Genomic DNA, 72,089 nt, shown 5'->3' on the forward strand with positions numbered 1-72,089 from the left:
GGCTCTCAGCGAAAACCGGTGCCGACTAATACTTTCCTGGACGTCTTGCATAACCCTTCTGTGAAGTTGCCTACAGAGGAAGACTTGGCTGTCCCTGACCCGGAGGCACAATTGGTGGCGGCTCTCCACATCATCCCGGACTGGACAGTGCCCTATCTGGCTTACATGACCCGGGGAGATTTGCCTGAGGATGAAACTTTGGCCAGACAAATAACCCGGCGGTCTAAGTCAATGGTTGTTATCAATGGTGAGCTGCATCGCCGCAGTGTTACGGGAGCGTTCCAGCGCTGTGTCTCCCCTGAGAAAGGTCAAGAAATCTTGCGTGAGATTCACGAAGGGGATTGTGGCCATCATGCCGGCTCAAAATCCCTTGTGGCCAAGGCTTTTCGTCATGGTTTTTATTGGCTGACGGCTCATGCTGATGCAGAGGACTTGGTCAGTAAATGTGATGGTTGCCAGAGGTTCTCGCGACGGGCTCATGTGCCGGCTCAGGAGCTGAGAATGATACCAATCACTTGGCCATTTGCGATCTGGGGGCTTGATATGGTTGGGCCTTTTAAAAGGTCCAAGGACAAGAAGACCCACCTCTTGGTGGCAGTTGACAAGTTCACAAAGTGGGTTGAGGCAGAGCCCGTTAGCAAGTGTGACGCAGCCACGGCGGTTCAGTTCATGAAAAAGGTGATATTTCGCTTTGGCTTTCCACACAGCATTATAACTGACAACGGCACCAATCTATCTAAGGGTGCTATGGAGGAGTTTTGTCAACGAGAGCATATTCGACTTGATGTTTCATCAGTGGCTCATCCTCAATCCAATGGTCAAGCTGAGAGAGCTAATCAGGAGATTCTGAAAGGCATCAAGCCCCGGCTTTTGGTCCCTTTGCAACGGACGCCGGGTTGTTGGGTGGAGGAGTTACCCTCCGTGTTATGGAGCATCAATACTACTCCTAACAGGTCTACGGGTTACACGCCTTTCTTCATGGTTTATGGAGCGGAAGCAGTCCTCCCCAGTGACATCCGTCATGACTCGCCTCGAGTGGCGGCTTATGTTGAGGCGGATAATGAACAGGCGCGCCAAGATGCTCTTGACTTGTTGGACGAACAGCGTGATGTGGCAGCAGCTCGCTCAGCGATTTACCAACAAGACCTGCGCCGTTATCACAGTCGCCGGGTTAAGTCCCGGGTCTTCCAGGAAGGTGATCTGGTGCTCCGGCTCATCCAAGATCAAACAGATGCGCACAAGTTATCCCCGCCTTGGGAAGGGCCCTTTGTGGTCAGCAAGAACTTGCACAACGGGTCATACTACCTTATTGACGTTCGAGAGCATAAAGATTCACGTAAGTCAGAGGAAGAGACCCGTCGGCCGTGGAACATAGCTCAGCTTCGGCCTTATTACACTTGAGCCACCGGCTCTCATAATGTACATATTTCTATAAGCCATGTATATATTATGATAAGCAATAAAGCAGGACCTCTGTCCTTTTTCTCCTCCAAAGGTAAATGTGTTGTTTCCATTACAAGATCACATGGTAACTTAGGAGTGGATCCGGCTTATGATCGTATTCGAATCTAGCCGTACGCAATATAATCACTTGGGGGCTTCCTGTTCAAACATAGGTCGTATTCGAACCAAAGAGAACATAGCTGTCGATACCCATTTGATTGGCAAAGTGCCAAGCTCATTGGGGAGTTTTCTTTGATCATATTTGAATCATAGCTCAACCCCCTTTGGGAACCAACGTGGATCGTATTCGAATCAGCGTCGTTAAACAACTCTTAAGGTCATTTGGGGGCTTCCTATTCAAACATGGGTCGTATTCGAACCAAAGAAAACATAGCTGTCGGTACCCTCTTGATCGGCATCGCCAAACCCACTGGGGGCTATATGATCGCGCTCGAATCTTAGCTTAACCCCTTTGGGACGGGTCTCTGGTCGTATTCGAACCGGAAGCCCCTAAGTTTTGATTTTCTGATTTACAACAAGTTCTTCTGGTTGTATCAACAGTGTACACGGCGGTTCTTATTCTGCCGGCTTAATTTTGATTCACAGTGCTAGTCGCGCACAATCAGCATTGTCAAGACTGGTAAGCCGGAGTTGAGGTACCAACCTTATTATCCGGGTTATATAAACCGGAAGTGTACTTGAAGGCCTGTCAGTGTGTTATTACGGTTATATCAAGGACATAATTGTGGACCAATCTTTCGTGACTTAGATTCATATTCCGGGTTATATATATGAGACTATGATTCTCAGTGCGGTAAGCCGCCTAGAGACTTGTGATTTGTTTTCTATGCAGGATAGTTAAAGACAGCTATTTGAGCTTAAGGAAAATGAATGATCAATTATGACCCGGAAGAATATAAGGATGCAACTTCAATGGACTTAAGCATTCAACATGTGCACGATGGCACGACAAAGTTAAAATGTTGGTCCTATTCTATTACAAGACTCCCCGAGCCCAAAAGGGCGAAGCATTGGTTAACAAGCCGCCTAAAGAGTCAAGATGCTTGCCGGGTCGAAGCTTCCGGCTCATCCCTCTCCGCTCCTCCGGCTGTTCCCAAGACCTGGAAGGTTGACGATTTCCAGTCAATGCCGCTCAAAGCTTCAAATTGAGCTTCCTCGTCAATTAACCCGGCCGGGTCAATTTCCGGGGCAAAGGTGTGCTTACGAGTCGGCGGGACTAAGCTGATGGCTTCATAACGCGGAGTGGGGATCCTCTGATTCTCTGCATCGTAGCCCGGCTGATACTTGGTCAGATCGGTGTCATTCCCAATCAGGGTGGCCACCGGGCGCACGATCTTCACGCAGGCAGCAAAGTCCTTTTGGTCGAAGGGGGTGCCGTCTTCCTTCAAGCTGGGGTAACCAAGTGCAATGTCAGCCGGGTCTAGCTCTGGAAGGAAAGCCTTGGCCCGGCTCAGAGCAGCTATGGCTCCGGCTCTTGCAGAGGCCCGTCGCAGCTCTTGGACACGCTGAGGAAGAACGGCAAGCCGGCGAAGTACTTCCGCCAGGTGAGTCGGAACCTCATTGGATAGGGCCACCTCGGCCAAAGCGCGTTGTGACCCGGTGTAGAGTTGCTCCACCAGGGTGTACACGGCCTTCAGCTTGGTCAGCACGTTCTGATTGAGGTTGGCGCTTCTGGGACCTGTTTAACAAAGTAAGATAAGCCGTTCTCAATGATGGGAGTTATGAGACATAAAGACTGTAAACTTGTTCAAAGCCTGCAGAAGGACTTACCGAAGATTGCGGCGACCATTTGTGACACATGGCGTTTTAAGCCGGAGAGTTCGGCGGTTCTCTCCGTCAGAGCCTTCTCCGCCTGTTCGGCCCGACTTACCAGAGCAGCCTTCTCTTCGGCCCAAGTCTTCCTCTCAGCTTCAAACTTCTTCTTCAGCTTCTCTTGAGCAGCAATGCTGGATTCAAATTTGGCGTTGGGCTTCCGGGTCTCAGTTTCCTGAGTCTTCAGGCGGTTCTTAAGCTCCGAGATGTCAGCCTCGAATTTCTTGCAAGCAGCCTGCACAATTTCCGGGTTATAGTATGAACAATTATTATGCAACTTTAAAGTCCCAAGCACTTTCCAAGCAAAGACACTTGGCACTTGGGGGCTAATGCATGTCGAAAGTTTCTATCTACAAATTACCGGTTCATGGAAGTAAGCCGGAAATTAAGTCTACAACATATTCTATCATAAGTCGTAGACTTGGGGGCTAGTATGGTAAAGATGATTATGCAGTAAGCAATAGAGTGGTACCTCAGACTTCTGCTGTATCTGCTTCACCATGTCAATCTCCAAGTCCCGGCTGCTGTGCACTTGATTGACATAGCCGGAGATGATCTCTCCAATGCTCAGGTTGGCGTAGTTGGTGATGTCCAGCTTGGCCCGGTGGCGCTCTAGCAATTCTTCCTTCGCAGAGCACTTAGCCACCGCGGTGGGTCTCCCCGGCTCGACAAACTCCGTCCGGGTGATTACCACGTCCGGGTCATCGGCCGGCTGAGCCGGGCTGGAGATATCCGGGTTGGTGGAAGTCTCCATGGCTGGCTCATCAGTTGGAGTGGTGGCTTCAGGAGCAGAGGCAGCTGGCGGCTCTTGAGCTGAAACCTCCGGATCAGGCAAGACCGGCTCTTCGACCGGCTTATTCTTCTTTGCTCTTTTACTGAGCTTTGCTTGAGCACTGAAAGGACACAAGGTTAGTACAAAAGTATGAGTAAAGATAAGCACGACAAGAGATGATCATCATTACCCGCGTACGGTCTTGAAAGCCGGCAGGTTCGATTGCATAGAGTCGCCAGAGGAGGGTGAAGTTTCCTGATAATTCGAATCAGAAGAATTGAGCGGTTGACGTATAACACCCGCCAAAGGATGAAAAGGATATAAGTTGGAGATAACCTCGGTCCGGCGCTTCCTTGACGCCTCAGGTAAACCGGAGGAGAGGTCAGCATCCTTGTTGGTCCGGGTGTGCCGCCGGCTCTCATGAATCTGTTGCTTCAAAAGAAATTGAGGATCTTGATAAGGTAAAGGATGTGAAATTCTTACTTTCCGGGTTACTCTTCGGACTTTCAGCCTTGGCAAGGGCTCCGAGTCGGAGGAAAGTGTCATTACCTCTTCAGTCACCGGGTTACTTGCTCCGGTGTCATCCTGCTGATGATCAGTATCAATAAGGTGGACAGGAATAAACAAGAAATACAACAAGAGCGTACAGGTTCAGGGGTTACCTCTGACTCGGAGCTGTCACTTAGTTGAAGCAGCTCTGAAGCAGTAGGCCTGCTTCCCTTCTTGCGAGGAGCGGTTCTCCTGGCGGCTTTCTTAGCCTTCCTGGCCTTCTTGGCCGCCTCATGGTCATACTTGACCTTCCAGAATTTATCATCAGCCTGAAAAATACAATGAAGATTTCTTAAGGTTCAGACGAAAACTATTTAAAGGAGAAAATAAGATGTTCAGATCAGCGGCTTACCACTGGGCCGGGTTGGTCTTGCAGAAGGGGCTTAAGCCGGTCCTCCCGCAGTCTGCCAAGCTCTCATTCAAGAGGGCCTTGGTCATATCTTCAACAACGTCTTCAGGAAGATCGTTGCGGCTATGTCGCAGGGGGTCATCTTTCCGGCCCGTGTAATCACACATTAAGCCGGGGCGGCGGCTCAAGGGGATCACCCGCCAGGAGATCCAAACCCGGACCAGATCAATGCCGTTGAGGCCGTTGCCCAGGAGAGCCTTGATCTTGTTGATGGTGGGGATCAGAGGTTGACGCTCCGCCTGAGATAGTTTGTCGGGCAGAGGGTGGTTTGGTTCCAGACGCACGGCACGAAAGCCGGGCAGAGGGCTCTCGTCAGCCGGAGACGTGTCCTGGCAGTAAAACCACGTCTGGTTCCAGTCCTTTGGATGGCTGGGCGGCTCAGCGTAAGGAAAGAGGCAGTCTCTCCGGCGTTGAATGGAGATTCCACCAAGTTCCAGGCTCGGTTCGTTGGCGCACTCATTCTGGCGGTTCAAATAGAATAGCTCTCTAAAGAGCAGAAGGCTGGGCTCTTCTCCAAGGTAGACTTCGCAGAACACTTGGAAGTTGCATATATTTGACACAGAGTTGGGTCCTATGTCTTGTGGCCGCAGATCAAAGAAACTCAGCACGTCTCTAAAGAATTTTGAGCCGGGCGGTGCGAAGCCCCGGCTCATGTGATCAGCAAAAATCACTACCTCACCCTCCTTTGGTTGCGGTCTCTCCTCTGACGGGTCAGGGGCATGGTAAGACATGACATCCTTTTTGGGCAGGTAGCCCGTCTTCACAAAGTCCGCTAAGGTTTCATCAGTGATGTTGGACCTCAGCCAGTTGCACGTGATGGGTGCTTTGGGAGCTTTGGGAGGCATGGTGAAAGTCGGAAGCCTATGATAAAAGGAAATGTCCGGTTCAATTATAAGCCGGAGGAAGTTTACAGTTCAATGTTTCAAATGGCGGCTTATGAAGGGGCCTAATGACATATGGCTAAGTGCATCGGGTTATCTAAGCCGCTGAAGGTAGCGAGAGTAATTCAAATTGTCTACAGCTTTATCATAAATGAGCCGGAAAGTTTTACGGCGCGTGGCTTCTTTGAGCCGGAAATGTAAGCCGCCATAGCTCAGCAGATGCAGTTTTTTTACTAAGTGTGGTGAAACAAGTTTCACAGATCGCAGTGAATATTTTGGATCAAAATGGTTGACTAAAAGGAAAAGTTTCTAGACCTAAAACAGACGCAGAAGAAGTTCATAAGTTCGAACGGAGCCTTTATACAATGAGAAGGGATCTATGTACATTGGAAACGGGCGTGAAACAACTACTGCAACAGTTCTATACAGTCCAAAGATCAAGAAAGGTGGTAAAAATGAAATCTACCGAGAACTCGCGAGGAACGGCGAAGAACACGGGAAGAACAGCAAAGAACCTAATGTGGATCTACTCTATGGAGTGGCGAGGGCTTACGGGTGCTGGTGAGTCGCGGAGGTCGCCGCCGTTTTCTCTGGACACGACAGGTTGATGCAGCGGCCGGAGTTGGTGAGGACGAGGAGATCCGCGGCGGCGGCGGCGGAGCTCGGGCGACAGCACAGTAGGCGAGAGGAGGAAGAAGATAGAGGCGACAAGTGACCAGAGGCTCATGGGCCGGGCTATTTATAAGGTGAGGCTCATAAGTGGGCGCGAGAAACGAGGAGGCCACGGCGTGGTTATCTCGCCATATAAACGCCTCGATTTTCGGGGCGGCAGTTAAAGATAAGATCCATTGCGGATATGGTGGAGTAAAAAATGGACTTAATGGAAGATGAATTCACGGCGGGTTACCCGGAATCCAGAAGATGACGTCACGACGGGTTATAGCCTTCACACAATTATAAGCCGGAGATTTTCTGTCGAAAGGATTGAAGATTGACATGAGCCGGCTCAAATCAATTTGGGGCCTAATGTTGAGGATATAACCGTTGGAGTCACCCGCCCAGGAGGGGCCGGGTTACCCATGATAGTTACTACGCGAAGCCCGGTACCAAAGATGAAGACGGCGTGTCAGTAACGGGCCCAAGACCCAGCGATGGCTTAAGGCCCGTAGCATTAGCCGCCGTTAGGATTAAACTTGTAGTGTAAGGCAAGAATAGATAAGAGTCCGAGCCGGACACTGTTATGAGCCGGCCGGGACTCTGAGAGCCGCTGGGCGTCAACCTCTCTATATAAAGGGACGACCCGGCGGCGGTTCAGGACAAGAAAGATCTCATCAAGAGCCAGGCATAGCAATCAAGCTCCCTGCTCATCGAAACCCTAATCAATACCACCTCAACTGGACGTAGGCTTTTACCTTCACCGTAAGGGGCCGAACCAGTATAACCCTCGTGTTCCTTGTCCCGCTTAACCCCTTTAAGCTTCCTAGTTGCGATGGCTCCACGACTAAGTCCTAGCTCAAAGACATCTACCGTGACAATTCCACGACACAGGGGGAAACACACACCCCTGTTTGTGTACCCCGACACTTGGATTTCCTGGAAAGAGCATTTAACGACATTTTGGTTTGACTTCAAGTCTATCGGGGCTCCTTGGATGATTGTCAAAAAAACAGTGAGGGAGAGTGTCCACCATATATGACAGAAGAATAATGCCGACTATTGTCGTGGGGGTCGCTCTTCCTCTGCCGGGTGGCCTCAACACGCTACTACTATGTAGGCTTTTTCATAGTAGTGGGATCTCAACTATGCTATTCTAGTGGATGTGTGATTGGTTTTGTTTGAGTGAATTTCCTTTCGATGTTATTGTGTTCATCCTTTTCTCCCTCCAAGTGTGAAAAGAACTCCACTCAGGGTTCCACCCTACAACAGGTTATTTCCTCCAGTTCGCAGAAGCCCCTGAGCCCAAAGCTAGTATTAAGAAACTGGCTTTGGGGTCGAAGTGGAGCCACATGATTTGTTTAGTAAGTAGCCCCGAAGACTCTAGCTGACCTTCAAAAGGGTTTTACCAGAGGATTGACATCCCAAACGGGAACTAAGGAAGGTGTTTGTAGGTATTGACCTCGGCTCCAGACTCCGCCTCCGTGGAGATTACGGAGATGAACCGGAAGCTCAAGAGGTCCGAGGAGGACCACGATCTGATGTAGAAGTAAATCGAGCTGTCTCAAGGTGAGACCAAGCGGTTTCCATGTTTGTCAGATTTACTCTGGAAATGCGAATAAATTTGTAATATTGACGCCGAGTTGTTTCTCTTAACAGTTGTACAGCTGTTATCACAGAGCTGGAGGCGCTCAAAAGGCTGAGCTAGCGAAAGGTCAGTAGGAGGCCAAGCAGCAGAAAGGTACGGCCGCTAAGGCTGAGAAGGACCTAGCTGCCGAAAAGGTGGCTAGGGGTAAGGACCAGGCGTGGGTCCTGGAGGTAGAGGAGGCGCTGAAGGGCGTGTACTAGGAACGCGACGCCTTTCAAAACAAGGAGAAAGGGGCGAGTGTAGAACTCGAGAAGCTACACCCGGTGCATGCCAAGGTCCAGACATAGGCCCAGGCCGAACGCGAAGTGCTCCAGCAAGTGGGACAGATCACTATGGGTAAGCCATTTTTACTTCAGTGTGTTTTTGGCAGCAACGGGTTCATCGAGCTCACCCAAATCTGGCGTTCCACAGAGGCCTTCGTGGATCTCCCGAAGAGCGTGTTGGACGTCGGCCGCCAATTCGTCGACCTGGAGGGCCACAATGAAAAGAAGGCATTCTGGTAGCAATTCCAGGCGCCATCGTGTCTGGAGCTGTTGAATCATGAGATGAAGCAGCCGATGGAGGTCCTCCGCATGGCAAAGCCAGCGCTTCAGGACCACTGTGTCAAGCTATGGCCCACGGAGGAGATACCGACCAGCTTCTTCGGGCTCCTGGCTCGGCTACAATAGGTCATCCCCCAAGTGGCTCATTGGAAGCGTTCCACGTGATTGGAGGGTGCGTAGCGGGCGTATGCCTGCATGAAGATGAACTATCGGCGCGTCGAAGCACCGGTCGTAGCCCCCCCCCCAAGGGAAAGACCATACCGCAGAGCAGTTCCTTGCTGAGGTGGTATAAGGGGCCCGGATGACCATGGCCAAGTGTCCCAAGGACACTTTGTATTTTTAAGTAGTACTTCGGAATGCCGAAGTGTAGTTGGATGTAAAAAACTTCCTTTGTTTTAAATGAATGCGGCTTTATATTCCATCATATGATTGTGTTGTTTTCTTAATTCCTGTGTTGCCGTGTTAAACTGAAAGTGGCCAGTCATCGGTTCCGACCCCTTTGTACACTATATAGAGGATGTTCCTTAGGCAATCATTACGTTTAGCCAACGTCTCGGTTCCCAAAGGCGGTCCATGCACATAGAAATGAGGCAATCAGGCTATAATGGCTTTATAACTTACACTTAGTTGTAGGATTGACTTGAGGGATGATGACGAGCCCCCAGTGTTCGAACTGGTCGGCTGCATCCGGGGTTTAGGCTACTAACCACTTCGGCTGATGTGATAAAGAGCCCGGACAAAAAATAAATAAACAAGAGGCCAAAAAATGAGAGAAGGCCCAAATAAAAAAAAATGAGAGAAAAGAAAGAAGGGACAATGTTACTATCCTTTTTTGCCACACTTTTGCTTCAAAGTAGCACCATGATCTTCATGATAGAGAGTCTCCTATGATATCACTTTCATATACTAGTCGGAATTTTTCATTATAGAACTTGGCTTGTATATTCCAATGATGGGCTTCCTCAAATTGCCCTAGGTCTTCGTGAGCAAGCGAGTTGGATGCACACCCACTTAGTTTCTTTTTGAGCTTTCATAAACTTATAGCTCTAGTGCATCCGTTGCATGGAAATGCCTACTCACTCACATTGATATCTATTAATGGGCATATCCATAGCCCGTTGATACGCCTAGTTGATGTGAGACTGTATCCTTCTTTTTGTCTTCTCCACAACCACCGTCTATTCCACCTATAGTGCTATGTCCATGGCTCACGCTCATGTATTGCGTGAAAGTTGAAAAAGTTTGAGAACATCAAAAGTATGAAACAATTGCTTAGCTTGTCATCGAGGTTGTGCATGATTTAAATATTTTGTGTGATGAAGATGGAGCATAGCCAGACTATACGATTTTGTAGGGATAAGCTTTCTTTGGCCATGTTATTTTGAGAAGACATAATTATTTTGTTAGTATGCTTGAAGTATTATTGTTTTTATGTCAATATAAACTTTTGTTTTGAATCTTACGGATCTGAACATCCATGCCACAATAAAGAGAATTACATGGATAAATATGTTGGGTAGCATTCCACATCAAAAATTCCGTTTTTATCATTTACCTACTCGAGGACGAGCAGGAATTAAGCTTGGGGATGCTTGATACGTCTCCAACGTATCTATAATTTTTGATTGTTCCATGCACTGGTACGTGTGAGTGCTATACAAACGGTTTTTAACCCCTTTCCGTGACGACATTTGGAACCATCGCCAAGTGAGTGTGGGAGATAGGGGGGTCCTTCCCGCATGATCCAGAAACCGTCGGGGATATGCCCTCTTGGCACACACGCTCGGCAAAATGAGGTCGTGTGCGACCGGCGAGCGTTCAAATACGGTAATACGTACAATAGAGCTAAAAAATACAACTATACAGGCAAAATTGTTTCCGGTCGCAAGTACATCCCACACAGTCAGTCCCCGCTAAACGTTTCCATTCGTATGTACATCCCACACAGTCGCTCCAAGGAAAACGTTTCCGTTCAGAGGTACATCACACACAATTTACCCTGTTAAATCGTTTGTGATAGCGTTGCCATTGCACACGATATTAACAATTTTATAGTTTGCGTTATTGAATGCATCACACACGGTGCGTAGAAGAAACTGTGTGGCAAAGGCTGTCCATCACACACAGTTTTTATGTGGTAAACGTTTGCGCAAGGTGGCCTAATGCAAACAGTTTTCAAGAGAAGGTCGTGTGTGCAGTGGAGATTGATGGCACACGTAGTGGAACCTACAAATATAGGTTCAACCACAAATGCATAATTCGATGCACAGGTACATATACTGAAGAACTACAGAAGCACCAAGTAAAGAATGATGAACCACAGTTGTACTAAAGACTATAAATAGAGAGGCGAAAGACATTCTGGTTGCTGGAGAAGGTGAAGCGGAATGCCCATATTGTGCCCTCCTCCATACGTAATGCGTGCAGGACTCTAGGCCAACCCCTTGTGATGGCTGCCCGTCCATCCTTCAATGTCTTCATTACAACTTCTCGATGCTCGTTGTAGTCTAGATGAAATACTTTAACCTTCATTGCATGTCCACTAATCATGAACTTTGCGAGGTAATCCTGACTGAACTGCTTCGGGAACCACTGCGAAGGAAAAAGATTCAGACATTGTTGTCTAACTACTCATTATGGGCAGTAAAAAGAGAAGGCTGCAGAGTTTGTAGTTACCATCCTACAGCTCACTGTTGTGTTGGATAGAGAATAAACAAATAATTTGCTTGCCACCATTCGTATATTTTGGCTAATAATCCTTATCAGTTTCCTCACTTGATGCTTGTTCATGAATATCTCATTGCCCCATACGCAAAAAGGGTCGATGCGTGGATCCTTGCCAAGGGCATATGTACCTAGAAGCAACAAGTCAATATTAGAAGCTAACAAGTGTCCAGGCCTGGATCTATATTGATAGAGGCAAAGGTGTCCCGTCTTTCGATGAGATGATGGATATCGCTTTGGTGGAAGTCGACTTTGACGATCCGACTATGAACGTGCGATGACGTCGCGCCTTAGCAATCGCTAAACCAACTCCGAGAGGTTATTGACCATGCCGGAGCACGATCAACCTGACCACGAGGGTCTGTTTCCTGCGAGCAAACGAAGAACAAGCGAGAAACTGAAATTGCAATCTGGATATTGCGAATATAAGATGAAAGCTTTATTGATCAAGGTGGGGTTCTGTGACGCCTTTGTCTGGTCGTTGAACACAAACGAAGTACGCGAAGTTGCAGCTATGGCGAACTTTTAATCTAAACAAAACTCAAAGTCTAAACGACGCCCTAAGGGCTGTATATATGGAGGAAGAGGGGGGGATTTCGTGGCCCTTGGGGAAGGGGTCCGAAACCAACCCTATCTCTTGTTTCCCCACACATACGTACTCTAAAAACAGCCTATACTCAAGTATTTCGAAATTACATGGGCCTAGCCCAATAATAAGGTGACGCAGCACCTAGAATAGCCTCTGGACGAAAGTTATGAAGTAGCATCTTGTATATTTCGTCCAAGGCTTCATGCACGCATTATGGTGGCTTCAACGTCCTGAAATCATCACTTGTAACTCCGTTCTTGTTCCCCATGCGCATGCCATCATCTCCATGCTTGTTCTTGCTCCAATGTTCATCCTTCTCAAAGCTAGGCCCTTCATTTGTAAGCAAAACAAATGTATCCAATTTAGGCAGCATCATATTCTCATGAACATTAGAATCATTACCAAGAAACGAAAGTACCTGGTAATTTAATTGGCGTGCGCGAGCTCTAGTAATTGGTCCAGTATGTATAGCAGCAGGGGCTGTGGGTGTAACAATGGTATTGATGACCTCATCATATATGCACTACATTATGGAACGACGGGGGGAGTACAAGCTGAGGGATGAAGCTAACCTCGGCGGAAAATGGTGGCCACTCCCGTTGTTGTCCTGCATAAGTAGTGGAAAGGCATGATAAGTACAACAACCTTAACATCAGACAAATATAGCAAAGGTTAACAACATCATCTCCAAATGATCGCTTGAATGTGTTGGTTTCAGCATACTGTTAAAGCAGATATAAAATGGAAGGCAATGTTACCGACAGCACATCAAATATTGCAATTCAAACTAGTATTGTTGAAAATGAATAGAACATAGGTAATGCTTAAACATCACACTGAATAAATGTGTAAAACTGAAATAAAGGGCATGTGTTAACTACACCAGGAATAACTAGAACCAAATATAGCCGTTCAAACTGGTATTGATGTAGTTGAGCGGCACAGTTTCGACTTGCACATAATGAAGAACACATTTTGAATGACTGAAATAAACAAGACATAAATGACCAATATAACAACCAAATATAGCCATTGAAAACTGGACAGAGTCTCACTGCAACCAACCTAACAAGCAAATATAGATAAATAGGGCATATGCTTGAAAGCTGGACAAATGCTCACAGCAACCAACCTAACAAGCAGATATAAATAAACAAGGCATCTGCTTGATAACTGGACAAATGCTAAAAAAAGCAACCTAACGACCAAATACAGATAAACAAGGCATCTGCTTGATAACTGGACAAATGCTCACTGTAAGCAAACTAAGAACCAAATACATATAAACAAGGCATCTGCTCGATAACTGAAAAAATGCTCACTCCAACCAACCTAACAACCAAATACAGATAAACAAGGCATCTACTGACTATAAACAACCAAATATAGCCATTCGTGAAACTGAAGTGGAAAATTCATACTTAAACATCACATAGCCCTATTGAATAATTCATTTTTGCATAACTAAAATAATTAAACACGGCATAGTTAAAGCACCGCATGACAAATGCTAGTACAACAAAGGGTACGGGTTGGCAAGCTAGAAAAGGTAAGATTTGCTGATAGAATGTTGCCTCGTATTTCATGGACGGGATCCTTCCAGTTGGAAGAGCACAGACCCATGGTGCGCTCTCTGATGTCACAGATGGGTTGTTTCACCTTGGAAGAACCTTTGTGGGTGCCCTCCTCATGCTCGTGGTCATGGTCGATGAGATCTGACTTGGCAATTGAAGATCCCAAGCCGCCGCCGTAGAACGTGTCCTTCAGAAATGACAAAATGGGCTCGATGGCGTATAAATATAGCAAATCCTTGACCGCTTGGCGGAGGAGATCAGCGGCAGGGCCGTCGAAGAGATCGATGGTGGTTGAACCAGAGGGGTTGGCGATCGACCACTTAACCTGTGACATGGCCCGCGTGAAGCCGTCGCTGTGGTCGAGCTTGATGTCGTAGTCAGCTTTCCCGAGATACAGTAATACGCTAGCCTGCTGACATGAAGCCTTCGGCATGGCAACGTAGTCAACGTCTTCAGCGGCTTCCTCGGCGACGTGTTGCTCCGGGATCGACAGGTCGGGGTGAACGGCGGCCACCTCGCCAACATCCGCCGGAGAGGCCACGATAAACCTCTTCTTGGCCGAACGCTCGTCGGGCTCCCCGGGATACGTGATCAAGCTTAGGATGCGACATTCTAGAGCAGGGGATATGGATCTGGCGGGGAGGGACACCGCAGGCCTCATCTAAGAACTCAGGGGAGTGGGGCGACAGTATGGGAATCGCTGGGTAACCTGAACTTTATTATCTAAGCTAGGAGGAATGGGCAGACCGGCAGGGGTTGCCGGCGGCGGCCGCGATCTAGGGTTCGAGGGGCGAAGGGGGCGGGTGGGGGACTGTGGAGGGGGGTGTTTGAGGATAAGCCGCGGCTACCGAAATTTTTAGTAATGGTGGGAGGAGATGGTGGTGGACGAGGGAGGGCGACGGTTCAAATGCCTCGGCTACTACAATTTTACTATAAGGTCGATGCTGGAGGAGTGTGGGCGACTGTTGAAGTACGAGGCTACTAAAATTTGGGTAAAGGAATTGATGCGGGGCGGGAGTGCCCAAGATCGCGCACGGTCCAATAACAATATGCGTGTATGATAATAAGGAAAAGTGGCGGAACCGCCGATTTTTGCAACGCTCAAGGTGGGTAGTTTGTTTTGATATTTCTAGCTAGTTGGTCTATCGCACACGGTTCGTCCTAATTTCCAAACAAACTTACCCGCCTTTATCTTGCACAGGTGGTGATTTTACAGCGCACTTGCATCGTACACAGTTAAGCCAGTACCTCCACCAACTTTGCTCGCGCTTGCGCGGTCGTGGTGATTTTACTGCGCAGTTGCATCGCACAAGGTTGAGCCAGTACCTCCACCTTTGCTCGCGCTTGCGCAGGCATGGTGATTCACAACGCACTTGTATTGCACATGGTGAAGATATTATACCCGTGTCCGTTGAGCGTCATCAGAGTCTTTGCAGCAAAAAAAGTTAGAGAGGGTCACAAGACAGCCACACCAACATGTGGCCCAAATATATATGAGTGAAAAGGGTGGTCTGTGATGTTCAAAATTCCAATGCACAACTTTGACCACACGGGCCCATGGTTGGGCGCGTCGTCGAAGATCGATGAGAGGGGCCGGAAGTCAAGAACCACCTAGAAGTGGCCAAATATAAGTAGGAATATTGAGGATGTTTAAAACTTTAAATACACAATGCATATGTTTGGTGGCACCTGCCTCGCAAACCCGAAATCACCCTTGGATATATATCTATAATGACATAATGTCGTACCTAGCTAGGATGCTTGGCCCACCACCTCCCACTTCGTGTTAGCAGGGCGGATGCACGTAATGATCGATACTTTGGTCATACATGCATGTGGCCATGACCTACCATAAGACGAACCAATGAATCTATCATTTGGTCAAACGACAGCTGTTGTGTCGATAAACCGCTTGGGCCAATAGATTGAACCATCATAAAAATCGCACGAGAGGGACCACAAAACCAGCACCTCTTGCATGCGGCCCAAAATAATGTACGTTGGGAAGGGGTGATATGTGTTTTCAATATAGAATAATGTACAATTTAGATGTGGTGCCTACCTCTCAATACAGACAACAACCATGAAGGCAAGGTAGTTAAGGACGAGATACACAGGGTATGATGTAGGTCGAACCCAGCAATCCGAGCATGTGGGAGGGAATCCTGACAACGCATTAGCTCGAGCTTTGGTTGAGCAACATGTGACGGTGACCAGCCCTAACACGAACTAGGAGGAATCCATTCATGGCCAACACATGCCCCTCATTATGGTCAAAGGGATGATATATATACACTTGGGGAGCCCACAGATATGCGTGTCGTCACAAAAAACCGCACAAGGGAGACATGGTCGATCAGAAGACCCCATATACACTGCATGCGGCCCAAAATATGTATGGGTACGGTGGTGTGTGATGTGTTTAAATCCCGAATGCACAACTTCGATGGGCCACCAACTACATTACAAACCAAACACCGTACCCGACTCCAAGCCTGGTTCAATACGTACAATGTCGGTTTCCCAACTTCGAGGCGGCGGCGTTGGGGGGGGGTCGTCCCACGCATGCGCTCAAACTTTATTTGGTCTAGCATGGGACACATCCATATCTATACCCCTATATAGTGTGCGAATAACTTTGAAAGTTGGTCATTGGATGAAGCCAATCCGACAGTACAGAGATGGCAAATCCGAGCACTACTGGCCGTTGGATATCATCTACATTCCACCAGATTCTGCCACATGTACAATCTAGAAGACTCCATGGTTGAACTTAAGCATAATGCACAAACCTCAAAACACAAGAACTTCTCCTTTGTTCTCTAGAATCTTCAATATCTTAATTGCCCAAACTTTTTTTTCTAAATGAATTGTCACTTTTTGTTTTTACTTTATGCTTTACAATGCACAATTCCATGAATCTTAAAATAGATTTTTTTATAAAACTAATTGATTTTGAATGAGATGAACTATAAGAATTAAACGAACATCTACATCATGCATATATGACTCAAAGCTTACATGCTATAGTGTGGTATTTATTCATAATTTGGTTACCAAATCTCATGCGTGCAATGCACGTGTACCTTAATAGTATCAATAGGAAACCATCATGGTCAAACCCTTCTCGTTGTTGGGTCAAAGGGATAGATTGTGTGGGGCCCCCTAATTGTTGGTAAAGGATAGTATATATGCCTCAGGGAGCCCACAGATATGTGCCGCTTCTATAAGCCGCACAAGGGTGACATGCTCGAGAAGAACACCCTGCCCCCTATACCCTGCATGCAACCAGAAAAAGGTTTATATAATCGCCATGACAGGTCAAGTCAATCATTCTTTAATTTTTTAGAGCAAAAATAACCCATAAAAACATAGTCTACAAATTAGCAAAACAAGGATCCCAAGGTTTATATAATTGCCATGATAGGTCACTATAGAGATATAATATATCTCTATAATGACCGTGTCATGGCATTTAAATGAAGCTTGAGATATGCAACTTCCCATCGGGTCACCCATCCTTGGACTACTCCAGCCCGAGCATGCTTAACTTCTGCGTTCTATTCGACTAGGCTAGTGGATGGGAAGCCGCCCCTTGCTGATAAGAATTGCCTCCGTGCCATTAAGGCGTTTCACGCTGGTCACCCTATGTGACCTACTACCTCCTATCACACACATTTGTGCTTTAGATATTTACATGGCCGGTGTGTCACCGCTAGCCTTCAATGAGCACTAACACTGGTAGCGGGAAAACGATGGGAGAAGAGGCGGGAAACCGATAAGAGGAGTGGCGAGAAACCGATATGCGTGAGCTAGCACGACGCATGCGCACAGTGTTTACCCATGTACTGCATGTGCTGTCGAAAGGGCTTAGGGTTGCCGTTTGATCTGGGAGCATCCAACGGTGCACACGTACGATCCATGGGGTTTGGGTTCTGGCCAATCAGAACGCACGACTCAGACACGCGCGCAGCAGGGGGGCATCGGCCATGGTTTGGTAGGCACACTGCTTTCGTGAGTGAACCGTGTGTTATTTGAAAACATTTCGTGAGAAGAATCTCGGTTTTTAAATCCTCGTAAATCCAAAACTCACCCAAAAATTGTGAAACCTGGCATGGTGTCACGACATGGCACATATATGTCGAGGAATGTTTTTCGTCCATTTTGGCGCAAGTTTTATTATAAGCCTCTTACAAACCGGAGCTTCTCTCAAAGAAGCCTCGTCATTCCGATAGGGAAATGTGCCCCCCTTGTGGGCGAAACATAATCACTGCCACTTTTCGCCTTGTATTTTCTTCTATGGGCAACATGGAACGACAAGATATCCGTGCTGAAATTTAAACTTATTCAGGGTTCGTTTGGCCTTTATATACCCTAATTGAGTTTCCTAGGCATTTAATGTCCATAATTCAAATCTAAACTTCAAATACATGCTCCAGTTCGCCAAAATGGCTAGAAAATTTAGACATGTGTCCTTGGGTACATGTTTAGGTCCCATGCCAGGAATGAGAAAGAATTACAACCATACCCACGTCCTGGCTTGTCCGCAAACATTTCGAATCTTGGTTTTTAAATCCCCGTAAATCCTGAACTCACCAGAAAGTCATCAAAGGTGGCATGGTGTCACGTCATGGCACATATATGTCATGGTAAAAACATTGTCCAATTTGGGCCAAGATTTATTACAAACCGGAGCTTCTCTCAAAGAAGCCTCGTGGTTTCGATAGGGAAACGTGTTCCCCTTCTGGGCGAAACGTAATCACTGCCTCTTTTTGCCTTGTATTTTCTTCCACGGGCAACATGGAATGACATGATATCCATGCTGAAATTTAAACTTATTCAGGGTTCGTTTGGCCTTTTTATACACTAGTTGAGTTTCCTAGGCATTTCATGTCCATAATTCAAATCTGAACTACAAATACATGCTCCAGTTCACCAAAATGGCTAGAAAAATTATACATGTGTCCTTGGGTGCATGTTTAGGTCCCATGCCAGTAATGGGAACGAATTACAACCATACCGGTGTCCTGGCTCGTCCTCAAACATTTCGAATCTCGGTTTTTAAATCCCCATAAATCCAAAACTCACCAGAGAGTCATCAAAGGTGGCATGGTGTCACGTCATGGCACACATATGTCGTGGTAAAAACATTGCCAATTTGGGCCAAGCTTTATTACAAACCTCTTACAAACCGGAGCCTGTCGAAAGAACCCTCGTGGTTTCGATAGGGAAACATGTCCCCTTGTGGGCCAAACGATAATCGCTCCCTCTTGTAGCCTCGTATTTTCTTCTACATGCAACATGGAACAACAGGAGATTCGCGCTGAACTTTGAAATTATTCAGGGTTCGTTTGACCTTTTTTATTCATTAATTGAGTTTTCTAGGCATTTAATGTCTATAATTCAAATCCGAACTACAAATACATGCTCCAGTGCACCAAAATGGCTAGAAAAAATGTACATGTTTCCTTGGGGTGCATGTTTAGGTCCCATGGAATGAATGGGAACAAATTCAACAGTCTCGACGTCCTGGCTTGGCCACAAACATTGCGAATCTCGGTTTTTAAATCTCAGTAATTCCAAAACTCACCAGGAAATCATGAAACTTGCCATGGTGTCACTACATGGTATTTATAATTGTCCAATTTGGGCAAAGCTATATTACAAGCCTCTTACAAACCGAAGCCGATCGCAACCCTCGTGGTTCCGTTAGGGAAACATGCCCCTCTTGTGGGCGAAACAATAATCGCTGCCTCTTCTCGCCTTGAACTTTGCTTTCTACAGGCAACATAGAATAACAGGAGTGTCATGCTGAAATTTGAAACTGTTCAGGGTTCGTTTGTACATTGTATATATATTACTAATTACTAAGTTTTCTACGCATTTAATGTAGTCCATAATTTAAATTTGAACTACAAGCACATGCTCCAGTGAAGCAAAATGGGTGGGAAATCGTACATGTGTCATTGGGTGCATGTTTAGGTCTCATTTATGGAATGGGAATGAATTACAAACTTGTCGTCGTCCTAAAACATTGAGAATCTCGGTTTTTAAATCCCAGTAAATCAAAAACTCACCCAAAAACATGAAACTTGGCATGGTTTCATGACATGGCACATATATGCCATGGTAAAAAGTCGTCCAGTTTGAGAAGAGGCGCACACATTAGTAGCCAACGAAGTCCTTTTTGAAACAAAAAGCTGACACGTTAATATCGCAAACGGTTGTATTATATTAACCATGTCAAAATTTAACCATACTCGGTGGCATGCGTGCAGCTGTTTGATTAGACGGGACGAGCGCGAGATGTCCGCCATGCAGGCTCGACGGGACGCGTGCGAGCAGTCCGCCGCGCAGGCTCGGTGGGATGCGTGCATCCTGTCCACCTCGCAGGCTCGATGGGACACGTGCGAGCAGCAAGGCTGCCCATGCTCACCGGGAAGTGAGCTCTTTGACCTCCATGCACCAGCCGCCGCCCGCCTCACTCACAACTTCTCCATTAATGGGTTAATTAAAGCACCTGAACGGATGGTGTTTGCTTGTGATCCCATGGCATCATTTGCATTGTTCGTGTTTTCAACTCGTATTCCGCCCTAATCTAAATTGCCACATAGGGCAACGGATAATACGACCACAAATAAAATGGCAACGGATAATACGACCACGAATTTACAATGGCGTAGATAATAATTGTCTTACATATTTCGGATAATTTAAAATGCCACATGCGTCAAAGCTCGAAAGAAACGGGGGCAAGAGAAGAAGGAAATTGCAGACAACGATCTGGGTCGCTACTGTCTCTACTCATCGATGGATCACCGGGCGACGACATCCTCCAGCTCCTTCTGCAATTCCTCACGACTTTGCTTGAAAGCAGCCACGGATTCCTCCACCTCCTACTCGTGCTCGATTCGAAGCTTCCTCAAGTCACCCATCAGTTCCTCGACGACCGCTGTTAGCGTCATCCCCGAGGCACTACTCTGCTCATGCAGCATCTTCCAGCCGGCGGCCTCCTCCTCCTTATTGGCGAGCGCCTTGAGGAGCTTCGCATTGTCACCCATGAGTTGCTCGACAAGGTCGGTCGCCTTGTCAACCGAGGCATCGCTGATGATGAGGACATGACTACCTTGGATACGACCAAAAATATTGCATACATGCATATTTGTCAGGTGATTTCTAGTGCAAACTATTCAATAATCTATTTATGTTATCCAGAACAAAAATACTTCACACACTTTTGTGTTTTGTCTAATTGCAGGTGTATGGGACATTTGTACAATCCACATATGAAGATAAGGCAAAAGGAGAAGTTTAGGTTCTGTTCAAAAAGTCCTCTCACGTCACTTTTGGGCCAAGAGAAAATAGAGTCAAAGTCTCTCACGTTCTGGATTCAGATTCGGACTGCACAGACATACCTGACTCAAAACGCCAATAACTTTTTCATACGGACTCCGAATTGGGTGATTCTTTTTTTGTTGGAAAGTAGATTTCGTCCTCTTTCCAACCCAATTGGATTCACCTTTAAATTCGTCCGGAGAATTGAGATATGGACGAAACAATCTGACGCTGCAGCAGAATCTGAGTCAAACAACAAGTCCAAAGGTGTTGCATCACCTCCACTTGGGCCCATGAGCCTTGTACGACCTAGGGTTGGTTTTAGGCTGCCTTGGGACGTCCTCCCACCTCCTTGGCCTCCACCCCTTGCTCCTATATAAGTAGATCCATCTAGTAGCTTTTTCCTTGGGATTTGTTTAGTTAAAAGTTAGCCATTGCAACTTCGTGTACTTCGTTTGTGTCCAATGACCAGACCAAGACCGCTTACGGATCCCCACCTTTATCAATACTTCATATATATTCGCAATATTTAGATTGCATTATCATATTCTTGCTTGTTCTTCGATTGCGTGCAGGAATAGACCTTCGTGGTCAGGCTGATTGTGCTTCCAGCATCGTCAGTAACCTCGGGAGATTGGTTTAGCGATTGCTAAGGCGCAACGTCGTGCACGTTTGTAGTCGGATCGTCAAAGTCGGCTCCACCAAATCGATAGTTATCATCTCATCGACAGATCGGGACACCCTCGCCTCTATCAAGTGGTATCAGTTTTCAGGTTGCTCGGTGAGAATTTCCAGTTATCCCTAGATTAGATTTACTTTCTTACCTATTGTCCAAGAAAAAGCCACAAAAAAGTTAGATCTATTCATCCTTTTGTCCAAGCCAGTCTGAGCCTTTGCAATTTTCTATTCATTGTTTGCATTTTTGAATTATTGGTTGCATCGTAGTGTCGAGTTGCTGGTCTTAGTGTCTAGTTCGTTTACAGTTTCGAGTTCTGTTCACATAAGTCACGTCGCCGCTGCATCGTTATCCCTTCCGCTGTCCACCATCCAACCATCAATTTCCACCACGTGCTACCCATCGTTCATTGTCATAATCATAGTTCAGATCGTTCACATCTTTGCTTGATCCAATCTGCATCTTATCTAGTTTGTTTTGGAAAGAGACAGAGAAAAAAAGTAAAAAAAAGAGTCAGAGAAAAAAAAAGTGTGAGGAAAAAAAAGAGAAGAAAAAAAAGAAAATTCGGATCTATCTAGACTCAATCTCGTAGTTGAATTTGGATTGGAATCTGTATTGTGCACTGTTCAGTAAAACAGGCATAACTTCCTCATACGAAGTCCGTTTTGGCTCCGCGAGTACTCAAATGAAAGCTAGCGACGAGCCGCATCTAAATAGTTGCAGAGGCTAGTTCAATATTTGACACCTCAAAATCGGCTTCTAAATAGGTCTTTTTGCCCTCCGAAGTTCGCGGACACAGCTTATTCCAGTTTTTCAGGCCAGTTTTATAATTCTTTGACTCCTCATATCAATTCGGAATTGAGTGATTCTTTTTGCATTGGAAAGCTTGAGTTAGTAGCATTCTTTGGAAAAGTTATCAAAAAATTGGCTCAAACTTTTCAAGAGGAAAGTTGGAGAGAGAGTTGTTGTATATCCTGCTTGGCAGTTGTTTTCCATCATTATCTTTACTGCCGTTGTGATCTTCACTTATATCTTGCTGTCCCGAGCTACTTAGTATCCTTCATTGATGCTAGTTGTGCTACGCCGTGACCTCATTAGTGTTCTAGGCTCGCGTCTCTAGTCCGGTCTAGCCTAGGACCAGCACAGTACTGTCGTTGAGCGTTTATTCAACATTGCATCTTTGAATTGATTATTGCTAATCTTTTGCTACCATATATAGCCAACCCAGCTCCACATATTTCTACACCGTGTATACGTACGTTCCCCTGGCAATCGCTTTACACAATCTTTGGAGTTATTTGACACCGCTGATTGCCTGTCACCACCTGCCGCATGGTAAGAACTTGTAAGATATTGATATTTGCTTTACTGTGAGCACTTTACAACCACATCCTAGTAGTTCATAGGAACATTATTCTCGAATTTTGTTTCTTGTTTCTACTAATCATGACAGGTTCCGGAGATAGAAGTTCTTGGACGACGGACACATCATCACCATCACGAGAGTTGGGACAACACACACAAGCACATGGTCAGGTTATCTCTTTACCGTCATTTGAGGGTAGATTTAATCCTGCTATTTATCTAGCTTGGGAGCTTGAAGTAGAACAAGTTTTTAGTCACCATGAATTTTCTGAACTTGAGCGAGTATGAGCTGCCACTAGAGCATTTACTGGTTTTGCTTCTGTTTGGTGGAGTGTGCATTGTAAGAAAAACATTGATAACCAACCCACAACTTGGAAAGATTTGAAAGATGTAATGAGACCACAATTTTTCCCTCCTTACTATCGCCGTGAATTGCTTCACAAATTTGAACAATTTAAACAAGGCAACAACACTGTTCATGCTTACTACCAAGAGTTCAAATTTATATGCATCATTGTGACATAGAAGAATCTGAGGATGATACAATGAATAGATTTTTTGGTGGTTTGAACCATGATATTCAGGCATGATTTCAGTATATTCCTCGTTGCATTACTGGTATGTATGTTCGTGCTTGTACCTTTGAGAGACAGTTACAGGAGGATGCATTGGATGACTACAACAACTACTATTCTAGTTCATGCTCACCACCACCGCTTGGTTCCTCCACCGTTGCACCTACTAGAGCAGCCACACTTCAGATTGTGAGCGCGACATCATCTCAAGAGTATGGTACATTGCCATCATCCGTACCTACATCAGCTACATCTTTGCGACAAGGTAACTGTAAAGGTATTGATGATATAACTTCACATGAGAATGATGCATGCCTAGTTAACTTGAATACATCATGTGTTGAGTTACCTATTGATTGAGCGCATCACCTATTTTAGAGAATCATGTTACTGTCATGAATGCGTCATGTGATCAAACAACTGAAATACCAATAATTTTGAGTGCACCCAATGAATTAACTGTTGATGCAAAAGAACCAGTGTTTAATCATTTTGATATGACCTCTAATCCTGGTGATGATTCTGTGTCAAATGACTTATTGCATGTTTGCTTATTTAAGCATGTTATAGCATGTAAATTTGATGCAAGTAAGGTTTACTCACCAATGTTGGGATGGTTTAATGATGAATATTGGCAATCTTTTCATATCAATAAGAGCTTCACTTATATGTGCAAACTGAGTAGCAATACTTTCATGCCTTCTACTTCTTGTGATAATATTTTGGCTTTATATTTTATTAACTGTGAAAGTTACTCATGTATACATGTGTCATATGTGCAAAATTCACGGGAAGTAAAAATGGATGACATATACATATACAACATGTACACCTTGTCTCTTTTGTTAGCCACATTCAGATTGAGCAATGCCGATGATGGCTTTATTTTCAAGAAGTGGAGGATGATGAGGACATGACTACCTTGGATACGACCAAAAATATTGCATACATGCATATTTTTCAGGTGATCTCTAGTGCAAACTATTCAATAATCTATTTATGTTATCCAGAACAAAAATACTTCACACACTTTTGTGTTTTGTCTAATTGCAGGTGTATGGGACATTTGTACAATCCACATATGAAGATAAGGCAAAAGGAGAAGTTTAGGTTCTGTTCAAAAAGTCCTCTCACGTCACTTTTGGGCCAAGAGAAGATAGAGTCCAAGTCTCTCACGTTCTGGATTCAGATACGGATTGCAGAGACATGCCTGACTCAAAACGCCAACAACTTTTTCATACGGACTCCGAATTGGGTGATTCTTTTTTTGTTGGAAAGTAGATTTCGTCCTCTTCCCAACCCAACTGGATTCACCTTTAAATTCGTCCGGAGCATTGAGATATGGACGAAACAATCTGATGCTGCAGCAGAATCCGAGTCAAACAACAAGTCCAAAGGTGTTGCATCACCTCCACTTGGGCCCATGAGCCTTGTACGACCTAGGGTTGGTTTTAGGCTACCTTGGGACGTCCTCCCACCTCCTTGGCCTCCACCCCTTGCTCCTATATAAGTAGATCCATCTAGTAGCTTTTTCCTTGGGATTTGTTTAGTTAAAAGTTAGCCATTGCAACTTCGTGTACTTCGTTTGTGTCCAACGACCAGACCAAGACCGCTTACGGATCCCCACCTTTATCAATACTTCATCTATATTCGCAATATTCAGATTGCATTATCATATTCTTGCTTGTTCTTCGATTGCGTGCAGGAATAGACCTTCGTGGTCAGGCTGATTGTGCTTCCAGCATCGTCAGTAACCTTGGGAGATTGGTTTAGCGATTGCTAAGGCGCAACGTCGTGCACGTTTGTAGTCGGATCGTCAAAGTCGGCTCCACCAAATCGATAGTTATCATCTCATCGAAAGATCGGGACACCCTCGCCTCTATCAGCTGATCTTGAGCAGCTTCATCAAGCCGTCGACCAGCTCCTGCTACTTAGTGACGCCATCGAGAATGTCGTCGTCGCCGGCGAAGGACTTCAGGAACCACTGCAAAAAAATACACTTCAGTGATGATACGTGTTTGTCACAGTAGGTCACTTTTTCTGTCATGCATGTAAATCCATGACGATTTTATGACAGAATCAAGATAGTCATACCTGTGCTGTCATAGAAGTGTTCCATGACACTACCAAAATTATCATCATGGAAGTGTCCACTTCCATGATGATAAATCGCGTGTCATAGAAGTGCTTTCGTCAAGGGTGACCGACACATGGCATCCACCGTAACGGGCACCGTTAAGCTATCGGGTCCGATTTTGGATCCGATAACCCGCTAACAGCCACGACCAATGCCGATTTTCCACGTGTAAAATTCTCATTGGCCGATGGAACCACGTGTCAGCTATGCGTTGGCACAGGTGTCACTCATCCAATGGGCGAGATGCGCCTATGATATGTTGACACATGGACCGGCCCAAAAGTGGCCCATAAAGATTAAATGGGCCGGCCCAACTAAAGGCCCACAAGATTTTGCGGACCATAATGGGCCGGCCCAGCTAAAGGCCCACAAGATTTCGCCGATCATAATGGGCCGGCCCAGCTAATGACCCACAAGATTTTGAGGACACTAGTGGGCCGGCCCGTTAACAGGCTGCCATGTTTTGGGCCAAATGCCGGCCCATATTTGATCCGGTCCATTAATAGCCTGCCACGTTCCGGGCCTAATAAAGGCCCATATGAGATCCGGCCTGTTAAAAGCCTACCATGTTCTCAGCCAAATTATGGCCCAGATCAGATCCGGCCCTTTAAGAGGCTTTGGGCTAAATTATGGCCCATATCAGATTCGGCCCATTTAGTAATTTGGCCTGATATTAGTTTTGGCCTGTTAAAGGCCCGTTTAACATTTCGGCCCTATATTTATTTCGGCCTGTTAAAAGCCCGTCATATAGTTGGGCCTAACTACAGCCTGGTTTGCATCCAGCCTGCTCACAGCCGATAATCTGATTGGGCCAAATAAGGACCGAGACAATTTTGGCCTGTTAACGACCTGTGACGTGATTGGCACAATCATGGGCCGGGGTCTATTTCGGCCTGCTGCCGGCCCGTGAGCTGTTCGCCACGTTTCAGGCCCAACCTACTTTTCAGCCTCCTAAAAGCCCATTGAGTTTTCTTGTGAAAATAGGGCCGGCGGTTTACTCGGCCTATTAAAGACTCGAATCTACTAGTGGGCCAGTTTACATTTAGGCCTGTTAACGGACCAAGATGACTGGGCCCATGATGCGGATCATACATAGTGATTTGCATGACGGCCCGATTATGTACCGTAATTTTACGGTTTGGCCGGTTTACTGCGAAGACAGGATATATATACAGTAAAATAACTGCAGCATCGTGAATAAGAAAAAACCTAGACTGTATAATAAAGAAATTATGGCATATTACATCCACTGGGCATCAAAGTTCGCCACTATGATAATAAAGCACAAGCAGACAGTAGATTACATACACTGGGCATCAAAGATCGCCACCAGTGCAAATAAACATGGCGAAAAAATAATATACAAAACCGACAGCACTTCAATAGAGTTCAAGAAAGGTTAGCACTTCTCGGGAGCTGCAGCACACGCATCTGAGCAAGCTGATGAGACTGCACTTGTTTGACACTTATATCCTCCTCACTCTGAAAGATAAACAAGCAGACAGATGACAGGTTTTGCACATATAAGTATCAGTGCTGACAATTCATCACATTTCTTACTGAGGAATAAAGTGATAGTTTAATATAGCATTAACACAATATGGTATTGTTCAGGTTAAGACATGGCAAGAAATGACATTGTGAAGGAGTTGGCAGCTTCACGACACCACTGGATTACAGATCAAGAACTCATAAGTATCAATGGTTAGTGTGCTGTCAATTTATCCCATTTCAGATTGGCAAATAAAGAGGCGGTTTAAATAATAGTAGAATGATATGACATTGTTCATAGTTAAGACATTGCAGAATATGACATTGTGTTGTAGTGGGTAGGTTCACCACACCACTGGATTACAGATCAAGAACAGAAGCATACATGCAGTGCAAAAGAAGATCACTTGCTCTGTATAGTTTAATTTACATGGTATGAAGAAGGAACTTGGTTGTACAACTGAAAACTTAAATTGAGAAGGACAAACTTTTGTTTATGAACTACATAATAAACTTTAAACATGCTATTTGATGCAAACACCAAAAATAAACAGCTGTTGCAGTCATGCCTCACCAAATATACACAACAAAGTTTGAAGACTTGAGAAGGAAAAACTTACATTATTGGTGAAGACAGGCTTTATAAAGCCCTTGTCCATGCTGATGGGGGTGAGGGAGTCCTGGACTAAGGGGTCCTCGGGCGTCCGGCCTGTTATCCATGGGCCGGACTGATGGGCTGTGAAGACATGAAGGCCGAAGACTGTACCCGTGTCCGGATAGGACTCTCCTTGGCGTGGAAGGCAAGCTTGGCGAACCAGCTATGAAGATTCCTTCTTATGTAACCGACTCTATGTAACCCTAGATCCCCCCGGTGTCTATATAAACCGGAGGGTGTAGTCCGGAAAGCATATACTCATTACCATAGTCATACAGGCTAGACTTCTAGGGTTTAGCCATTACGATCTCGTGGTAGATCAACTCTTGTAACACTCATATTCATCAAGATCAATCAAGCAGGAAGTAGGGTATTACCTCCATAGAGAGGGCTCGAACCTGGGTAAACATCGTGTCCCCTGTCTCCTGTAACCATCGACCTTAGACACACAGTTCGGGACCCCCTACCCGAGATCCGCCGGTTTTGACACCGACATTGGTGCTTTCGTTGAGAGTTCCACTGTGCCGTCGACGAAAGGTTCGATGGCTCGCCTTGTCCTTAAAGACAACATCACCTCCGAGGGAGTCCTGGCCCCAGGCCAAACCCTCCGGCTGGGCGGCTTTACCATGATCGCCCGTTCGGTGATAACCCACAAGTATAGGGGATCAATTGTAGCCTCTTTCGATAAGTAAGAGTGTCGAACCCAACGAGGAGCTAAAGGTAGAAAAAGTATTCCCTCAAGTTCTATCGACCACCGATACAACTCTACGCACGCTTGATGTTCGCTTTACCGGAAACAAGTATGAAACTAGAAGTACTTTGTAGGTGTTTTTGGATAGGCTTGCAAGAAAATAAAGAGCGTGTAAATAAAAGCTAGGGGCTGTTTAGATGAAGACACAACTAAATTAGTTTTATAAAGAGCTTTTTGTTACGAGAAAGTTATTTGTCCCTAGGAAATCGATAACTAGACCGGTAATCATTATTGCAATTTTATTTGAGGGAGAGGCATAAGCTAACATACTTTCTCTACTTGGATCGTATGCACTTATGATTGGAACTCTAGCAAGAATCCGCAACTACTAAAGATCATTAAGGTAAAACCCAACCATAGCATTAAAGTATCAAGTCCTCTTTATCCCATACGCAAACAACCTACTTACTCGGGTCTGTGCTTCTGTCACTCACGCCACCCACCATAAGCAAATCATGAACATATTGCAAACCCTACAGCGGGGATCCCTCACCCTTGCGCGACACGGAGATCACCATAGGACAGCACCCATAACAAAACATGCAACTCAAACCAATCTTGATCATCAAATAGCCCATAGGACAAAACGGATCTACTCAAACATCATAGGATAGCCATACATCATTGGGAAATAATATATAGCGTTGAGCACCATGTTTAAGTAGAGATTACAGCGGGTAAGAGAGAGGTTACACCGCTGCATAGAGGGGGGAAGAGTTGGTGATGATGGCGGGGAAGTTGTTGGTGAAGATTGCGATGATGATGATGGCCACGGCGGCGTTCCGGCGCCATCGGAAGAGAAGGGGAAAGGGGGCCCCTTCGTATTCTTCTTCCTTGACCTCCTCCCTAGATGGGAGAAGGGTTTCCCCTCTGGTCCTTGGCCTCCATGGCGTGGGAGGGGCGAGAGCCCCTCCGAGATTGGATCTGTCTCTCTGTCTCTCTCTATTTCTGCGCTCTCCTCTGCTGCCCTTTGACCGTTTCGTGTATATATGGAGATCCGTAACTCCAATTGGATTGAAACCTTCGCCCAGATCTTTTTCCAAAAATTAGCTTTCTTGCGGCCGAAGAAGGGCATCAACCGCCTTACGGGTGGCCCACGAGGGTCAGGGGCGCGCCTGCATGGATTGGGCGTGGGCCCCACCCTCGTGGCCACCTCGGGCACCGTCTCGCGTTGATTTTACTTCCCAAAAATCACAAATATTCCAAAATAATTCTCCGTACGTTTTTATCCCGTTTGGATTCCGTTTGATATGGGGTTTCTGCGAAACATAAAACATGCAACAGACAGGAACTAGCACTGGGCACTGGATCAATATGTTAGTCCCAAAAATAATATAAAAAGTTGCCAAAAGTATATGAAAGTTGTAGAATATTGGCATGGAACAATCAAAAATTATAGATACGACGGAGACATATCAGCATCCCCAAGCTTAATTCCTGCTCGTCCTCGAGTAGGTAAATGATAAAAAAGATAATTTTTTATGTGGAATGCAACCTAGCATAATCTTGATCATGTATCTAATCATGGCATGAATATTAAGACACGAGTGTTTCAAAGCAATAGTCTATCATTTGACATAAAAATAATAATACTTCAAGCCTACTAATAAAGCAATCATGTCTTTTCAAAATAACATGGCCATAGAAAGTTATCCCTACAAAATCATATAGTCTGGCTATGCTCCATCTTATTCACACAAAATATTCACATCATGCACAACCCCGATGACAAGCCAAGCAATTGTTTCATACTTTTGACGTTCTCAAACCTTTTCAACTTTCACGCAATACATGAGCGTGAGCCATGGACATAGCACTATAGGTGGAATAGAATATGATGGTGGAGGTTGTGTGGAGAAGACAAAAAGGAGAAAGTCTCACATCAACGCGGCTAATCAATGGGCTATGGAGATGCCCATCAATTGATGTCAATGTGAGGAGTAGGGATTGCCATGCAACGGATGAACTAGAGCTATAAGTGTATGAAAGCTCAAACTGAAAACTAAGTGGGTGTGCATCCAACTTGCTTGCTCATGAAGACCTCGGGCATTTGAGGAAGCCCATCATCGGAATATACAAGCCAAGTTCTATAATGAAAATTCCCACTAGTATATGAAAGTGATAACTGAAGAGGCTCTCTATATGAAGAACATGGTGCTACTTTGAAGCACAAGTGTGGTAAAAGGATAGTAACATTGCCCCTTCTCTCTTTTTCTCTCAATTTTTTCTTTTTTTTTCTTTTTTTTGGCCTTCTCTTTTTTTTGGCCTTTCTCTTTTTTTATTTTTTTATTTATTCATCCAGAGTCTCATCCCGACTTGTGGGGGAATCATAGTCTCCATCATCCTTTCCTCACTGGGGCAATCCTCTAATAATGATGATCATCGCACTTTTATTTACTTACAACTCAATATTACAACTCGATACTAGAACAGAGATATGACTCTATATGAATACCTCTCGCAGTGTACCAGGATGTGCAATGATCTAGCGTAGCAATGACATCAAAAAACGGACAAGCCATGAAAACATCATGCTAGCTATCTTACGATCATGCAAAGCAATATGACAATAAATGCTCAAGTCATGTATATGATGATGATGGAAGTTGCATGGCAATATATCTCGGAATGGCTATGGAAATGCCATGATAGGTAGGTATGGTGGCTGTTTTGAGGAAGACATAATGAGGCTTGTGTGATAGAGCGTATCGTATCACGGGGTTTGGATGCACCGGCGAAGTTTGCACCAACTCTCGAGGTGAGAAAGGGCAATGCACGGTACCGAAGAGGCTAGCAATGATGGAAGGGTGAGAGTGCGTATAATCCATGGACTCAACATTAGTCATAAGGAACTCACATACTTATTGCAAAAATCTATTAGTCATCGAAACAAATTACTACGCGCATGCTCCTAGGGGGATAGATTGGTAGGAAAAGACCATCGCTCGTCCCCGACCGCCACTCATAAGGAAGACAATCAATAAATAAATCATGCTCCGACTTCGTTACATAACGGTTCACCATACGTGCATGCTACAGGAATCACAAACCTCAACACAAGTATTTCTACTAATCCACAATTACCCACTAGCATGACTCTAATATCACCATCTTTATATCGCAAAACTATTCCAAGGAATCAAACATATCATATTCAGTGATCTACAAGTTTTATGTAGGATTTTATGACTAACCATGTGAATGACCAGTTCATGTCATCTCTCTAAATAGATATAAGTGAAGCAAGAGAGTTTAATTCTTTCTACAAAAGATATGCCCACGCTCTAACAAATATAAGTGAAGCAAAAGAGCATTCTACAAATGGCGGTTGTCTAAGTGAAGAGAAACAGGCAATCCAAACTTCAAATGATATAAGTGAAGCACATGAAGCATTCTATAAATCCATACTCAAAAGATATAAGTGAAGTGCAAAGAGTATTCTATAAATCAACCAAGGACTATCTCATACCATCATGGTGCATAAAAGAAAAATGAAAAATAAATGCAAAAGACGCTCCAAGATTTGCACATATCACATGAATGAAATGAATCCGAAAACATACCGATACTTGTTGAAGAAAGAGGGGATGCCTTCCGGGGCATCCCCAAGCTTAGATGCTTGAGTCTCCTTGAATATTTACTTGGGGTGCCTTGGGCATCCCCAAGCTTGAGCTCTTGCCTCTCTTCCTTCTTCTCACATCGAGACCTTCTCGATCATCGAACACTTCATCCACACAAAACTTCAACAGGAAACTCGGTAAGATCCATTAGTATAATAAAGCAAATCACTACTCTAAGTACTGTTGCAAACCAATTCATATTTGTTTTTGCATTGTGTCTACTGTAGTATAACTTTTTCATGGCTTAATCCACTGATATAAATCGATAGTTTCATCAAAACAAGCAAACTATGGATCAAAACAGAATCTGTCTAAAACAGAACAGTCTGTAATAATCTGAACATTCACCATAGTTATGATACTTGAACAATTCTGCCAAAACTAGGAAAAATAAAAAATTTGTATAGAAAGACATTGCAAAAAGAATCGGAACCATTTGACGTTCCAGTAAAAAATTAAAAATCGCGCACTACAGCCAAAGTTTCTGTCCTGCACCATACAAACCAACAAGCATTGTAAACATCCTAAAGGCAAACCTTGGCACATTATTTTTATAATACAATGCAATTGTACAAGGGGATAATTATTTTTGTTGAAAAGTTTCTGTAATCAAGATTCACAAAGTTTCCGTGAGCATGAACAAAGTTCAAGGCTAGCTCCCACTTCAACAATGCTCGTCTTTCTCACTTTCGCTTTTCTTTTTGAAAAAGTTTTGGGTTCCCCTCTTTATTTTTGTTGTTTTTAAACTATATGAAAGCACTCAATAGAAATAAATGACTCTCTAAAACTTCCGGGTTGTCTCCCTGGCAGCGCTTTCTTTAAAGCCATTAAGCTAGGCATATAGTGCTCAAGTAGTGAATCCACCCGAATCCCAAGGTATATCAAAGCCAATTTTAATTAGCAATGATTTGGCATTTTAGTAATGAGCACAAAGTAACATATATCATGCAACAACGAAGTCTAACTCTCTTCCTATGCATCGGCATGTCATAAAAGAACAATTCATGCACACATAGTAAAGGCCAATGCATAGTATAAACAGTTTCTTGCAATTTTATCATGTTGGAAACATAGAGAGGTGGAGATATAGTTCCTCTCTCATAATAATTGCAAGTAGGAGCAGCAAACACATGCATATTATATCTATCAAAATCATCATGTGCAACGGTAAAAGGCAACCCATCAATATAATCCTTAATAAGCACAAACTTCTCCGATATAGTGTAGTTTGGAGAATTCAAAAAGATAATAGGACTATCATGTGTGGGTGCAATAGCAACAATTTCATGTTTAACATAAGGAACTATAGCAAGTTCATCTCCATAAGCATAATTCATATTGGCATCTTGGCCACAAGCATAGCAGGCATCATCAAAAAGGGATATTTCAAAAGAATCAACGGGATCATAGTAGTCATCATAGCAATCATCCTTCGATAAGCACAAAGGGACATTAAACAATGTATGAGTTGAAGAGTTACTCTCATTAGAAGGTGGGCACGGGTAGCTAATGCGCTCTTCCTCCTTTTGTTCTTCGCTCTCCTCATCATCTTTTTCATCCAATGGGCTCACAGTTTCAGTAATTTCTTCTTCCATAAACTCCTGCAAAATATTAATCTCTTCTTGGACAGCGGAGACTTTCTCAATAAGTGCATTAATATCGTAATTGTATTCATAATTCTCATAACAATATTTAAGGATAGCTTAATTTTCAGGTCTATAAACCGAATCATCAAAATCTTCAAACTCTTTAAACATAGATTCAATTTCATAAGCACCCATAAAAGCAACAAATTCTTCTATTTGTTCCACATCATAGTAATCATAGATACCACTAGCATAAGAAGCTAAGGTTTTATTATCATTAAATTTGCATGAAAAGAGAAGGTGTGGAGCCTTCATCCTAGAGCAACAAGTATAATCATATCTCAAGCATAGTTGCCTAGCAAACAAGCAAATAAAAATTACTTAGTGATAAAGCAAACAAGCACACACGAGAATATTCACCCCACGCTATTGCTCCCCGGCAACGGTGCCAGAAAAAGGTCTTGATAACCCACAAGTATAGGGGATCCATTGTAGCCTCTTTCGATAAGTAAGAGTGTCGAACCCAACGAGGAGCTAAAGGTAGAACAAATATTCCCTCAAGTTCTATCGACCACCGATACAACTCTAGGCACGCTTGACATTCGCTTTACCGGAAACAAGTATGAAACTAGAAGTACTTTGTAGGTGTTTTTGGATAGGCTTGCAAGAAAATAAAGAGCGCGTAAATAAAAGCTAGGGGCTGTTTAGATGAAGACACAACTAAATTAGTTTTAGTAAAGAGCTTTTTGTTACGAGAAAGTTATTTGTCCCTAGGCAATCGATAACTAGACCGGTAATCATTATTGCAATTTTATTTGAGGGAGAGGCATAAGCTAACATACTTTCTCTACTTGGATGATATGCACTTATGATTGGAACTCTAGCAAGCATCCGCAACTACTAAAGATCATTAAGGTAAAACCCAAACATAGCATTAAAGTATCAAGTCCTCTTTATCCCATACGCAAACAACCTACTTACTCGGGTCTGTGCTTCTGTCACTCACGCCACCCACCATAAGCAAATCATGAACATATTGCAAACCCTACAGCGGGGATCCCTCACGCTTGCGCGACACGGAGAGCACCATAGGACAGCACCAATAATAAAACATGCAACTCAAACCAATCTTGATCATCAAATAGCCCATAGGACAAAACGGATCTACTCAAACATCATAGGATAGCCATACATCATTGGGAAATAATATATAGCGTTGAGCACCATGTTTAAGTAGAGATTACAGCGGGTAAGAGAGAGGTTACACCGCTGCATAGAGGGGGAAGAGTTGGTGATGATGGCGGTGAAGTTGTTGGTGAAGATTGCGGTGATGATGATGGCCACGGCGGCGTTCCGGCGCCACCGGAAGAGAAGGGGAAAGGGGGCCCCTTCGTCTTCTTATTCCTTGACCTCCTCCCTAGATGGGAGAAGGGTTTCCCCTCTGGTCCTTGGCCTCCATGGCGTGGGAGGGGCGAGAGCCCTCCGAGATTGGATCTGTCTCTCTGTCTCTCTCTGTTTCTGCGCTCTCCTCTGCTGCCCTTTCACCGTTTCGTGTATATATGGAGATCCGTAACTCCGATTGGATTGAAACCTTCGCCCAGATCTTTTTTTCCAAAAATTAGCTTTCTTGCGACCATAGAAGGGCATCAACCGCCTTACGAGTGGCCCACGAGGGTCAGGGGCGCGCCTGCCTAGAGTGGGCGTGGGCCCCACCCTCGTGGCCACCTCGGGAACCGTCTCGCATTGATTTTACTTCCCAAAAATCACAAATATTCCAAAATAATTCTCCGTCCGTTTTTATCCCGTTTGGATTCCGTTTGATATGGGGTTTCTGCGAAACATAAAACATGCAACAGACAGGAACTGGCACTGGGCACTGGATCAGTATGTTAGTCCCAAAAATAATATAAAAAGTTGCCAAAAGTATATGAAAGTTGTAGAATATTGGCATGGAACAATCAAAAAGTCTCCGTCGTATCTATAATTTTTGATTGTTCCATGCTATTATATTATCTGTTTTGGATGTTTATGGGCTTTATTAAACACTTTTATATTATTTTTGGGACTAACCTATTAACCCAGAGCCCAGTGCCAGTTCCTGTTTTTTCCCTTGTTTCAGTGTTTCGAAGAAAAGGAATATCAAATGGAGTCGAAACGGAATGAAATCTTCTGGAGAAGTTATTTTTGGAAAGAAAGCAATCCGGGGGACTTGGAATCCACGTCAAGAAAACAACGAGGAAGGCACGAGGCAGGGGGGCGCGCCCACCCCCCTGGGCGCGCCCTCCACCCTCGTGGGGCCCTCGTGGCTCCCCTGACGTATTTCTTCCGCCTATATATATCCATATACCCTAAAACCTTCGGGGAACAGAAGGGATCGGGAGTTCCGCCGCCGCAAGCCTCTGTAGCCACCAAAAACCAATCGGGACCCTGTTCCGGCACCATGCCGGAGGGGGGATCCCTCACCGGTGGCCATCTTCATCATCCCGGCGCTCTCCATGACGAGGAGGGAGTAGTTCACCCTCGGGGCTGAAGGTATGTACCAGTAGCTATGTGTTTGATCTCTCTTTCTCGTGTTCTTGATTTGGCACGATCTTGATGTATCGCGAGCTTTGCTATTATAGTTGGATCTTATGATGTTTCTCCCCCCTCTACCCTCTTGTAATGGATTGAGTTTTCCCTTTGAAGTAATCTTATCGGATTGAGTCTTTAAGGATTTGAGAACACTTGATGTATGTCTTGCGTGGGATAACCGTGGTGACAATGGGTTATTCTACTGATTCACTTGATGTATGTTTTGGTGACCAACTTGCGGGTTCCGCCCATGAACCTATGCATAGGGGTTGGCACAAGTTTTCATCTTGACTCTCCGGTAGAAACTTTGGGGCACTCTTTGAGGTTCTATGTGTTGGTTGAATAGATGAATCTGATATTGTGTGATGCATATCGTATAATCATACCCACCGATACTTGAGGCGACATTGGAGTATCTAGGTGACATTAGGGTTTTGGTTGATGTGTGTCTTAAGGTGTTATTTTACTATGAAATCTAGGGCTGTTTGTGACACTTATAGGAATAGCCCAATGGATTGATCGGAAAGAATAACTTTGAGGTGGTTTCGTACCCTACCATAATCTCTTCGTTTGTTCTCCGCTATTAGTGACTTTGGAGTGACTCTTTGTTGCATGTTGAGGGATAGTTATATGATCCAATTATGTTATTATTGTTGAGAGAACTTGCACTAGTGAAAGTATGAACCCTAGGCCTTGTTTCCTAGCATTGCAATACCGTTTGTGCTCACTTTTATCATTATTTACCTTGCTGTTTTTATATTTTCAGATTACAAAAACCTATATCTACTATCCATATTGCACTTGTATCACCATCTCTTCACCGAACTAGTGCACCTATACAATTTATCATTGTATTGGGTGTGTTGGGGACACAAGAGACTCTTTGTTATTTGGTTGCAGGGTTGCTTGAGAGAGACCATCTTCATCCTACGCCTCCCACGGATTGATAAACCTTAGGTCATCCACTTGAGGGAAATTTGCTACTGTCCTACAAACCTCTGCACTTGGAGGCCCAACAACGTCTACAAGAAGAAGGTTGTGTAGTAGACATCAAGCTCTTTTCTGGCGCCGTTGCCGGGGAGGCTAGGTAAGCGGCACTCACACCCCGTCAACTAAGCTCTTTTCTCGCGCCGTTGCCGGGGAGGTGAGTGCTTGAAGGTATATCTTTAGATCTTGCAATCGAATCTTTTTGTTTCTTGTTTTATCACTAGTTTAGTTTATAAAGGAAAACTACAAAAAATGGAATTAAGGGTGCCTCATATGCTTCATCTTTTTAATGTCTTTCGTGAAAATGATGGGAAGGAAAATTGTGCTCAAGTACTAGAAGAAGAATTACATAGAATGCTTGGCATAAAATATGTGAATGATGAGCATGATTGCAATGTTGTTAGTATGAATTCCTTGAATATCCATGATGCTAATGATATGCAAAGCCACAAGCTTGGGGAAGCTATGTCTGATGAAGATGATATTTTTTGTCCCCCAAGCTTTGATGAGCAAATTTACTATGATGAAAGCATGCCTCCTATCTATGATGATTATTGTGATGACACGTATGCTATAAAGAATAATGATAACCATGAAACTTGTCATCTCGATCTTAATTTTCAATCATATGATAGTTATTTTGTTGAGTTTGCTCCCACTACTATTGATGAGAATAAATTTGCTTATGTGGAGAGTAATAAAATTTCTATGCAAGTAGATCATGAAAAGAATGCTTTAGGTGCTGGTTATATTCTTGAATTCATTCATGATGCTACTGAAAGTTATTATGTGGAATGTATGCTTGTAGTAATTGCAATAATATCAAGTTTCCTGTCTATGTGCTTAAAATCTTGAAGTTATGCTTGTTTTACCTTCCTATGCTAGTTGATTATTGTTCCCATAAGTTGTTTGCTCACAAAATCCCTATGCATAGGAAGTGGGTTAGACTTAAATGTGCTAGTCATATTCTTCATGATGCTCTCTTTATGTTTCAATTCTTATCTTTTATGTGAGCATCATTGAAATCATCATGCCTAGCTAGGGGCGTTAAACGTTAGCGCTTGTTGGGAGGCAACCCAATTTTATTTTAGTTTCTTTATTTTTGGTTCTGTTTAGTTATAAATAATCCATTCAGCCTCTGGTTAGATGTGGTTTTATGTTTTAATTAGTGTTTGTGCCAAGTAGAACCTTTGGGAAGACTTGGGTGAAGTCTTTATGATCATGCTGTAAAAAATAGAAACTTTAGCGCTCACGAGATTAGCTTCAACTTTTTACTTGAGGGTGCTATTTCGTTGATTCTTTTTGCATATGATTACTAGACAAATTCCTCGGGTCCACCAATTTATTTTAGAATTTTTGGAGTTCCAGAAGTATACATTTGATACAGATTACTACAGACTGTTCTGTTTTTGACAGATTCTGTTTTTCGTGTGTTGTTTGCTTATTTTGATGACTCTATGGCTAGTAAAATAGTTTATAAACCATAGAGAAGTTGGAATACAGTAGGTTTAACACCAGTATAAATAAAGAATGAGTTCATTACAGTACCTTGAAGTGGTGTTTTGCTTTTCTTTTGCTAACGGAGCTTACGAGTTTTCTGTTGAGTTTTGTGTTGTGAAGTTTTCAAGTTTTGGGTAAGGATTCGATGGACTATGGAATAAGGAGTGGCAAGAGCCTAAGCTTGGGGATGCCCAAGGCATCCCAAGGTAATATTCAAGGATAACCAAGAGCCTAAGCTTGGGTATGCCCCGGATGGCATCCCCCCTTTCGTCTTCGTTCATCGGTAACTTTACTTGGAGCTATATTTTTATTCACCACATGATATGTGTTTTGCTTGGAGCGTCATGTCATTTTATTTTCTTTAGCTTTGCTTGCTGTTTGAATAAAATACCAAGATCTGAAATTCTTAAATGTTAGAGAGTCTTCACATAGTTGCATAATTATTCGACTACTCATTGATCTTAACTTATATCTTTCGGAGTAGTTTGTCATTTGCTCTAGTGCTTCACTTATATCCTTTTAGAGCACAATGGTGGTTTTATTTTGAAGAAATAGATGAACTATCATGCTTCACTTATATTATTTTGAGAGTCTTAAATAGCATGGTAATTTGCTTAATCCTAATATGTTAGGTATTCAAGACTAGTAAAAACTTTCTTATGAGTGTGTTGAATACTAAGAGAAGTTTGATGCTTGATGATTGTTTTGAGATATGGAGGTAGTGATATTAAAGTTGTGCTAGTTGAGTAGTTGTGAATTTGAGAAATACTTGTGTTGAAGTTTGCAAGTCCCGTAGCATGCACGTATCGTAAACGTTATGTAACAAATTTGAAACATGAGGTGTTCTTTGATTGTCCTCCTTATGAGTGCCGGTCGGGGACGAGCGATGGTCTTTTCCTACCAATCTATCCCCCTAGGAGCATGCGCGTAGTGCTTGGTTTTTGATGACTTATAGATTTTTGCAATAAGTATGTGAGTTCTTTATGACTAATGTTGAGTCCATGGATTATACGCACTCTTACCCTTCCATCATTGCTAGCCTCTTCGGTACCGTGCATTGCCCTTTCTCACATTGAGAGTTGGTGCAAACTTCGCCGGTGCATCCAAACCCCGTGATATGATACGCTCTTTCACACATAAACCTCCTTATATCTTCCTCAAAACAGCCACCATACCTACCTATTATGGCATTTCCATAGCCATTCCGAGATATATTGCCATGCAACTTTCCACCGTTCCGTTTATCATGACACGTTCATCATTGGCATATTGCTTTGCATGATCATGTAGTTGACATAGTATTTGTGGCAAAGCCACCGTTCATAATTCTTTCATACATGTCACTCTTGGTTCATTGCATATCCCGGTACACCGCCGGAGGCATTCATATAGAGTCATACTTTGTTCCAGTATCGAGTTGTAATCATTGAGTTGTAAATAAATAGAAGTGTGATGATCATCATTTTCTAGAGCATTGTCCCAAGTGAGGTAAAAAAATAAAATAAAAAAGAGAAAGGCCATAAAAAAGAGAAGGCCCAAAAAAATGAGAGAAAAAGAGAGAAGGGACAATGTTACTATCCTTTTACCATGCTTGTGCTTCAAAGTAGCACCATAATCTTCATGATAGAGAGTCTCTTGTTTTGTCACTTTCATATACTAGTGGGAATTTTTCATTATAGAACTTGGCTTGTATATTCCAACAATGGGCCTCCTCAAGTGCCCTAGGTCTTCGTGAGCAAGCAAGTTGGATGCACACCCACTTAGTTTCTTTTGTTGAGCTTTCATATATTTATAGCTCTAGTGCATCCGTTGCATGGCAATCCCTACTCCTTGGATTAACATCAATCGATGGGCATCTCCATAGCTCATTGATTAGCCTCGTTGATGTGAGACTTTCTCCTTTTTTGTCTTCTCTACATAACCCCATCATCATATTCTATTCCACCCATAGTGCTATATTCATGGCTCACGCTCATGTATTGCGTGAAGGTTGAAAAAGTTTGAGATTACTAAAGTATGAAACAATTGCTTGGCTTGTCATCGGGGTTGTGCATGATGAGAGCATTCTTGTGTGACGAAAATGGAGCATGACTAAACTATATGATTTTGTAGGGATGAACTTTCTTTGGCCATGTTATTTTGAGAGGACATAATTGCTTAGTTAGTATGCTTGAAGTATTATTACTTTTATGTCAATATGAACTTTTATCTTGAATCTTTCGGATCTGAATATTCATACCACAATTAAGAAAAATTACATTGAAAGTATGCCAAGTAGCATTCCACATCAAAAATTTTGTTTTTATCATTTACCTACTCGAGGACGAGCAGGAATTAAGCTTGGGGATGTTGATACGTCTCCAACGTATCTATAATTTTTGATTGTTCCATGCTATTATATTATCTGTTTTGGATGTTTATAGGCTTTATTAAACACTTTTATATTATTTTTGGGACTAACCTATTAACCCAGAGCCCAGTGCCAGTTCCTGTTTTTTTCCTTGTTTCAGTGTTTCGAAGAAAAGGAATATCAAACGGAGTCGAAACGGAATGAAATCTTCTGGAGAAGTTATTTTTGGAAAGAAAGCAATCCGGGGGACTTGGAGTCCACGTCAAGAAAGCAACGAGGAAGGCACAAGGCAGGGGGCGCGCCCACGCCCCTGGGCGCGCCCTCCACCCTCGTGGCTCCCCTGACGTATTTCTTCAGCCTATATATATCCATATACCCTAAAACCTTTAGGGAACAGAAGAGATCGGGAGTTCCGCCACTGCAAGCCTCTGTAGCCACCAAAAACCAATCGGGACCCTGTTCCGGCACCCTGCCAGAGGGGGGATCCCTCACCGGTGGCCATCTTCATCATCCCGGCGCTCTCCATGACGAGGAGGGAGTAGTTCACCCTCGGGGCTGAGGGTATGTACCAGTAGCTATGTGTTTGATCTCTCTCTCTCTCTCTCTCTCTCTCGTGTTCTTGATTTGGCACGATCTTGATGTATCGCGAGCTTTGCTATTATAGTTGGATCTTATGATGTTTCTCCCCCCTCTACCCTCTTGTAATGGATTGAGTTTTCCCTTTGAAGTAATCTTATCGGATTGAGTCTTTAAGGATTTGAGAACACTTGATGTATGTCTTGCGTGGGATAACTGTGGTGACAATGGGTTATTCTATTGATTCACTTGATGTATGTTTTTGTGACCAACTTGCGGGTTCCGCCCATGAACGCATAGGGGTTGGCACACGTTTTAGGATAGCCATACATCATTGGGAAATAATATATAGCGTTGAGCACCATGTTTAAGTAGATATTACAGCGGGTAAGAGAGAGGTTACACCGTTGCATAGAGGGGGGAAGAGTTGGTGATGATGGCGGTGAAGTTGTTGGTGAAGATTGCGGTGATGATGATGGCCACGGCGGCGTTCCGGTGCCACCGGAAGAGAAGGGGAAAGGGGGCCCCTTCGTCTTCTTCTTCCTTGACCTCCTCCCTAGATGGGAGAAGGGTTTCCCCTCTGGTCCTTGGCCTCCATGGCGTGGGAGGGGCGAGAGCCCCTCCGAGATTGGATCTGTCTCTCTGTCTCTCTCTGTTTCTGCACTCTCCTCTGCTGCCCTTTCACCGTTTCGTGTATATATGGAGATCCGTAACTCCGATTGGATTGAAACCTTCGCCCAGATCTTTTTCCAAAAATTAGCTTTCTTGCGGCCGAAGAAGGGCATCAACCGCCTTACGGGTGGCCCACGAGGGTCAGGGGCGCGCCTGCCTGGAGTGGGCGTGGGCCCCACTCTCGTGGCCACCTCGGGCACTGTCTCGCGTTGATTTTACTTCCCAAAAATCACAAATATTCCAAAATAATTCTCCATCCGTTTTTATCCCGTTTGGATTCCGTTTGATATGGGGTTTCTGCGAAACATAAAACATGCAACAGACAGGAACTGGCACTAGGCACTGGATCAATATGTTAGTCCCAAAAATAATATAAAAAGTTGCCAAAAGTATATGAAAGTTGTAGAATATTGGCATGGAACAATCAAAAATTATAGATACGACGGAGACGTATCATTCGACCATTGAGCCGATGATGACCTACCGGGCCATCGAAAACCCCCTTGCATCAAGTCCGAACACTCCAAGCAGATGGATCCGGCAGAGTTTTTGTCCTTGAACGAGCTCCTAGATCGCATCGCCGCTTTGGTAATCGCCATAGATTATGATAGGATCGGGCCTAAAACCGATCAAGGAGAAATCAAAACTCCACCGGTCACCCACCAGACAGCAGTAGTCGAGGAGCAGGACAGCGAGTCTTCTTCTATATCGAAGACGGACTAAGTTCGGATCGCCGGTCAGGAAGAACCGGATGCCCGATAGCGAAAAGATGCGACCAGCCCTCCGAACATAGAATCGGACGGCAGTCCTAAACAATCAGAAGATACTCCGGAGCCCAGACTATTGAGTCTGGGAGGTCTTCAGACTCCGGATAATCGGTCAGGTCAGGGTTCGGATTTAATTCCACCCACCCACCCGGACATAGACGCTCTCATGAACATAAAACAACAATCTCAGGAAACGGTCCACCACTTCTGGGCCAGATTCCTCCTTGTCGAAAACAGGGCAAAGATTGCCGCGACGAGGACGCGATATCAGCGTTCTGCAACAATTGCGCGGACGAAGGAATCCTCAACGCCATCAATCACCACCGCATACTGAAGTTCGCTGACTTAGCAACTATCATACAGAAGTACATCGCGATGGAAAGCGCCTGGAAAACTCAGGCAGCTTGCTGGGAACCGTCGGCCCCAACTCAACTCCTCCTACGGGCGAAGAGGACGCACCCCCGCGGCATGCCCAGTCCAACAGTCAAGAAACATAAACCCATTACGCGGCACGGCACCGTTCTGGAGGGATGGCTCGATGGCCCATGCAAAATACACACAACACCAGATACCGTGGCAACCCACAGCTTTAGAGCTTGTTGGATACTCCGGCAGGTAGCCAAGAGCGGCGAGGACATCCTTATCAAGGACACCCCAGAACAGCACCCTCAAGAAAACAACGACACAAGAGTATTGACAGTCTTCGAGACATTCGCTTCAAACAACAAGCGCAAAAGGGCACTTCGCGACCTCGCCGAAGTCTGCCAAATCACTACAATAAACCCCTGGAACGACACGACTATAACATTTAATGCCGGTGACGAACCGAAGTACAGGACAGTCCGAGTGCTAGCCGCATTAGTCCTCAATCCCGTCATGGACGGGTTTCGACTTACCAAGGTCCTCATGGACGGCGGCAGTGGACTAAACCTCATTTATGAGGACACACTCCATAAAATGGAAATAGACAGGAGCCGCATCAAGAAAAGTAGCACAACCTTCCGAGGAAACATTCCCAGTTGAGAGGCGCGATGCGCGGGAAAAATCACACTTGACGTGGTATTCGGCAAGCCGGAGAATTATCGGTCCGAAGAAATCACTTTCCAAGTGGCCCTTTTCAACAGCGGATACCACGCCCTGTTGGGGCGGGATGCTTTTACACGCTTCCAATCTATACCTCATTACGGGTATATGAAGCTCAAAATGCCCGGACCAAACGGTATAATCACTCTCGTCAGTGATCCGGACATAGCACTCCGCGCTGAAAACAAAACCGCATCCCTGGCCCTTGAGGCGCTATCCGAAGCCCTCGCGGCCAAAGAATTAACCGCACTACGCTCCACGGTGGACAGGGACGATGTGATCCTCGACAAACGCCCCAAATCCACCTCATTCAAACCAGCAAAAGAAATAGTCAAATTCCAGGTCCACCCAACAGACCCCAAGAAGACAGCATCTATCGGAGCGCAACTGAACCCAACAGTTGACGCCGCACTACGAGAATTCCTGCGCGAAAACTGGGACATATTTGCCTGGCACCCTTCAGATATGCCAGGGATCCAACGCAAGCTGGCCAAACATAGCCTCAATGTATTAAAGGGATTTAAACCGGTCAAGCAAACACTGCGGCGCTTTTCTGAACCCAAGCGACAAGCCATGGGGGAGGAGCTGGCCAAGCTTATCGAAGCCGGATTCATTAGAAAAATCAAACATCCGGACTGGCTGGCAAACCTGGTGATGGTACCAAAGAAGGACAAATCCTGGCGCCTGTGTGTCGATTTCAAAGACCTCAACAAGGCTTGCCCGAAGGATCCCTTCCCCTCCCCCGCATTGATCAAATGATTGACGCCACCACAGGACACAACTCACTGTGTTTCCTCGATGCATATTCCGGATACCATCAAATCAAAATGAAGGAGTCCGATCAAGCTGCAACAACATTTATTACCCCATATGGGCCATTCTGCTTCAACACAATGCTTTTCGGGCTCACGAATGCCGGCGCCACATACCAACGCATGATTCAAACATGCCTGGAGAAGCAGATCGGCAAGACAGTAGAAGCTTACATCGATGACGTCGTCATCAAAACTAGGCACGTCGAAACACTAATAGACGACTTACATCTTACATTCGACAACCTCCGTGCGTATGACATTAAACTCAACCCGGAAAAGGGTGTCTTCGGCGTCCCCGCTGGAAAACTGCTGGGCTTCATCGTTTCCAATAGAGGAATAGAAGCAAATCCAGCAAAAATCCGAGCTCTGTCACAGTTGGCTACGCCAACAGACCTCAAACAAGTCCAAAAACTAGCTGGTTGCATGGCAGCGTTAAGTCGCTTTATCTCCAGATTAGGAGAAAAGGCACTGCCACTCTATCGCCTCTTACGACGCACCGGTAACTTCGAATGGACACACGCGGCGACTGCCGGACTGGAGGAAATAAAGCACCTCCTAGCAAGCAACCCAATTCTGGCCGCACCAAACGCTGGCGAACCCATGTTGCTATACATATCGGCAACACATCAGGTGGTGAGCGCCGTGCTCGTCGTCGAACGAGAACAGGACGGACACAAATTCCCACTTCAAAAACCAGTATACTATGTATCTACTGTCCTCACACCATGCAAATCCCGATACCCCCATTACCAAAAGATAGCATACGCGGCCTTCATGGCATCCGAAAGCTACGACACTACTTTCAGGAGTGTTCAATCACGGTGGCTTCTGAAGTCCCACTCAATGACATAATAAACAACCGCGATGCCACGGGACGGATCACCAAATGGGCCATAGAGCTACTTCCATTTGACATAACATACAAGCCACGTCAAGCCATCAAATCCCAAGTACTGGCTGACTTCGTCGCTGAATGGACGGAGGCCGAACTCCCTAAAGAGTACGGGACATATTCCAATTGGGTTATGTATTTTGACGGCTCCAAAATGCTGGTGGGGCTAGGAGCGGGAGTCGTGTTAACATCCCCCACGGTTGATGTCGTCCAGTATGTACTCCAAATACTATACACAGACTCCAACAACCCAGCCGAATACGAGGACCTATTGCATGGTCTTCGGATGGCCGTATCCATGGGCATACAACGCCTAGAGGTGCGCGGGGATTCAAACCTCGCAATATCTCAAATAAACGGAGACTTTGATGCTAAAGATCCATAGATGGCAGCTTAGCGTAATGCCGTCTTAAAATATCGGCTCGGTTCGAGGGGCTCGAATTTCATCACGTCGCCCGGGAGAGTAATCAGGCAGCGGACGTCCTTGTTCGCATCGGCGCCAAGCACGACCCCGTTCCACCCAACATTTTCCTCGGAAGGCTTTTCAAGCCATCCGTGGTGTGGCAAGGGGAGGGCGGCAACAACAGTCCAGATTCAAATACAACCCCAAATCCCGAACACACCGATAGCATCGGGGGCTCACCACCGAAATAACACCGTCGGCCCATCTCATTATGGCAGACATTGCCCCATGGACCGAACCCTTCTTGGCCTACATAAATAGGAAGGAGCTTCCCGAAGAACAGAATGAGGCTCACCGCATTGTCCAGCGTTCAAAAGCCTAAAAGGTTCACGACGGAGAGCTTTACAAGAAAAGTACTACCAGATTACTTCAAAGATGTATCTCCAAGGAAGAGTGGCGACAGCTTTTAGCGGAAATTCACGCTGGTCTCAGCGGACACCACGCCGCAGCTCGGGCCCTTGTTAGCAAAGCCTTCCGTACTGGGTTTTATTGGCCGGCAGCCCAAGCAGACACGCAGGACCTTGTCCAACGCTGCGTCGGATGCCAACTCTTCGCCAACCAAAGCCACATGCCCCCAACTGCCTTACAAACTATCCCCATTACTTGTCTTTTCGCGGTCTGGGGACTAGACATGGTTGGACCCCTTAAAGGGGGAAGCCATAAGAAAAAATATCTGTTGGTCATGGTGGACAAATTCACTAAGTGGATAGAGGCTAAACCGGTCAGAACGGCTGAGTCCGGCCCGGTGATAAAATTCATATCCGGTGTTGTGCACCGTTATGGTGTCCCACACGGCATCATCACCGACAACGGCTCTAATTTCACAGCCGACGAGGTAAAAACCTGGTGTACTAATCTTGGCATTAAACTCGATTACGCCTCCGTCTACCACCCGCAAACCAACGGTCAAGTCGAACGAGCCAATGGTCTTATTATGAGCGGCATCAAACCCAGACTAGTGCGGTCTTTGAGAGAATCAGACAAGCACTGGGTTGAGGAGCTCGACTCCGTACTCTAGGGGCTGCGGACCACACCCAACCGTACTACCGGATACACACCTTTCTTCATGGTGTATGGCGTGGAGGCTGTATTGCCCTGCGATATTATCCACGACTCACCTCAAGTGCGTATGTACGAAGAGAGAGAAGCCGAGCTTCATCGGCAGGACAACCTAGATGCCCTGGAAGAGGAGCGTGATGTCGCAAAAGCTCGTTCAGCATTTTACCACCAGCAGGCCCGAAGATATCAAAGCAGAGAAGTACGGGCCAAGACCTACAACATTGGCGAACTCGTTCTACGCCTGCCGGAGAAGAAAAAGGACAAACTCAAGCCCAAATGGGAGGGTCCCTTCATAATTGACGAAGTTCTCACCGGAGGGGCGTACCGTCTTCGCGATGCATCAGACAATCGCCTCGAGCCGAACCCCTGGAACGCGGCCAGACTCCGAAGATTCTATGCCTAGCGCCGAACTCCTTGTTCGTCTCCTTCTCCCCTGTAGTTTCCATTATTCTTTCTCTCTTTTTGGATTACTTTTTTCTTTCTGGCTTTAAAACTTTCGTACGGCTAGACCGCACACCCCTGACGCATACATCTTTAAATATGTACGTCCATCATACCTGGGGGCTTCTTGGACAGAAGCTTTTTATTATTATTCCTTGAGCATCAAGCTCTTCACATATGAGTTTTTCCATATGTACCTTTTCTTCGCCACTATATGTATCGATATGACTTAAGTTTTGGCCAAGCTGGGTTGCCTGGCTCCTGTGCTTATGCCCTACGTTCCCGTTAGTTCGGCTAGGGCATAAAGGGAGCACCTCTGCGATTGTTACTGCCGGGTCATCCAGATGTGTACCTCATACTGGGTGAAGCAGAAAGCTAGTGTTCTTAAGGGAATATTCGGTCGGTGAATTAAAGATGTTTTTTGCACTCACTCCATTATGAACCCCCAGAAACTATACACACTGTGATTTTCACATCACAATTCGGACATGTATACTAATGCATGCACACCCAGGGAAAGGAACCCTTAATGGAACTATTCTCTCTCGAAGATGTTTCTTACAATTTCAATGTAATATAACATAGCTAGCCGGATACAACTTGTCTGTTCAAGCAACTATGACCCCTATGCCTAGTTTTCGCGCATACCCCGGTCTATTCGGCCGTGCGGGTATTCGGAAACACTCCGCACCTTCGGGTCCGGAGGTTGAAGTGAAAAGGTCTGCCATGACCAATGCTATACAATTCAACTAGAGTTACATATATCAAGGAAAGTACATAGTCACTTGGACTCAAACACTGCCTCCTCTACATCGTCCAAAAGGCGGTCTAACTTACAATCCTGTTGGGAATATTTGGCGGCCACCTCTACTTGGTCATATACTAAACTAACGGGAATTTCTTCCCCATCCGACCCTAGCGGTCCGACACAGGACAATGTGATTAGGATCCAACTTGGTATATTGCATCTTCACCATGGCCCAGGCCTCTCGCGCACCCTCTCGGCAGGCGGATATCTTCCATAGTCGGATACGCCGCCGCGCTCCTTTGAACAGCTCTACAACCTCCTCCATACTTCCTGGAGGGGAGGCGGATGGCCATTGGGCCTTGGCAACACTCCGCATCGCCAGCCGAGCCTGCTCGTGCACTTGCGACAGCCCTTGCAGCAGATCACTTCATGATCCGGACACCTCCTCTTCAGGACGGCCCGTCAATATACCTGCAATCATAACTATATCAGTTCCATTTATCTCCGAACTACTTTAAAAATAGTTCAGACACATACTGAATATGCCACCCCGTGGCTTCTTGTTCTCCTTCATGGAGTCGGCTAGCTGGGCTCGCACATCTTTCAATTCTTCACCAAATGTAGTGTTGGAATCCTGTAGCTTGTTTTTCTCCCCTCTGACTCAGGTCAGCACATGCTCGCCTGCGGCGTGTAGCCTTTTCGCCTCTTTTTCTCCCTCTTGGGCGATGTGACGCTCGGATAATTAGGCTACAGTAATCCCATGTTAATGATGCCATGTCACCACGGTTACTGTTGTTAATCTCGCGTTAGTTCGAAACCGGTTTCGAGTCCAAATTAAAAATCAAACAAACATTAAAAGTTTTCAAATATTAAAACTAAAATGTTCGGGTTGTGCCAAATATTGCATAGGTAATTATGGTGGAGAAACCACACTTTTATAAAAGGTTTGAATGCTCTAAAATAATTTAAGTGGTAACTAGAACATTATTTAAATGCCGTTGGTATTTTATAAAATACTAAACTATTTTATTTTGGGTTAAAACCTTTTGTGGCTGAGGGTTATTTTGAAACGTTATTTTAGGAGTTGTTGTCATATTTTACTAAATAAAAATAATGTGGAACTAAAATTAAAACAAAAAAGTAAAGTAAAAAGAATAATAATAAAAGAAAACAAAAGACCCCCTCTCTCCCCTGGACCAAGAGGCCTAGCTGGCTGCCGAACTGGCCGGCCCACCCTGTTGCCAGCCTACTTACCCCCAGCGTAACCCTAACCCTCTCGATCCCCTCTCATTCCCTGGCCGCTCCCCTCACCCCTCATCCGCCTCCACACCCCTGCACACACAAACCGCGCCAGGGAGAGGAGCTCCCTGCACCCATTTCCATCGCCGAACGCCTCGTCCTCGCCGGCACCTCCCGACCCTCTTCCTCACCCTCCTGCACGTCGCCCGTCTTGTTGGGAATCGTAGCATAATTTAAAATTTTCCTACGCTCACCAAGATGCATCTATGGAGTCTACTAGCAACGAGGGGAAAGGAGTGCATCTACATACCCTTGTAGATCGCGAGCGGAAGCGTTCCAATGAACGTGGATGACGGAGTCGTACTCGCCGTGATCCAAATCACCGATGACCGAGTGCCGAACGGACGGCACCTCCGCGTTCAACACACGTACGGTGCAGCGACGTCTCCTCCTTCTTGATCCAGCAAGGGGGAAGGAGAGGCTGATGGAGATCCAGCAGCACGACGGCGTGGTGGTGGATGTAGCGGGTCTCCGGCAGGGCTTCGCCGAGCTTCTGCAAGAGAGAGAGAGAGAGGTGTTGCAGGGGAGGAGGGAGGCGCCCAAGGCTGTGTGTTGCTGCCCTCCCTCCCCCCTTTATATAGACCCCTGGGGGGTGTGCGCCAGCCCTGGAGATGAGATCCAAAGGGGGTGCGGCGGCCACAAGGGGGGAAGGGGTTGCCTTGCCCCCCAAGGCAAGGGGGAACTCCCCCCTAGGGTTCCCAACCCTAGGCGCATGGGGGGAGGCCCAAGGGGGGCGCCCCAGCCCACTAAGGGCTGGTTCCCTTCCACTTTCAGCCCACGGGGCCCTCCGGGATAGGTGGCCCCACCCGGTGGACCCCCGGGACCCTTCCGGTGGTCCCGGTACAATACCGGTAACCCCCGAAACTTTCCCGATAGCTGAAACTGGACTTCCTATATATAATTCTTCACCTCCGGACCATTCCGGAACCTCTCGTGACGTCCGGGATCTCATCCGGGACTCCAAACAACTTTCGGGTTTCCGCATACATATATCTCTACAACCCTAGCGTCACCGGACCTTAAGTGTGTAGACCCTACGGGTTCGGGAGACATGCAGACATGACCGAGACGCCTCTCCGGTCAATAACCAACAGCGGGATCTGGATACCCATGTTGGCTCCCACATGCTCCACGATGATCTCATCGGATGAACCACGGTGTCGAGGATTCAATCAATCCGTATGCAATTCCCTTTGTCAATCGGTATGTTACTTGCCCGAGATTCGATCGTCGGTATCCCAATACCTTGTTCAATCTCGTTACCGGCAAGTCTCTTTACTCGTACCGCAATGCATGATCCCGTGACTAACGCCTTAGTCACATTGAGCTCATTATGATGATGCATTACCGAGTGGGCCCAGAGATACCTCTCCGTCACACGGAGTGACAAATCCCAGTCTCGATCCGTGCCAACCCAACAGACACTTTCGGAGATACCCGTAGTGCACCTTTATAGTCACCCAGTTACGTTGTGACGTTTGGCACACCCAAAGCACTCCTACGGTATCCGGGAGTTGCACGATCTCATGGTCTAAGGAAAAGATACTTGACATTGGAAAAGCTCTAGCAAACGAAACTACACGATCTTTTATGCTATGCTTAGGATTGGGTCTTGTCCATCACATCATTCTCCTAATGATGTGATCCCGTTATCAATGACATCCAATGTCCATAGTCAGGAAACCATGACTATCTGTTGATCAACGAGCTAGTCAACTAGAGGCTTACTAGGGACACGTTGTGGTCTATGTATTCACACATGTATTACGATTTCCGGACAATACAATTATAGCATGAATAATAGACAATTACCATGAACAAAGAAATATAATAATAACCATTTATTATTGCCTCTAGGGCATATTTCGAACAGTCTCCCACTTGCACTAGAGTCAATAATCTAGTTACATTGTGATGAATCGAACACCCATTGCGTCCTGGTGTTGATCATGTTTTGCCCTAGGGAGAGGTTTAGTCAACGGATCTGCTACATTCAGGTCCGTGTGTACTTTACAAATTTCTATGTCTCCATTTTGAACACTTTCACGAATGGAGTTGAAGCGACGCTTGATATGCCTGGTCTTCCTGTGAAACCTGGGCTCCTTCGCAAGGGCAATAGCTCCAGTGTTGTCACAGAAGAGAGTCATCGGGCCCGACGCATTGGGAATCACCCCTAGGTCGGTAATGAACTCCTTCATCCAGACTGCTTCCTGTGCTGCCTCCGAGGCTGCCATGTATTCCGCTTCACATGTAGATCCCGCCACGACGCTTTGCTTGCAACTGCACCAGCTTACTGCTCCTCCATTCAAAATATACACGTATCCGGTCTGTGACTTCGAGTCATCCAGATCTGTGTCGAAGCTAGCGTCGACGTAACCCTTTACGACGAGCTCTTCGTCACCTCCATAAACGAGAAACATATCCTTAGTCCTCTTCAGCTACTTCAGGATATTCTTGACCGCTGTCCAGTGTTCCATGCCGGGATTACTTTGGTACCTTCCTACCAAACTTACGGCAAGGTTTACATCAGGTCTGGTACACAGCATGGCATACATAATAGACCCTATGGCCGAGGCATAGGGGATGACACTCATCTTTTCTATATCTTCTGCCGTGGTCAGGCATTGAGCCGTGCTCAATTGCACACCTTGCAATACAGGCAAGAACCCTTTCTTGGACTGATCCATACTGAACTTCTTCAATATCTTGTCAAGGTATGTACTCTGCGAAAGACCAATGAGGCGTCTTGATCTATCTCTATAGATCTTGATGCCTAATATATAAGCAGCTTCTCCAAGGTCCTTCATTGAAAAACACTTATTCAAATAGGCCTTTATACTTTCCAAGAATTCTATATCATTTCCCATCAATAATATGTCATAAACATATAATATGAGAAATGCTACAGAGCTCCCACTCACTTTCTTGTAAACACAGGCTTCTCCATAAGTCTGTGTAAACCCAAACACTTTGATCATCTCATCAAAGCGAATGTTCCAACTCCGAGATGCTTGCACCAGCCCATAGATTGAGCGCTGGAGCTTGCACACTTTGTTAGCATTCTTAGGATCGACAAAACCTTCCGGCTGCATCATATACAACTCTTCCTTAAGGAAGCCGTTAAGGAATGCCGTTTTGACGTCCATCTGCCATATCTCATAATCATAGTATGCGGCAATTGCTAACATGATTCGGACGGACTTCAGCTTCACTACGGGTGAGAAAGTCTCATCGTAGTCAACCCCTTGAACTTGTCGATAACCCTTAGCGACAAGTCGAGCTTTGTAGATGGTCACATTACCATCTGCGTCCGTCTTCTTCTTAAAGATCCATTTGTTTTCTATGGCTCGCCGTTCATCGGGCAAGTCAGTCAAAGTCCATACTTTGTTTTCATACATGGATTCTATCTCGGATTTCATGGCTTCCAGCCATTTGTCGGAATCCGGGCCCGCCATCGCTTCTTCATAGTTCGAAGGTTCACCGTTGTCTAACAACATGATTTCCAGGACAGGGTTGTCGTACCACTCTGGTGCGGAACGTGTCCTTGTGGACCTACGAAGTTCAGTAACTTGATCCGAAGCTTCATGATCATCATCATTAACTTCCTCCCCAGTCGGTGTAGGCACCACAGGAACATTTTCCCGCGCTGCGCTACTTTCCGGTTCGGAAGGGGTGACTATCACCTCATCAAGTTCCACTTTCCTCCCACTCAATTCTTTCGAGAGAAACTCCTTCTCTAGAAAGGACCCGTTCTTGGCAACGAAGATCTTGCCTTCAGATCTGAGGTAGAAGGTGTACCCAATAGTTTCCTTAGGGTATCCTATGAAGACGCATTTTTCCGATTTGGGTTCGAGCTTTTCAGGTTGAAGTTTCTTGACATAAGCATCGCATCCCCAAACTTTTAGAAACGACAGCTTAGGTTTCTTCCCAAACCATAATTCATACGGTGTCGTCTCAACGGATTTAGACGGTGCCCTATTTAAAGTGAATGCGGCAGTCTCTAAAGCATAACCCGAAAATGAGAGCGGCAAATCGGTAAGAGACATCATAGGTCGCACCATATCCAATAGAGTGCGATTACGACGTTCGGACACACCATTTCTCTGAGGTGTTCCAGGCGGCGTGAGTTGTGAAACTATTCCACATTTCCTTAAGTGTGTACCAAATTCGTGACTTAAATATTCTCCACCACGATCTGATCGTAAGAATTTTATTTTTCTGTCACGTTGATTCTCAACTTCACTCTGAAATTCCTTGAACTTTTCAAAGGTTTCAGACTTGTGTTTCATTAGGTAGACATACCCATATCTACTTAAATCATCAGTGAGAGTGAGAACATAACGATATCCTCCGCGAGCCTCAACACTCATTGGACCACACACATCGGTATGTATGATTTCCAATAAGTTGGTTGCTCGCTCCATTGTTCCGGAGAACGGAGTCTTGGTCATCTTACCCATGAGGCATGGTTCGCACGTGTCAAATGATTCGTAATCAAGAGACTCCAAAAGTCCATCTGCATGGAGCTTCTTCATGCGCTTGACACCAATGTGACCAAGGCGGCAGTGCCACAAGTATGTGGGACTATCGTTATCAACTTTACATCTTTTGGTGTTCACACTATGAACATGTGTAACATCACGTTCGAGATTCATCAAAAATAAACCATTGACCAGCGGGGCATGACCATAAAACATATCTCTCAAATAAATAGAACAACCATTATTCTCGGATTTAAATGAGTAGCCATCTCGAATTAAACGAGATCCAGATACAATGTTCATGCTCAAAGCTGGCACTAAATAACAATTATTGAGGTTTAAAACTAATCCCGTGGGTAGATGCAGAAGTAGCGTGCCGACGGCGATCACATCGACCTTGGAACCATTCCCGACGCGCATCGTCACCTCGTCCTTTGCCAGTCTCCGTTTATTCTGTAGTTCCTGCTTTGAGTTACAAATATGAGCAACCGCACCGGTATCAAATACCCAGGAGCTACTACGAGTACTGGTGAGGTACACATCAATTACTTGTATATCACATATACCTTGGGTGTTGCCGGCCTTCTTCTTGTCCGCTAAATATTTGGGGCAGTTCCGCTTCCAGTGACCACTTCCCTTGCAATAAAAGCACTCAGTCTCGGGCTTGGGTCCATACTTTGACTTCTTCCCGGTAACTGGTTTACCGGGCGCGGCAACTCCCTTGCCGTCCTTCTTGAAGTTCTTCTTACCCTTGCCCTTCTTGAACTTAGTGGTTTTATTCACCATCAACACTTGATGTTCTTTTCTGATCTCCACCTCAGCTGATTTCAGCATTGAATATACCTCAGGAATGGTCTTTTCCATCCCCTGCATATTGTAGTTCATCACAAAGCTCTTGTAGCTTGGTGGAAGCGACTGGAGGATTCTGTCAATGACCGCGTCATCCGGGAGATTAACTCCCAGCTGAGACAAGCGGTTGTGCAACCCAGACATTCTGAGTATGTGCTCACTAACAGAACTGTTCTCCTCCATTTTACAGCTGAAGAACTTGTCGGAGACATCATATCTCTCGACCCGGGCATGAGCTTGAAAAACTAATTTCAGCTCCTCGAACATCTCATATGCTCCATGTTTCTCAAAACGCTTTTGGAGACCCGGTTCTAGGATGTAAAGCATGCCGCACTGAACGAGGGAGTAATCATCAGCACGCTGCTGCCAAGCGTTCATAACGTCTTGGTTCTCTGGGATTGGTGCTTCACCTAGCGGTGCTTCTAAGACATAATCTTTCTTGGTTGCTATGAGGATGATCCTCAGGTTCCGGACCCAGTCCGTATAGTTGCTGCCATCATCTTTCAGCTTGGTTTTCTCTAGGAACGCGTTGAAATTGAGGACAACGTTGGCCATTAGATCTACAAGACATAGTGTAAAGATTTTAGACTAAGTTCATGATAATTAAGTTCATATAATCAAATTATTTAATGAACTCCCACTCAGATAGACATCCCTCTAGTCATCTAAGTGAAACATGATCCGAACTCAACTAGGCCGTGTCCGATCATCACGTGAGACGGACTAGTCAAGATCGGTGAACATCTCCATGTTGATCGTATCTTCTATACGACTCATGCTCGACCTTTCGGTCCTCCGTGTTCCGAGGCCATGTCTGTACATGCTAGGCTCGTCAAGTCAACCTAAGTGTATTGCGTGTGTTCCGAGGCCATGTCTGTACATGCTAGGCTCGTCAACACCCGTTGTATTCGAACGTTAGAATCTATCACACCCGATCATCACGTGGTGCTTCGAAACAACGAACCTTCGCAACGGTGCACAGTTAGGGTGAACACTTTCTTGAAATTATTATAAGGGATCATCTTACTTACTACCGTCGTTCTAAGCAAATAAGATGCAAAAACATGATAAACATCACATGCAATCAAATAGTGACATGATATGGCCAATATCATCATGCTCCTTTGATCTCCATCTTCAGGGCACCATGATCATCTTCGTCACCGGCATGACACCATGATCTCCATCATCATGATCTCCATCATTGTGTCTTCATGAAGTCGTCACGCTAACGATTACTTCTACTTGTATGGCTAACGCGTTTAGCAACAAAGTAAAGTAAATTACATGGCGTTATTCAATGACACGCAGGTCATGCAAAATAATAAAGACAACTCCTATGGCTCCTGCCGGTTGTCATACTCATCGACATGCAAGTCGTGATTCCTATTACAAGAATATGATCAATCTCATACATCACATATATCATTCATCACATCTTCTGGCCATATCACATCACATAGCACTTGCTGCAAAAACAAGTTAGACGTCCTCTAATTGTTGTTGCAAGTTTTTACGTGGTTTGTAGGTTTCTAGCAAGAACGTTTTCTTACCTACGTATGACCACAACGTGATTTGCCAATTTCTATTTACCCTTCATAAGGACCCTTTTCATCGAATCCGTTCCGACTAAAGTAGGAGAGACAGACACCCGCTAGCCACCTTATGCAACTAGTGCATGTCAGTCGGTGGAACCTGTCTCACGTAAGCGTACGTGTAAGGTCGGTCCGGGCCGCTTCATCCTACAATGCCGCCGAAACAAGAAACGACTAGTAGCGGCAAGAAGAATTGGCAAACTCAACGCCCACAACTGCTTTGTGTTCTACTCGTGCATAGTAACTACGCATAGGCCTGGCTCTGATACCACTGTTGGGAATCGTAGCATAATTTAAAATTTTCCTACGCTCACCAAGATGCATCTATGGAGTCTACTAGCAACGAGGGGAAAGGAGTGCATCTACATACCCTTGTAGATCGCGAGCAGAAGCGTTCCAATGAACGTGGATGATGGAGTCGTACTCGCCGTGATCCAAATCACCGATGACCGAGTGCCGAACGGACGGCACCTCCGCGTTCAACACACGTACGGTGCAGCGACATCTCCTCCTTCTTGATCCAGCAAGGGGGAAGGAGAGGTTGATGGAGATCCAGCAGCACGACGGCGTGGTGGTGGATGTAGCGGGTCTCCGGCAGGGCTTCGCCGAGCTTCTGCGAGAGAGAGAGAGAGAGAGGTGTTGCAGGGGAGGAGGGAGGCGCCCAAGGCTGTGTGTTGCTGCCCTCCCTCCCCCCCTTTATATAGGCCCCTGGGGGGTGTGCGCCAGCCCTGGAGATGAGATCCAAAGGGGGGGCGGCGGCCACAAGGGGGGAAGGGGTTGCCTTGCCCCCCAAGGCAAGGGGGAACTCCCCCCTAGGGTTCCCAACCCTAGGCGCATGGGGGGAGGCCCAAGGGGGGCGCCCCAGCCCACTAAGGGCTGGTTCCCTTCCACTTGCAGCCCACGGGGCCCTCCGGGATAGGTGGCCCCACCCGGTGGACCCCCGGGACCCTTCCGGTAGTCCCGGTACAATACCGGTAACCCCCGAAACTTTCCCGGTAGCCGAAACTGGACTTCCTATATATAATTCTTCACCTCCGGGCCATTCCGGAACCTCTCGTGACGTCCGGGATCTCATCCGGGACTCCGAACAACTTTCGGGTTTCCGCATACATATATCTCTACAACCCTAGCGTCACCGGACCTTAAGTGTGTAGACCCTATGGGTTCGGGAGACATGCAGACATGACCGAGACGCCTCTCCGGTCAATAACCAACAGCGGGATCTGGATACCCATGTTGGCTCCCACATGCTCCACGATGATCTCATCGGATGAGCCACGGTGTCGAGGATTCAATCAATCCGTATGCAATTCCCTTTGTCAATCGGTACGTTACTTGCCCGAGATTCGATCGTCGGTATCCCAATACCTTGTTCAATCTCGTTACCGGCAAGTCTCTTTACTCGTACCGCAATGCATGATCCCGTGACTAACGCCTTAGTCACATTGAGCTCATTATGATGATGCATTACCGAGTGGGCCCAGAGATACCTCTCCGTCACACGGAGTGACAAATCCCAGTCTCGATCCGTGCCAACCCAACAGACACTTTTGGAGATACCCGTAGTGCACCTTTATAGTCACCCAGTTACGTTGTGACGTTTGGCACACCCAAAGCACTCCTACGGTATCCGGGAGTTGCACGATCTCATGGTCTAAGGAAAAGATACTTGACATTGGAAAAGCTCTAGCAAACGAAACTACACGATCTTTTATGCTATGCTTAGGATTGGGTCTTGTCCATCACATCATTCTCCTAATGATGTGATCCCGTTATCAATGACATCCAATGTCCATAGTCAGGAAACCATGACTATCTGTTGATCAACGAGCTAGTCAACTAGAGGCTTACTAGGGACACGTTGTGGTCTATGTATTCACACATGTATTACGATTTCCGGACAATACAATTATAGCATGAATAATAGACAATTACCATGAACAAAGAAATATAATAATAACCATTTATTATTGCCTCTAGGGCATATTTCCAACACGTCTTCCCCGAGCTCTGCAGGACGCCGTGCTCGCCGCCCCGACGCCAACCGCCGTCGCCCGGAACCGTCGTCCTCATCCCCACCTCGCCGGACGACCTCGACCTCCCCCGGCTTCACCGAGCCCTCCACGAGCTCCGCAGTGAGCCTCTCCGACGATCCCCCACCTCCCCCTCAATCTCGTTGCCGTAACCGCCGACCATGTCCTCGCACCGTAGCCCCGCGCCCGTGCTCACCGTGCCCCACTTCGCTCCGGCCGCCTGCTGCCTTCGCTCTGCCTGCAAGCGACTCCTCTGCTGCTCCTCAGCGCCCCCAGCTCGCCTCGTTGCCGTTGTCTGCGCTGCCGCCGCTCTGCTCCACCTGCGGCCTGCCGTTGCTCGCCGGCGCCTTCCCCCTAGTGCCCGCCAGAGCTCTGCTCCCGGCGTCCGCCACCGCGATGCTGCCTACTGCTGGCGCCGCTGCTGGCCGCCCCGCCTCCGCCCGTTGCTGGCCCCGCTGATGCCGTGCCGCGCCCGCCTCTTGCCCGTCGCAGTGCGCGCGCCCGCAGCTCCGCTTCCCTCCCGCGAGCCGCGCCGCCGACCCGCGCCCGCTCGGCCCTCTCCTGGGTCGGGCGCCGCAGCGCCCAACACCCAGCGCCCGCATCCCCCTGTGCCCGCTATGCCCTTGGGCCTATGACAGGGGGCCCCATCCCCTGGAACATTTAAAAAAAATGAATATAAAAAAATAAAATAAAATAAAATAATTAAGTAATTAATTGATTAAGTTAATTAATCCTATTTAATTAATCCAATTAACTAGTTAGTTTAATTAAATAGTAATTAGATTAGTTAAACCCTAATTAGACTAAATAGTCAATGGCGAACGGGACCCACACGTCAGTTGACCAGCCAACGCCTCTATTGACTGCTGACGTCATGCTGACGTCAGCATGCACTGTTCTGGATAATGTTGAATTAAATTAATTAAATAAATGCTAAAATTAATTTAAATCTTTTAAAATTCATATAAAATAAACCGTAGCTCAGATGAAAATACTTTGTACATGAAAGTTGCTCAGAACGACGAGACGAATCTAGATACGCAACCCGTTCGTCCGCCACACATCACTAACATATCGAACTCGCAACTTTCCCCCTCTGTTTCATCTGTCCGAAAATGCGAAACATCGGGAATACTTTCCCGGATGTTCCCCCCCTTCGCGGGTACCACCTACTGCCGCGTTAGGGCACACCTAGCACCACTCATTGTCATGTCACGCATCATCATGCTTATGTTTGCATTGTATTTACTGTTTCTTCCCTCTCTTCTCTCAGGTAGACTACGAGACCGACGCTGCTGCTACCCAGTTCGACTACGGAGTTGACACCCCTCCTACTTGCCAGAGCAACCAGGCAAGCCCCCCCTTGATCACCAGATATCGCCTATTCTTCTCTATACTGCTTGCATTAGAGTAGTGTAGCATGTTACTGCTTTCCGTTAATCCTATCCTGATGCATAACCTATCATTGTTGCTACAGTTGTTACCCTTACCTGCTATCCAACTGCTTAGTATAGGATGCTAGTGTTCCATCAGTGGCCCTACACCCTTGTCCGTCTGCCATGCTATACTACTGGGCCGTGATCACTTCGGGAGGTGATCACGGGTATATACTATATAATTTATATACATGACACATGTGGTGACTAAAGTCGGGTCGGCTCGTTGAGTACCCGGAAGTGATTCTGATGAGGGGGCTGAAAGGACAGGTGGCTCCATCCCGGTAGAGGTGGGCCTGGGTACCTGATGGCCCCCGACTGTTACTTTGTGGCGGAGCGACAGGTCAGGTTGAGACCACCTAGGAGAGAGGTGGGCCTGGCCCTGGTCGGCGTTCGCGGATACTTAACACGCTTAACGAGACCTTGGTATTTGATCTGAGTCTGACCATTTGGTCTATACGCACTAACCAACTACGCGGGAACAGTTATGGGCACTCGACGTCGTGGTATCAGCCGAAGCCTTCGCGACGTCAGCGACTGAGTGGCGCGCGCCGGATTGGACTGGAACGCCTACTAGGCTAGGTCTGCTTTCGACCGCGTGCTGACCTCTCTGTTGAGTCTAGGTGGGGCTGCGACGTGTTGATCTTCCGAGGCCGGGCATGACCCAGGAAAGTGTGTCCGGCCAAATGGGATCAAGCGTGATGGGTTATGTGGTGCACCCCTGCAGGGAAGTTTATCTATTCGAATAGCCGTGTCCCTCGGTAAAAGGACGACCCGGAGTTGTACCTTGACCTTATGACAACTAGAACCAGATACTTAATAAAACACACCCTTCCAAGTGCTAGATACAACCCGGTGATCGCTCTCTAAGAGGGCGACGAGGAGGGGATCGCCGGGTAGGATTATGCTATGCGTTGCTACTTGGTGAACTTACCATCTACTCTCTTTTACATGCTGCAAGATGGAGGTGGCCAGAAGCATAGTCTTCGACAGGATTAGCTATCCCCCTCTTATTCTACCATTCTGCAGTTCAGTCCACCGATATGGCCCTTTACACATATACCCATGCATATGTAGTGTAGCTCCTTGCTTGCGAGTACTTTGGATGAGTACTCACGGTTGCTTTTCTCCCTCTTTTTCCCCTTTCCTTTCTACCTGGTTGTCGCAACCAGATGCTGGAGTCCAGGAGCTAGAGATCCCGAGGATGATTCTACATGGAGTTCAGCTTCGAGGAGTAGTTAGGAGATCCCAGGCAGGAGGCCTGCGCCTCTTTCGATCTGTATCCCAGTTTGTGCTAGCCATCTTATGGCAACTTGTTTACTTATGTCTGTACTCAGATATTTGTTGCTTCTGCTGACTCGTCTATGATCGAGCACTTGTATTCGAGCCCTCGAGGCCCCTGGCTTGTATTATGATGCTTGTATGACTTATTTATGTTTTTAGAGTTGTGTTGTGATATCTTCCCGTGAGTCCCTGATCTTGATCGTACACGTTTGCGTGCATGATTAGTGGACGATTGAATTGGGGGCGTCACAAGTTGGTATCAGGGCCAACTGCCTGTAGGAATCCCCCTTTCCAACTCCTTGGCCGAAGTTGAGTCTAGTCAGTGAAAACTGTTTTACTAACATGGTTGTGTGGCTTACGGGCCCACGTCGCCATTGGGTGGTATTAGGATCTTTTACTCCTTGTCTATACTCTGGGACTCTGAGATCTCTTCTATTCGGGTTAAGTGAATTTTGCTAAATCTAACATTAGGATCTCGTTATCACTTTCACCCGGAGAGCCCCTTATTACTGATGATCGTCTGCTGCCCGTGAAGACCCTGAAGATTAGGCCTGGGCGTTCGGTAGAAACCGAAAATTCGGTTTCTACTGTTCGGTTTTTTTACAAATACGGTTAGCCAAAGTGAAAACCGAAATAGACACAAAAATTCAACTAACCGAAAGTTCGGTTAACCGTTTTTTCGGTTCGGTTTTCAGTATTAACCGAACTAGGCACCAAGTACAGAAAACATATTTTTTTTTCATCATGCACTGAATTAACAGTAGAAAGAATAAATTCAAAACGACACTGCATGAAGTGTTTACTCGACGCAGGCTAACTAATTTGTGCGTTGTACCCATCGTACCCTGTCTTCTTAAGTAGCCAAGCTCACTGTGTCATCCCGTCTAGCTAGCCGAGGTGGGATAAATCCAAGTGAAATATTCGTACTGTGCTGCCAGAGAGAAACTATTGTGCAAAAGTGTGGGCCTTGGATAGTTGCGTGTACGTGGAAGGCCCAGGGGAGGTACAAGGCCGTCCATGACACACACATGCGGCCACGCGAAGTACCTGGGCGCTGGAATTTTGCGTGTTCGATCACGTTACTTCGGTTTCTGTTCCGGTTATCGGTATAACACCAAACAGTCCGAATTAAATTCGGTTAGTATAATTGAAAACCGAATTTTACTGTAGCAGTGACAAAAACCGAAAATTCGGTTTTTACGGTTTCGGTATCGGTTCGGTCTTCGGTTCGTCGGTTTTTATGCCCACCCCTACTGAAGATACTCTCCGCTGATAACCGAGAACTTGTGTTCATCACTTTTGCAATTCTCTTTCATCGATAAACTCCTATGGATAACCACGTATACTCGCCATTCATACAATGTTTCCCAGTTGATCTTGTTATTACAAGATACCCCAAAATTCTCTCTGTTGTTCCAAGAATCCTTTGAGGTTCCTGCCTTGCTGTGCTTTGTCACCTGAATACCCCTACCGATAATTCTCGCACTTACCGAGTATCCGCTCATTCCTAGTTGATTCAAGTATTTCACAATAGTCTTCAAAATACTATTCTATCTTCCGAAAATCCTCAGGAGCCTATTGCTCTTGAAATTCTTGTTTGCTTGCATTATGGTTAATCCCATAAGTCTCGTAATCTTATTGGCATCTCTTGTCATTATCATTTTGAGTCCGTTGATTCAATTTGTTGCGAATGCTCGCAATCCTCAATCATATCCTAGAATTCATCCTTTCAGACGTCATTTTAAACGTGAGCTGGATCTCGACCTATCAAATTGCCATCGATTGTACCCCTAAGCCTACTCAACTTATCCATCCTTGATCAGAGCGTTGCTTCTGACCCCCTGATTTGGAAATCATAATTCTTTTGCATTTGAACTTTGAGTTAGTCAGTTGTTTCTATAATCAGATCTCCTTGCATTCTTCTTCCTCGGTTGAGTACCGATGCTCACATCAGATCCCTTGTGGACCATCGGTTCCTTTGTTGGATTTTATCCGACAGTGTCCTTCATATTGAATAACCTTGTGAGCTTTTCCATGGGTATATAATCCCTTTGGTAAATTGTATCATCTGCTTTTGAACAATGCTCTTCTTTCGAGCTTGTAATATTTACTCCGAAGTTTGTGGTATATGTTCCTAAGATGCCCTGATGGGTTGAACCTATGCCTTCCTTAATCTGTGTGAACCCGAAAGTTTTCCAAGGTTCATACTCCTCTGGTAATTCACCAGGTAGGTCTTCGCACTCAAATTATTTTTTAATAGAGCAGTGAATGAAAGGTTATGCATTGCAGAAGTGGGAGTCGACCTTGAACTTTGTGTTCATGCCCATGGACACGATGTAGATCTTATCATTAAAAGCTTCTCTTAAATTAATTATTACCTTGGTATAAGTTCATCTTATATTTGGGATCTGGCCTTTTGCAATCGTGGTTCCGACCATGTTCTCCTTTAAACACCATTTCTCGTGCAAGTTTAAGCACTTGACTTCTGCAGAGGAATACCCAATCCAACCTCTATTTTGATCTGTCGTCGAGTATTACCCCCCTGGTGATGAGGACATCAATACAATTATTACACCCACAGTCCCTGCTGCTATACATACTGGACCAATTACTAGAGCTCGCGCACGCCAATTAAATTACCAGGTACTTTCGTTTCTTGCTAATGATTCTAATGTTCATGAGAATATGATGCTGCCTAAATTGGATACATTTGTTTTGCTTACAAATGAAGGGCCTAGCTTTGAGAAGGATGAACATTGGAGCAAGAACAAGCATGGAGATGATGGCATGCGCATGGGGAACAAGAACGGAGTTACAAGTGATGATTTCAGGACGTTGAAGCCACCATAATGCGTGCATGAAGCCTTGGACGAAATATACAAGATGCTACTTCATAACTTTCGTCCAGAGGCTATTCTAGGTGCTGCGTCACCTTATTATTGGGCCAGGCCCATGTAATTTCGAAATACATAAGTATAGGCTGTTTTTAGAGTCCGTATGTGTGGGGAAACAAGAGATAGGGTTGGTTTCGGACCCTTTCCTCAAGGGCCACGAAATTCCCCCCCTCTTCCTCCATATATACAGCCCTTAGGGCGTCGTTTAGACTTTGGGTTTTGTTTAGATTAAAAGTTCGCCATAGCTGCAACTTCGCGTACTTCGTTTGTGTTCAGCGACCAGACAAAGGCGTCACAGAACCCCACCTTGATCAATAAAGCTTTCATCTTATATTCGCAATATCCAGATTGCAATCTCAGTTTCTTGCCTGTTCTTCGTTTGCTCGCAGGAAACAGACCCTCGTGGTCAGGTTGATCGTGCTCCGGCGTGGTCGATAACCTCTCGGAGTTGGTTTAGCGATTGCTAAGGCGCGACGTCCTCGCACGTTCGTAGTCGGATCGTCAAAGTCGACTTCCATCAAAGCGATATTCATCATCTCATCGAAAGACGGGACACCTTTGCCTCTATCAAGTGGTATCAGATTTCCAGGTTGCTCGGTGAGATTTTACAGTTTTTCGTAGTTTAGATCGAGTCTGTTCTTCATACCTACAGTCCACGAAAAAGCCACAAAAAAAAATTAGGGTTAGTTCATCATATCCGAACCAATCTGAGCCTTTGCATAATCTTTTTAGGGTTTTTGCTTTGTTGAATTTGCGGTTGCATCGTCGTGTCAAGTTGCTGGTCTTAGAGTCTAGTCTTTTAGAGTTTCGAGTTCTGGTCATAAGTTGTCACGCCGCCGCCGCACCATCATCATCGCCTTGCCATCTACCACCATTGCTTATCCGCCACCGCTTTGAATCCGTATCCATATACCACCACCGCTGCCATATACTACCGCCATATATCCACCACCAATCCGAGTTCTTTTCATAGTCGGTTTGTTTTAGAGATCCATATATTTTCGTGTTTCTCGGAAAAAAAAAAAATTCGGCAAAAAAAATCTGGAGACCCCCGGGCAGTTTTTAGGCCAAAATTTCGGCAACCCAAAATATTTTTTCCCTATCCTATTTTTAGGCCCCGGGTAGTGTTTTGAGACACTCGCCATCATAGTGATTTTTTGTCGCACTTTTTCGTCGTCGCTGCCCTGATTTCCGAAAAAAAAAATAGTCAAAAAATTTTGTGCCCATCCCGTCAGTTTGACCTGGGAAGAGTTTTGAGACACTCGCCATTATAGTGATTTTTTCGCAAAAAAAAAAAAAAAAAAGGAGGAGCGCAAAAAAAAAAAAGAGCGCAAAAAAAAAAAAAGAGCGAAAAAAAAATTCCTGAGTGTGCTTTTCCCTTGTTTACGTGCAGCGCCGTGATTTTGTTAGTGTTCTAGGCTCGCGTCTCTAGCACGGTCTAGCCTAGGACCAGCACAGTACCGTCGTTGAGCGTTTATTCAACTTTGCATCTCTGAATTGATTATTGCTTACCATTTTGCTACCATATTATAAGCCTTCCCAGCTCCACATAAGTCTACATCGTGCGTTTGACTCTCCCTGGTAATCGCTGTATCCAAGCTTTGAGAGTTTTTGACTACAACGGTTGCCGATCACCACCTGCTGCTGGGTAAGAACTGGTAAGAATTTGAGATTCGCTTGAAGGTTTTGTGACACACCACCATCCCACCACTTCTAGTAGTCTGCAGGATCATATTCTTTTGTGTTTCTATTGCTGCTAACCATGGCAGGTTCACAAGCCGATGAGACTGATTGGGCGAACATGACGAACAAGGAGTTGCATGATAAATTTCAGCAAATGATGAGTGGCCAGGTGGGAGATGTGCTAAACAGATTTGAAGAGGCTATGGAGAAGATAGATGCCGTGGAGAAGTCGTTTGAGACAAAGCTGGATAACAAGTTTACTGAATTACTAAAGCGTCTTCCCCAACCACCACCGGCTGCACATGTCGCACCTCTACAACAACAACAACCACATCTCCAACGCCGCCTTCCAAATCAAGTGGGACGGGCACAGCGCGTTCCAATTGAGATTGGTCAAAATTCGGGTGCTGCTGTCCCTACTGTTGATGCTTCTTTGGCTCCTGCTCCTGCGGCGGCTGAGGAGGATGACGATTATGCGGGCGATTATGAGGATGAGGTTGATCAAAATCAGAACTACGTGCAGCCACCAGCACCACCACCAGCAGGTCGACCTCAGGTATATATTCGCAACGGTAGGCCGGCACCACCACCTCAGGTACGAGATCATGACCATCTCCCTAAACTGAAATTGAATATTCCACCATTTGAGGGTAGATATGTTCCTGATATATATCTTACTTGGGAGTTAGAAACTGAACAACGATTTACATGTTTACAATATCCTGAGGAGAGACGTGTTCCTGCTGCTGTTTGTGCTTTCACTAGCTTTGCATGTGTTTGGTGGTCTGAACATTGTAGATTATATCCTGTTCCAGCTACTTGGGCTGCTTTGAAAACTGCTATGCGTACTCGTTGGGTTCCACCATATTATCAACGTGAATTACTTCAAAAATTGCAGCGTTTAAGACAAGGAAAAAATTCTGTCGAAGAATATTATCAGGAATTACAAACTGGCATGATTAGATGTGGTATTGTTGAGGAGAATGAAGCTATGCTTGCACGTTTTATGGGTGGATTAAATAAAGAGATTCAGACCATTCTAGAGTATAAGGATTATAATAATATCACTCGTTTATTCCATCTTGCTTGTAAAGCTGAACGTGAAGTGCAGGATCGACAGCCATTGGCGCGAACTAACTTTTCTGCAGGTCGACCTTCATCATGGACACCGCGTGCATCTTCTACTTCCACTTCACCATCACCTCCATCAGGTGCCACCTCCAGCCGTGATACAAGAAAGCAGGCACAACCACCACTCTCTGCCAAGAGCACACCTGCCGGGCCTGTGCAGAGCTCTTCTTCTTCCATGGCATCGACAGGGCACACAAGTGATATTATTTGTCGTCGTTGTAAGGGCAGAGGACATTTTGCGAGAGAATGCAAATCTCAGCGTGTCATGATTGCTACTGAGGATGGTGGGTATGAGTCCGCTAGTGACTATGATGAGGAGACTTTGGCTCTTATTACACGTGAAGAACATGGTGGAGATGATTCTGAAAATGAGACGCAATACATGGCTCCTGAAGACGCTGACAGGTATGAATGTTTAGTTGCTCAACGTGTTTTGAGTGTGCAGGTCACACAAGCAGAGCAAAATCAGAGGCATAATTTGTTCCATACAAAGGGAGTTGTGAAGGAACGTTCTGTTCGCGTCATCATAGATGGAGGGAGCTGTAACAACTTGGCTAGCATGGAGATGGTGGAGAAGCTATCTCTCACCACAAGACCACATCCACATCCTTACTACATCCAATGGTTCAACAACAGCGGCAAGGTTAAGGTAACACGTACTGTTCGTGTGCATTTTAGTATCTCTACCTATGCTGATTATGTTGATTGTGATGTGGTACCCATGCAAGCATGTTCCTTATTACTAGGTAGACCATGGCAATTTGATAAAAATTCTGTACACCATGGTAGAAACAATCAGTATACTCTTGTTCATAAGGATAAAAATATTACTTTGCTTCCTATGACTCCTGATTCCATTTTGAAAGATGACATTAATAGAGCTAATAAAGCAAAACAGGAGAAAAATAAGAGTGAAAATCAGATTCTGGCAAAGGAATTTGAACAACAAATGAAACCTAATAATAAACCATCTAGTGTTGTTTCTGAAATTAAATTGAAAAGTGCATGTTTACTTGCCACAAAATCTGATATTGATGAACTAGATTTCAGCAAATCTGTTTGCTATGCTTTTGTGTGCAAAGAGGCATTATTTTCATTCGAGGACGTGCCTTCCTCTTTGCCCCCTGCTGTCACTCACATTTTGCAGGAGTTCGCTGACGTCTTCCCACAAGACGTGCCACCGGGATTACCACCTATTCGAGGGATTGAGCATCAAATTGACTTAATTCCCGGTGCATCGCTACCCAACCGTGCACCATACCGTACCAATCCAGAGGAGACGAAGGAGATTATGCGTCAAGTACAGGAGCTGCTCGACAAAGGTTATATACGCGAATCTCTTAGTCCTTGTGCTGTTCCTATTATACTCGTGCCTAAAAAGGATGGTACGTCGCGTATGTGTGTTGATTGTAGAGGCATTAATAATATTACTATTCGTTATCGTCATCCTATTCCTAGGCTCGATGATATGCTTGATGAATTGAGTGGCTCTACAATATTCTCCAAAGTTGATTTGCGTAGTGGATACCATCAAATTCGTATGAAATTGGGAGATGAATGGAAAACTGCATTTAAAACTAAGTTTGGTTTATATGAGTGGTTAGTCATGCCTTTTGGGTTAACTAATGCACCTAGTACTTTCATGAGACTAATGAACGAAGTTTTACGTGCTTTCATTGGACGATTTGTGGTGGTCTATTTTGATGATATACTGATTTATAGCAAATCTTTGGAAGAACATTTGGAACATTTACGTGCTGTTTTTATTGCTCTACGTGATGCACGTTTGTTTGGTAACCTTGGGAAGTGCACCTTTTGCACCGACCGAGTATCTTTTCTTGGCTATGTTGTTACTCCACAGGGAATTGAAGTTGATAAAGCCAAGATTGAAGCTATTGAGAGTTGGCCGCAGCCCAAAACGGTCACACAAGTGCGGAGTTTTCTTGGACTCGCTGGTTTCTATAGGCGTTTTGTGAGAGATTTTAGCACCATTGCTGCACCTCTCAACGAGCTTACAAAGAAGGATGTGCCTTTTGTTTGGGGTACCGCACAGGAAGAAGCCTTCACGGTATTGAAAGATAAGTTGACACATGCTCCTTTACTCCAACTTCCTGATTTTAATAAGACTTTTGAGCTTGAATGTGATGCTAGTGGCATTGGATTAGGAGGTGTGTTATTACAAGATGGCAAACCTGTTGCATACTTTTCTGAAAAATTGAGTGGGCCTAGTCTGAATTATTCTACTTATGATAAAGAACTATATGCTCTTGTTCGGACTTTAGAAACATGGCAACATTATTTATGGCCCAAAGAATTTGTTATACATTCTGATCATGAATCTTTGAAACATATTAAAAGTCAAGCTAAACTGAATCGTAGACATGCTAAATGGGTTGAATTCATTGAAACTTTCCCTTATGTCATTAAACACAAGAAGGGTAAAGAAAATGTTATTGCTGATGCATTGTCTCGTCGCTATACTATGCTTTCACAACTTGACTTCAAAATATTTGGTTTGGAGACCATCAAAGATCAATATGTGCATGATGCTGATTTTAAAGATGTATTGCAGAATTGTAAAGAAGGAAGAACCTGGAACAAGTTTGTCGTTAATGATGGATTTGTGTTCCGTGCTAACAAGCTATGCATTCCAGCTAGCTCTCTTCGTCTTTTGTTGTTGCAGGAGGCGCATGGAGGAGGATTAATGGGACACTTTGGCGTGAAGAAGACGGAGGACGTACTTGCTACACATTTCTTTTGGCCAAAGATGAGACGGGATGTTGAGCGTTTTGTTGCTCGCTGCACTACATGTCAAAAAGCTAAGTCACGACTCAATCCTCATGGTTTATATATGCCTTTGCCTGTACCTAGTGTTCCTTGGGAGGATATATCTATGGACTTTGTTTTAGGTTTACCTCGAACAAAGAAGGGGAGGGATAGCATATTTGTTGTCGTGGATAGATTCTCGAAAATGGCGCACTTTATACCATGTCATAAAAGCGATGATGCTGTTAATGTTGCTGATTTGTTCTTTCGTGAAATTATTCGCTTGCATGGTGTGCCAAATACTATTGTTTCAGATCGTGATACTAAATTTCTTAGCCACTTTTGGAGATGTTTATGGGCTAAGTTGGGGACTAAACTGCTTTTTAGTACTACTTGTCACCCCCAAACTGATGGACAAACTGAAGTAGTCAATAGAACATTGTCTACTATGCTTAGGGCTGTTTTGAAGAATAATAAGAAAATGTGGGAAGACTGCTTGCCTCATATTGAGTTTGCTTATAATCGTTCATTGCATTCTACTACTAAGATGTGCCCTTTTGAAATTGTGTATGGTTTCCTACCTCGTGCACCTATTGATTTGTTGCCTCTTCCATCTTCGGAGAAGGTTAATTTTGATGCTAAACAACGTGCTGAATTGATCTTAAAAATGCATGAGTTAACTAAGGAAAACATTGAGCGTATGAATGCTAAATATAAACTTGCTGGAGATAAGGGTAGAAAACATGTTGTGTTTGCACCTGGAGATCTTGTTTGGTTACATTTGCGTAAGGATAGATTTCCTGATTTGCGCAAATCAAAGCTAATGCCACGTGCTGATGGTCCTTTTAAGGTGTTAGAGAAAATAAATGATAATGCATATAAACTTGAGCTGCCTGCAGATTTTGGGGTTAGTCCCACTTTTAATATTGCAGATTTGAAGCCTTATTTGGGTGAGGAAGATGAGCTTCCGTCGAGGACGACTTCATTTCAAGAAGGGGAGGATGATGAGGACATCAATACAATTATTACACCCACAGTCCCTGCTGCTATACATACTGGACCAATTACTAGAGCTCGCGCACGCCAATTAAATTACCAGGTACTTTCGTTTCTTGCTAATGATTCTAATGTTCATGAGAATATGATGCTGCCTAAATTGGATACATTTGTTTTGCTTACAAATGAAGGGCCTAGCTTTGAGAAGGATGAACATTGGAGCAAGAACAAGCATGGAGATGATGGCATGCGCATGGGGAACAAGAACGGAGTTACAAGTGATGATTTCAGGACGTTGAAGCCACCATAATGCGTGCATGAAGCCTTGGACGAAATATACAAGATGCTACTTCATAACTTTCGTCCAGAGGCTATTCTAGGTGCTGCGTCACCTTATTATTGGGCCAGGCCCATGTAATTTCGAAATACATAAGTATAGGCTGTTTTTAGAGTCCGTATGTGTGGGGAAACAAGAGATAGGGTTGGTTTCGGACCCTTTCCTCAAGGGCCACGAAATTCCCCCCCTCTTCCTCCATATATACAGCCCTTAGGGCGTCGTTTAGACTTTGGGTTTTGTTTAGATTAAAAGTTCGCCATAGCTGCAACTTCGCGTACTTCGTTTGTGTTCAGCGACCAGACAAAGGCGTCACAGAACCCCACCTTGATCAATAAAGCTTTCATCTTATATTCGCAATATCCAGATTGCAATCTCAGTTTCTTGCCTGTTCTTCGTTTGCTCGCAGGAAACAGACCCTCGTGGTCAGGTTGATCGTGCTCCGGCGTGGTCGATAACCTCTCGGAGTTGGTTTAGCGATTGCTAAGGCGCGACGTCCTCGCACGTTCGTAGTCGGATCGTCAAAGTCGACTTCCATCAAAGCGATATTCATCATCTCATCGAAAGACGGGACA

The 72,089-nt window shown here is 45.3% G+C and overlaps 1 protein-coding gene across 1 annotated transcript; it reads right to left on the minus strand.

Moving 5' to 3' along the window:
- Nucleotides 1-2,498: 2,498 nt before the first annotated feature.
- On the minus strand, nt 2,499-59,592 carry LOC141027153 (uncharacterized). Its single transcript, XM_073504122.1, has 3 exons — nt 59,272-59,592; nt 3,235-3,511; nt 2,499-3,142 (listed from the first exon to the last, which is right to left on the minus strand). The coding sequence occupies exons 1-3, from the start codon at nt 59,590-59,592 to the stop codon at nt 2,499-2,501; spliced, it is 1,242 nt and encodes a 413-aa protein (XP_073360223.1).
- Nucleotides 59,593-72,089: the final 12,497 nt, after the last annotated feature.

The sequence above is a fragment of the Aegilops tauschii genome, chromosome 7, assembly GCF_002575655.3.
Source record: "Aegilops tauschii subsp. strangulata cultivar AL8/78 chromosome 7, Aet v6.0, whole genome shotgun sequence".
In the NCBI taxonomy this organism is placed as follows: Eukaryota; Viridiplantae; Streptophyta; class Magnoliopsida; order Poales; family Poaceae; genus Aegilops; species Aegilops tauschii.

Bases quoted from the DNA above. Each gene is read 5' to 3' on its own strand.
- LOC141027153 (XM_073504122.1), bottom strand. From the start codon at position 59,592: ATGCGGGCGCTGGGTGTTGGGCGCTGCGGCGCCCGACCCAGGAGAGGG. The intron at 3,512-59,271 runs GCGAGCTGGGGG...GAAATTGTGCAG, and splicing joins GCGCAGACAACGGCAACGAG to GCTGCTTGCAAGAAATTCGA. The intron at 3,143-3,234 runs GTAAGTCCTTCT...TTTGTTAAACAG, and splicing joins AATGGTCGCCGCAATCTTCG to GTCCCAGAAGCGCCAACCTC.